At 44.3% G+C, this 51,242-nt stretch overlaps 1 protein-coding gene, 1 long non-coding RNA gene and 1 pseudogene across 3 annotated transcripts; 1 reads left to right on the plus strand and 2 right to left on the minus strand.

Annotated features, from left to right (window-relative positions):
- Positions 1 to 12,023: 12,023 nt before the first annotated feature.
- On the plus strand, positions 12,024 to 13,614 carry LOC311099858 (coagulation factor IX-like; the record flags this gene model as incomplete). The annotated part of the gene is made up of 5 exons (XM_084140586.1): positions 12,024 to 12,080; positions 12,175 to 12,204; positions 12,389 to 12,476; positions 13,042 to 13,135; positions 13,188 to 13,614. 5 exons carry the CDS (start codon positions 12,024 to 12,026, stop codon positions 13,612 to 13,614), a joined length of 696 nt encoding a protein of 231 aa, XP_083996712.1.
- Positions 13,615 to 18,905: 5,291 nt separating this feature from the next.
- On the minus strand, positions 18,906 to 23,786 carry LOC311099982. Its single transcript, XR_014609772.1, has 4 exons — positions 22,268 to 23,786; positions 21,866 to 22,116; positions 21,536 to 21,743; positions 18,906 to 19,901 (listed from the first exon to the last, which is right to left on the minus strand). It is a non-coding gene; the product is annotated as an uncharacterized lncRNA (long non-coding RNA).
- Positions 23,787 to 25,310: 1,524 nt separating this feature from the next.
- Positions 25,311 to 31,038, minus strand: LOC311099859 (proto-oncogene DBL-like; annotated as a pseudogene). The gene is made up of 11 exons: positions 30,966 to 31,038; positions 29,526 to 29,617; positions 29,088 to 29,192; positions 28,580 to 28,720; positions 27,664 to 27,779; positions 27,314 to 27,415; positions 27,097 to 27,214; positions 26,748 to 26,925; positions 26,414 to 26,603; positions 25,973 to 26,136; positions 25,311 to 25,438 (listed from the first exon to the last, which is right to left on the minus strand). The product of its transcript is annotated as a proto-oncogene DBL-like (transcript).
- Between the last annotated feature and the right edge of the window lie 20,204 nt (positions 31,039 to 51,242).

Genomic DNA, 51,242 nt, shown 5'->3' on the forward strand with positions numbered 1-51,242 from the left:
TTATATTAGCATGCTGTCTCTTCCTGTTACGACCAAAAATAATCTGTTTAGGCATGAAGATGGTCGTCATCATGGTGAATCATAACGGTTTTGCATTGGCGAAATGATCAAACAAAAATGAGCTTTTCAAGAAATAGATTACAATCAGTCCTAATTAGTGCAGGGAGAAGGCTATTTACTATATTAACTACAATCTATATGATGCAGTCATATTATGACCCTGTCTATCATTAGGTAACGTTATAAAGAATAACTGACCACTCTTACAAACATAAACATTTCCACAGTCATTGGGAAAAGCTTCAAGGTAGACACAATAAATAGCCAGCTTCCAGAAACAATTTCCCATCATCTCTATCGTTAAAACGTCACCTCAGGGGAGTGATTTTCCAATACAATTCCAATCCTATAGTCTACATATTGTATTTGCAAGGTAGGCTATAGCAGGGACACCAGCATCAAAGGGAAAGCTATTTTATGTGCAGCATGAGCATCACAAACTGATGGTAACTTCTCTCTGTTGAGTTGTCACTCTTTATACTTTAATACTCTCCACTAGATGGAGCCAAATGAAAGTTAAATAGGAGCGAGTGAGGCAGGGGCCGTATCCATAAAGCCGGAGAGGCCTTGTGCCCAAATCCGTCTCCACACTGTGCGACACACAGTACGTCATCCATTTGAGCACCAGGCGTGTCCTTATAGCCTCTCTCTCATAAAGTGGCTCGGAGTAGGAGTACTGATCAAGGATCAGTTTTGCCTTTTTGATTAAGATTATATGGACAGGGGTAATCTGATCCTAGAAGCACCCCTACTCTGAGGCACTTTATGAATACGGGCCCAGAGCTCTGAGATGCTTTATGAATACGGGCCCAGAGCTCTGAGACGCTTTATGAATACGGGCCCAGAGCTCTGAGACGCTTTATGAATACGTCCCCGAGCTCTGAGACGCTTTATGAATACGGGCCCAGAGCTCTGAGACGCTTGATGAATACGGGCCCAGAGCTCTGAGGCACTTTATGAATACGGGCCCAGAGCTCTGAGACGCTTTATGAATAGGGGCCCAGACGCTTTATGAATACGGGCCCAGAGCTCTGAGACGCTTTATGAATAGGGGCCCAGAGCTCTGAGGTGCTTTATGAATATGGGCCCAGAGCTCTGAGACGCTTTATGAATATGGGCCCAGAGCTCTGAGAAAATTCATGAATACGGGCCCAGAGCTCTGCACACGTTCATAAAATGTGATACAAGATATCATCACCTAGTACTTCTCCCATGAAGGAAAAAAGCATTGAAGGATTACTGTGCTGCACCCAGCACCATTGAGACATGTTGAATATGCAGAAGAGCGACACAGACTCAGTTGTGAAATCCAAGGTGATTGCTGTGAAGCACTCGAGGGCAGGGCAGAAGGAAGCAGAATCAAATCTGTTCTGGATGTTGGCAGTTTGTTGTGTTTAGCAAGGGTCATCATCATCATCATCATCATCATTATCATCATCATCAGCAGCATATATTTTGGTTGTGTGGAGTGAAGATTGTGAATGCAGTTGTGGTAGAATCTATGTGTGTGCAACATTCAGAATCAGATCCATTTATGAAAGATTCATTCAAATACTGTACATGGCAATACTTATTTTCAAAGCCCATTCAGCTATATTGCACAAGCACACACATGCATGTAAGAGTAATACAATTGAGTAATGTACTCTGTATACTGCAGTAATGGGTGGGGGGGCATGCAGGCTGGGGTAGGGGGTTCCACTACTGTGAAAGGGGACATACTAATCCTGGTGAATGACATCAACATGCCTGAATTCAAGCAAAACCCAAAGCCCTATATCAAAAACCCAAACCGGGTGCAAACATAACATTTTCGTCGACAAACCTTCAGGGGAGATTTCTCTTCCCATTCTGATGGCTTTCTTCAATCGACAGCAGAAGATTTTGTAACACGTATTACGGCAGGGGGACTCAATAATCACCACATCCACAGATGAGAAGCTAGAATCCTGCTGCAACAGAACATAATCCAGGGTATTTAAGCTGACATCTCGCACTGTGGTTATAGTAAATCCTACCATAAAGTAAGTAGGAGTTCGATTGTGCACTACCAATACACATACTACACACACAGTGAGAAACTGACACATTATTTATCTCTATAAACCTCTCTCACCGGGACAGCAGAATATCCTGCAAGATAAAGGAACGACACCAATATTCATTATCTCTTGCCTGAGCACCTTTCTTCTGAACGTAATGTACACCACATGGCCTGCAAAATGTGACGAGGCACTGCGAGTACCGAGGATGAGTGAGTTTGCTGCCAATAGGCAGCTGGCTCCTGTCATGTGAAAGTTTACTAGATTGGACAGAGGGGTTTTGGTGTAAATGCTAGGTGGGTTTGGGTGGCCCAAAATTGAATTTAAATGGCCTCAATAAAAACCTTCTTGAGTCCTCTCATACCTTTTGCTTTGTCTTTGAGATAAATGATCAGTTGGCATAAATGAATAAGGTGAAACTGTATCAATCAGAAAGAAAAATACAGTGGGGGAAAAAAAGTATTTAGTCAGCCACCAATTGTGCAAGTTCTCCCACTTAAAAAGATGAGAGAGGCCTGTAATTTTCATCATAGGTACACGTCAACGATGACAGACAAATTGAGAAAAAAAAATCCAGAAAATCACATTGTAGGATTTTTAATGAATTTATTAGCAAATTATGGTGGAAAATAAGTATTTGGTCACCTACAAACAAGCACGATTTCTGGCTCTCACCGACCTGTAACTTCTTCTTTAAGAGGCTCCTCTGTCCTCCACTCGTTACCTGTATTAATGGCACCTGTTTGAACTTGTTATCAGTATAAAAGACACCTGTCCACAACCTCAAACAGTCACACTCCAAACTCAACTATGGCCAAGACCAAAGAGCTGTCAAAGGACACCAGAAACAAAAGTGTAGACCTGCACCACCTGCACCAGGCTGGGTAGACTGAATCTGCAATAGGTAAGCAGCTTGGTTTGAAGAAATCAACTGTGGGAGCAATTATTAGGAAATGGAAGACATACAAGACCACTGATAATCTCCCTCGATCTGGGGCTCCACGCAAGATCTCACCCCGTGGGGTCAAAATGATCACAAGAACGGTGAGCAAAAATCCCAGAACCACACAGGGGGACCTAGTGAATGACCTGCAGAGAGCTGGGACCAAAGTAACAAAGCCTACCATCAGTAACACACTACGCCGCCAGGGACTCAAATCCTGCAGTGCCAGACGTGTCCCCCTGCTTAAGCCAGTACATGTCCAGGCCCGTCTGAAGTTTGCTAGAGTGCATTTGGATGATCCAGAAGAGGATTGGGAGAATGTCATATGGTCAGATGAAACCAAAATAACTCAACTTGTCGTGTTTGGAGGACAAAGAATGCTGAGTTGCATCCAAAGAACACCATACCTACTGTGAAGCATGGGGGTGGAAACATCATGCTTTGGGGCTGTTTTTCTGCAAAGGGACCAGGACGACTGATCCGTGTAAAGGAAAGAATGAATGGGGCCATGTATCATGAGATTTTGAGTGAAAACCTCCTTCCATCAGCAAGGGCATTGAAGATGAAACGTGGCTGGGTCTTTCAGCATGACAATGATCCCAAACACACTGCCCGGGCAACGAAGGAGTGGCTTCGTAAGAAGCATTTCAAGGTCCTGGAGTGGCCTAGCCAGTCTCCAGATCTCAACCCCATAGAAAATCTTTGGAGGGAGTTGAAAGTCCGTGTTGCCCAGCGACAGCCCCAAAACATCACTGCTCTAGAGGAGATCTGCATGGAGGAATGGGCCAAAATACCAGCAACAGTGTGTGAAAACCTTGTGAAGACTTACAGAAAACGTTTGACCTGTGTCATTGCCAACAAAGGGTATATAACAAAGTATTGAGAAACTTTTGTTATTGACCAAATACTTATATTCCACCATAATTTGCAAATAAATTCATTAAAAATCCTACAATGTGATTTTCTGGAAAAAAAATTATCATTTTGTCTGTCATAGTTGACGTGTACCTATGATGAAAATTACAGGCCTCTCTCATCTTTTGAAGTGGGAGAACTTGCACAATTGGTGGCTGACTAAATACTTTTTTCCCCCACTGTATATGCATGTAGTTAAGTTATGGTAAATTACTTCATCCCCAGCTTCCTACACTTTAATGCTGATGATAAGCCATCAGGATGGCTACGTTAGTGTCCACACATGATCAGTGGGCGTTGAGAGACAGTGGTCTTGCAGCCTTAGGGTCGGCTGTGGCTATGGGCAGAGATAGACCCCCATCTGCCACCTAACAATCTAGAATAAGGTGGTTTGTACTGTCAATTAACTTAGGACAACAACAAAAAATGCCAATCACTTGTTTTCATGTCTACAGCATAGAACAGGGCTTTAACACAACAACTCATATGGAACAAAAATACAAAAACATTTGTTTATGCAAGATGTTGAAGTCTGACACAGAAAAACAATACCCCTTTGACAGTCTGTCTGGAATGTCCAATATGGATGTTGAACTGAAACATTCCCAAAGATCCCCACCTTTACTTTCCTCTAAGGAAAAGGCAATTAAAAGTTCCATCATCTCAACTTATAAATCCTCATGTTATCAACCTTTCTGTGGCTTTACCTGCACTTTATTTAACCTCCTTAATTCACATGATTTAATAAACTTTAATTAGTTTGTGTCTACACCAACATAATTTGCTCCATAGTCAAAAAATTCAAGATCCTTTGGGGTCCTTAGAAATTGGCTAAATGACATCTAACCTTTTACCTTAGAGAGAGGGCGAGAGAGAGAAAGAAATAAAGAAAGAAAGAAAGAAAGAGAGAGAGAGAGAGAGAGAGAGAGAGAGAGAAGAGAGAGAGAGAGAGAGAGAGAGAGAGAGAGAGAGAGAGAGAGAGAGAGAGAGAGAGAGAGAGAGAGAGAGAGAGAGAGAGAGAGAGGAAGAGAGAGAGAGATAGAAAGAGAGAGAGAAAAGAGAGAAAAGAGAGTGAAAGAGAAAGACAGAGAGAGAGAGAGAGAGAGAGAGAGAGAGAGATGTTTTGTTGCACCCTTACTGTATAACGGTTTTGATGTACCTTGAGTCTGAGTAGCTCTGAGGTGCCTGTAGTGCCCACCATGATTAAATATGTATTTTTAATTACATTTAGCCTATTATTAAAAGTTATGGTAATGCAATCTGACGGCATTATGTGCTTTTATTGTCCTAATTTTCCTGAAGTCATATGAATGCTAAGAATGAACAATTGTTTTTTTCTAATGTATAAATGTGACGTTATTATGAGAGCTCGCTGGACTCCCTGTAGTGAAACCAGTGAGAGCTCGCGGTCTACTCGCTCTTCTGTCTCTTGTCTGTTATGGCACTTACAGTTGGCATAACAGACTGGGTGTCTCTCTCTCGTTTCACGCCCATACGGTCATATTCTCGCCACTGCTAAAATCCATGCACAGTGCATATTCTGCTTAGCCTACACTGTTCATAATTGTATCCCGTCGTTTCCCCTGTTATTTGTATAATTGTATCGACTGTGTTTAGGTAGCCTTATTAATAGTAAAAACCGTTGTGATATTCAATTATTGATGAGGGGACTGAATTAGTCTAGTTAAGAGATAATTAACCGACATTATGTTAAACCCCTAAAATCCAGTTATAGTGACTTATAAAGCGTTCCAAAAAGCTACAGGAATTCTGTCATTTAAGTAGGCTACTTACTCACCTCTGGTTGCATGTTCCTTTTCCTCTTTTGTCACTTGTTTTGCCGTTTTCTGGCTCATAGAGATAGAGCCCTATCTTGGGTTTGGAAATCCCACAATGAAACTTCAACTCAGCAGGACAACGCCACGCTAGTTCTCCTTCGAAATAGCAGATTCTATAAAGCGGTTTCAGTTAAGAAATCATCAGCTGGGGCTCTGTGGAACAAAAACACAAAGGGTAGGCTACTTGACCGTAGGCTAGTCCTACTGGTCGTTTAGCCTAAACAAAGCTGCTGACTTGATTTGTTGAGATCGGTAATTTGTAAAACATAATTAAGCCTACCATGTGAATTCAGTGTCCAATAAAAAATCTTAAACAATATATTTTCAGCATTGTTGTAATCAACATAAAACAGTTTGATAGCATACTCTCAGACTCCACTCCACCACGTTTTTGTAAGCAAAACTGCCATAACAGAGAGAATCAGACACACACAAATTGGTATAATTAGCTAGGTTTCCATCCTATTGGCAACAGATTTTCATGCGAATATTCAAAGATCTGCATAAAGAAAAGATGCGCTTTTCCCCACCAGTGGTGTGTTTCCACCAAACTGGCTTGTTGCGGATACAAATCAGTGCGTGATGACATAGTGCACACACAATGTACTTTTTCGCTCAAATTTTCATGTACCTAATAAAAATCTAAAGTTCAATGTTCAACTCTGGTCTTGGCACATGCGTTCTAGCCAACAGCTTGCCAATACTGTGCGGGCAAGCTGTGCGGGTAGGCTAGTCTACATGATGAGATGATTATGGATAAGATAATATTTTTATTTGTCAAAAACTGATCATCATGTCACCAGAATAAGACCCTCAGATATTTATTGGAAAGGAGCATCAAGTTCATCACTGTGCACTTTCACCACCCCTGTGATGTTCATTATAATGTATTTAATCTGTAGCCTAATAAACTGCACGGTTTGGCTATTCGTAGTGGGAGGACCACAAAAATATCATCGTGTGACTCGAAGTTTACTTCAATATGATGGTTATTGTATCAATATTTGCGCATAAAGGAGTTTCCACCGCCATTTCTCGCATAATTAATTGAATCGACACAAAAAGAACCCACCATGTCGAACAAACAAATTATCTGTTGGCATTTATAAAATTGTCCCAAAACTTCCTGTTTCCATCACAGCTGTCCTGACTTTTTCTTCTTCTATATGGTTTGACTTTACTCGCATAAAAACTGTGGATGGAAACGTGGTTATTAGCTAGGTTTCCATCCAATTGATGACAGATTTTCGTGCAAATGTTCAACAATCCGCAGAAAAACCATATGCGTATTTTCCCACCAGAGAAGTGTTTCCATCAAATTGACTTGTTGCAGATATTTAAGGCTGTGCGTGATGACTTTGTGCACATAAAATAAAGTTTGCGGTTAAATTCCCATGTATCGAAGTTAAATGCGTTTCCATCGCATTTTCAACTATACTGATTGTTTTGTCACTAAGAATGTTGCGTTATTTAGCGAATGTGCACATTCTAGTTTTGGCACGTGCGCTCTACCCAACAGCTCATAGATACAGTGAGGGTAATCTACCCTGTGAAGTTCATCATCATTTATTTAATCTGTAGCCTACTAAACTGCATGCTTTCCGGAGTCGCAGTGGGAGGACCACAAAATATCATCGTGTGACTCCAAATTTACTTCGATATGATGGTTATTATATCAAAATAAAGAGCCTGAGTGGCGCAGTGGTCTAAGGCACTGCATCGCAGTGCTAGCTGTGCCACTAGAGATCCTGGTTCGATTCCAGACTCTGTCGCAGCCGGCCGCGACCGGGAGACTCATGGGCAGCGCACAATTGGCCTAGCGTTGTCCAGGGTAGGGGAGGGAATGGCCGGCAGGGATGTAGTTCAGTTGATAGAGCATGGCGTTTGCAACGCCAGGGTTGTGGGTTCGATTCCCACGTATGAAAAAAAAATGCACGCAAATAACGCCTCTGCCACGCAACCACACAGGTCCGGGACTGCGAGTATCTGGAGAACATTAGCGGGGACTCAATAATTTAAATAATCTGAAATGCAATAAATACTCCCTGTAGTTGTATTAATGCTCCCAATACAAGCATCAGCCTATTCCAAATAGGACTCCAGCCTAATAATCATCATTATCAGAATCACCTTTGTCATACTTCTTAGGTTGTTGTGATCAAATAGATCCTATTAAATTACTATTCTAATTCCTAATTCTATGGTTGTGATTCTCACGACTATGAATGCTTACGTAATCAAAAGTATTTAGTGGTAGGCCTACTTAGCACATTTTATTCTCTTAGTCTCTCGGCTTTCTTTTCTGCGTGATCGTTATGGCTTTCTGAGTTCCATTTAGTTCTTATACTAATGAAGTAATCAAGAGTACAGTCTAATTGGCTCAAAGCCTAACGACAGCCTACAAGATTTAGGGCAGAGTAGATTGGTGGAGTTTTTTTTATCTGTTATAAGTAAAAGCTGGCCTGCAGTTGCTTCTGGCACACGGCCAACTGACATTCGTGCCTACTACACTGTGATTTGAGTGTATACTCTGTGGAAGTTAAAGGAAAACTCCACTCAAAAACGATATTTTTGGTATTTTTTTCATTAGTCCACTGTTGATACAGTCCCAAAATGTTTTGCATGTAAGCAGTCAAGTTTTCAAGATAATGGACTTTCAAGGAGCAAAGTGTTGTCTGTAATACATTTGATATTCTGTTTAGCTGTGTAAAGCTACATTTTGTTAAGTTACAGCCTTATTATAAAATTGATTAAATTGTTTTTGCCCCTCATCAATCTACACACACACACCATAATGATGAAGCAAAAACACTTTTTTTTTTAAAATTTTTGCAAATTTATTAAATATAAAAAACGGAAATATCACATTTACATAAGTATTCAGACCTTTTACTCAGTACTTTGTTGAAGCACATTTGGCAGCCATTACAGCCTCGAGTCTTCTTGGGTATGACGCTTCAAGCTTAGCACACCTGTATTTGGGGAGTTTCTCCCATTCTTCTCTGCAGATCCTCTCAAGCTCTGTCAGGTTGGATGGGGAGCATCGCTGCACAGCGATTTTCAGGTCTCTCCAGAGATGTTCAATCGGGTTCAAGTCCGGGATCTGGCTGGGCCACTCAAGGACATTCAGAGACTTGTCCCGAAGCTACTCCTGCGTTGTCTTGGCTGTGTGCTTAGGGTCGTTGTCCTGTTGGAAGGTGAACCTTTGCCACAGTCTGAGGTCCTGAGCGCTCTGGAACAGGTTTTCATCAAGGATCTCTCTTTACCTTGCTCCGTTCATCTTTCCCTCGATCCTGACTAGTCTCCCAGTTCCTCCTGCTGAAAAACATCCCCACAGCATCATGATGCCACCACCATGCTTCACCGTAGGGATGGTGCCAGGTTACCTCCAGACATGACACTTGGCATTCAGGCCAAAGAGTTCAATCTTGGTTTCATCAGACCAGAGAATCTTGTTTCTCATGGTCTGAAAGTCCTTTAGGTGCCTTTTGGCAAACTCCAAGAGGGCGGTCATGTGTCTTTTATTGAGGAGTGGCTTCCGTCTGGCCACTTTACCATAAAGGCCTGATTGGTGGAGTGCTGCAGAGATGGTTGTCCTTCTGGAAGTTTCTCCCATCTCCACAGAGGAACTCTGGAGCTCTGTCAGAGTGACCATCGGGTTCTTGGTCACCTCCCTGACCAAGGCCCTTCTCCCCCAATTGCTCAGTTTGACGGTGCGGCCAGCTCTAGGAAGAGTTTTGGTGGTTCCAAACTTCTTCTATTTAAAAATGTTGGAGGCCACTGTGTTCTTGGGGATCTTCAATGATGCAGACATTTTTGGGTACCCTTCCCCAGATCTGTGCCTCGACACAATCCTGTCTCGGCACTCTACAGACAATTCCTTCGACCTCATGGCTTGGTTTTTGCTCTGACATGCACTGTCAACTGTGGGACCTTATATAGACAGGTGTGTGCCTTTCCAAATCATATCCAATCAATTGAATTTACCACAGGTGGACTCCAATCAAGTTGTAGAAAAATCTCAAGGATGATCAATGGAAACAGGATGCACCTGAGCTCAATTTCGAGTCTCATAGCAAAGGGTATGAATACTTATGTGAATAAGGTATTTATGTTTTGTATTTTCTATAAATTAGCAAACATTTAAAAAAAAACTGTTTTCGCTTTGTCATTATGGGGTATTGTGTGTAGATTAATGAGGATTATTTTTTTTCAAAATCCATTTTAGAATAAGGCTGTAACGTAACAACATTTGGAAAATGTGAAGGGGTCTGAAAACTTTCCGAATGCACTGTATGTAATGGTTTAGGACATTGTAATGAAATATATAGGCTTAATGCTTTTGTTGTACGTTTGATTAATATTCCCAATAGTTTTGATGTACTATGTTTTGTCCTGAAGCTTTCACACTGCCTTTGCTGCTGGCAGGGTTGGGGATGATAAAAAAACTGTAACTGTAATCAGTTACTCTACCAACATCAATAGTATAATCAGATTACAGATACTTTTGAAAAACTAGATGATTACTTATTGGATTACTTTTAAATGATGATGTGGCCCTGTTCCTTTAAGCTAGGCCTATGAGAAACACAGTATATGTGAATGCAAAATATCACCTAGGCTATCCACAGTTGACATTTTTGGTGTTATATTGCAACAAGATTAAAGTATCTTCTCAATGGTAAGCCTTTTATTTTGTTAGTGCAAGAGAAACAGTATTCATAATTGACACAATTACTTTCCTTGTTTCCTTCCGGTGTAGCTCTGGGGGTGAATTTACACTAAACGTATTCTACAAAAACAGCAAACCAAAGTACCGACTCAGAGGGCCAAGCTTTCATAAACAGGAACCAAATGAATATTTCATCTCGCCATTGTCATTGCCAAGCCACAGTTATTTCTGTGTGAACAAGTCATTGCTGTGAGTATCATTGCTTGAATACAGGTCGATGTCCAAAGGGGATGAAAGCGTTGTCTGTGATAAATTGTACATTCTGTTAGCTGTGTAAAACTACGTAATGGTTTAGGACATTGTAATGAAATATACACGCCTAATGCTTTTGTTGTACGTTTGATTAATATTCCCAATAGTTTTGATGTACTATGTTTTGTACTGATGCTTTCACACTGCCTTTGCTGCTGGCAGGGTTGGGGATGATAAAAAAACTGTAACTGTAATCAATTACTTTACCAACATCAATATTGTAATCAGATTACAGATACTTTTGAAAAACTAGATGATTACTTATTGGATTACTTTTAAATTCAGAAAGAATGTTTGCATAAAAAAAAAAACATTATGACACCTTTCTGTTTTCTCAATAACATTCAATTCAGCATTGAAAAAAGGCACAAGTTTAAGTTTGTTCCACATGACTTAGTCTGAGCACCAGTCAGAGAACACTATGATAACACACCAAATGCCTTTGATGGATCCTTTCTGTCTTCTTCTAATGCCTCTTAAGGGGAAAGTAATCCAAAAGTAACTGAAAGCAATCAGATTACGTTACTGAGTTTGGGCAATCCAAAAGCTACGTTACTGATTACAATATTGGACAGGTAACTGGTAACTAACGGATTACATTTAGAAGGTAACTTGGCTGCTGGTAGAACCACTCCACCATGCTCACATTGTGACTTTGTGTGTGACCTGTTTTTGAGGCCTAATACCGTGCTTATTCTCTTATCCTCCAAAGGTCACCAAAGGTCACCAAAGGTCACCAAAGCTCAGACGGAGAAAACAACAGGACAGCTGGATATTGGAAAATACATAATTAATGAGGAAGAACCTCATCAGCCTGAGTCTTTAGTAAGGGATCAGGAGCTGACAGCTTTGCCAGCTATGCAAATAATTTTCCACAGAGCTACACTCATATACCCAGTGGGTAGAGCTACGCTGACATACCCAGTGGGTTAGAGCTACTCATTTGGATACCCAATTATCCTTTTTGTCACACAAATTAGAATTTACAACTTGCATGTTAGCAAGATTTATCTAATCTATCTAGTGTCTCTGTGTCCTATCTGGTATAATGTCTCTGTCTCTGTTCCCTATCTGGTGTAATGTCTCATGTCTCTGTCTATGTGTCCTCTCTGGTGTAATGTCTCTGTCTATGTGTCCTATCTGGTATAATGTCTCTGTCTATGTGTCCTCTCTGGTGTAATGTCTCTGTCTATGTGTCCTATCTGGTATAATGTCTCTGTCTATGTGTCCTATCTGGTATAATGTCTCTGTCTATGTGTCCTATCTGGTATAATGTCTCTGTCTATGTGTCCTATCTGGTATAATGTCTCTGTCTATGTGTCCTATCTGGTATAATGTCTCTGTCTATGTTTCCTATCTGGTATAATGTCTCTGTCTATGTGTCCTATCTAGTGTAATGTCTCTGTCTATGTGTCCTATCTGGTATAATGTCTCTGTCTATGTGTCCTATCTGGTGTAATGTCTCATGTCTCTGTCTATGTTCCCTATCTGGTATAATGTCTCTGTCTATGTGTCCTATCTGGTGTAATGTCTCGTAGAGGTTAAGCCCCTCCAGTCAATGTGTTAAGACTGCTGTTGTCTGTGCTAATCTCTGGGACTCTGCCAGTTGTCTCTGATGAGCAAGCTGACCGGGCAGAGCTCTCTCCTCAGTGAGCTGTGGGTCATTACCATTAAGATTGGATCCTTCTTCATCGGTAGGTGGAGTTAAACCAGGTAGGAGTGATGCCGCCTATTTTGTCTTTGTGCTTCACTCATTCAAATCCTGTTTATCTGATCACAATACAAAATACAAATAAAAACGTCACACACTGCTGTTCATGCTAACAGGTGGTTTTATTGACATGTTTCGACGACAGGAGGTTGGTGGCACCTTAATTGGGGAGAACGGGCTCGTGGTAATGACTGGAGCGGAATCCGGGGAATGGTATCAAATACTTTAAACACATGGTTTCCAGGTGTTTGACGCCATTCCATTTGCTCTGTTCCGACCATTATTATGAGCTGTTCTCTGCTCAGCAGCCTCCACTGGTTTCGACCCTTAGGTCTTCATCAGTCATCCAAGATTTTGCCTGATGAACAAACACCTATGGGTTGAAACGTTGTGTCAATAAAATCACCTGGGAGCATGAACAGCAGTGTGCTGCGTTATCGTTTTTATTTTTCATGAACTCACCTATAACTCCAGCACCTGCAAAAAAAAGTACTTGGATGTGCAAATGTTCTTCAGCTTTTGTATCTGATCACAACGTGTCTCTGCAGGGGAGCACAACATGCAGGTCAGAGAGGAGACCGAGCACGACCACTCTGTTGCTGAGCATCACATGCACCCGCGATACGACGCAAAGACAAGCCAGTACAACCACGACATAGCCCTGCTGAAGCTCCTCACGCCTCTCTGACTACAGCCTCCCCATCTGCCTGGGGCCCAAGGACTTCACTGAGACGGTGCTGAGAGAGGCCTCCAGCTCAGTGGTCAGCGGCTGGGGCAGGATGCGCTTCCAGGGCCCTGAAGCCTCCATTCTGCAGAAGATGGAGGTGCCCTATGTGGACCGGACAGAGTGCAAGGGCAGCAGCGCAGAACGGGTGTCCCGCTTCATGTTCTGTGCTGGTTACCACAGCGAGCAAAAGGATTCATGCAAGGGGGACAGTGGCGGTCCACATGCCACCCGGTACCGGGACACCTGGTTCCTGACGGGCATTGTGAGCTGGGGCGAGGAGTGCGCCAAGGAGGGGAAGTATGGCATCTACACTCGTGTGTCACGCTACTTTCGATGGATCTCCAATGTCATTGGTTTTGGAGGCATTGGTTTCTATTCTGAGACTGATGTCTGAGAGGCCAAAATCATATCTGAACCTCTGCCTTTCCGTTAGGTTTGGATTAATAAAATTGTGTGATGAGCTGATTTATTCTTTGTTGTTTTATTAAACGGGATCGGGAAATGATGTCTATGAATGTCTTCTGTAAATTATTTAAACTATTCAGGCAGATTCTGAAAAATGTGGGACTGACCCATAGACCTACTACACCTTGTACAGTATCATTCAACATTTACTGGACTTCATTACCAATAAAGGTAGAAAGGGTCTAATAAATAGTAAAGAAAGACTATCTGCTTGTATTTGGTCAAATCATTTAATCCATATAATATATGCACATGAATTTCTCTGTACATTTACATTAATCCCCAATATGTGCAGAATTTACATATAAGCTGAAACATCACACTCACGCATCACACTCACGCTGCATTGCACAAAATGGAATAGTAATATGGTGCTGTACTGTATGGCTGCCGTCTTGAGAACGCCGACCCAACCTTGCTATTTTGTGATTATTTTGGCGTTTATCTGTACTTTATTTGCACTAAATGTATCCACTATCATTTCTTATGATCAACAAAAAATGTTGAACATCAGATCAGCAGTAACTAACCTCAATTTCAACTTCGACTCGTCCGCCTTGGGCTCTTTATGTACCTCCAATCCACTCTTCGGGCTACTCAAGAGGAAACAGCGGCAAAGAGGCAAGAGATCGGGCGTCCTGTTGAGACTAAGGCAAAGGGAAAACCGGCTACCACTTCCCTCCATTCTATAGTCACTGGATGATCTCCGATCGCAGATTTGCTATCAACCGGACTCTTGTAACTGCAATATTATCTGTTTTTCTAAACCATGGCTTTCGGACAAGATAACCCCCATTGCTATCCAACTCAATGGATTCCCCATTCTCCGAGGGGACAGGTCATTGGATTCAGGGAAATCCAGAGGGGGAGGGGTATGTCTCTTCATCAACAACACCTCAGGACAACAACAACAAGCTTAACGAACTGCATGAGGCTATAAACCAGCAGGAAAACATGCACCCGGAGGCTGCTTTTCTTGTTGCCTGTGATTTCAATTCTGCGTCACTAAGACACGTGATGCCAAACTTCTATTAACAAGTCTCCTTCGCCACTAGGGGCGATAAAGTCCTAGACCACTGCTAAGGCATCCGCATGCTTCCCAGCCAAAACAGGTTGGAAGTGTTTTGTGACGTTTTTGATCGTTTTGGACTTTGTGAGTTTTTGGGGGGCTGCTCGGACACACACATTTCTTTCTGAAGGCAAGCCGAAGTTTCGGAGCCAATGTCTACGCCCCTTCGTCGGTGATTGATCAACAGTAGAGATTCTTCAATAAAGTCTGTTGTCATTCAACGAGTGATGGCTCGTTTTCATGCACATTTTTTCATTGAGAAATACTGCACCAAACGTTTTAGTTAGATCTAGAATTGCGTGATTAAGATCTCCTCTGCAAAAAAGTTAATGACAGATTTCTTGAGTTATCTTAGATTAATTCTGACTATTTTGAGGAAGTGTATACTGGCTATGGTGTCTCAAAATGGACAAACGGTACTATTGCCGCTTTTTTCTAGTTTTTCAAGCGATGGTCTTTTAAGGGAGTATGCAAGCACACTTGTTCGGTTCGGCTAGCCGATTTCGGCTAGGCGCCAGCTGAACTGAAGCATGCTGACCATTTACACAACCCACAAGCAAGCATACAAGGCCCTCCCTCATCCCCCCTTCGGCAAATCAGATCACGTCTCTATACTCCCGCTTCCTGTTTACAAACAGAAGCTCAAAAAAGGAAGTGCTCGTGACGTGCTCCGTAGAGAAATGGTCCTCCAAATCGGAAGCTAAGTTGTAGGACTGCTAGTGTTGACTGGAATATGTTTCGGGACTCCGCCAATAGCAACAACGAGGTAATCACCTCTGTCTCGGGCTTCATCAGGAAATGCATCACCGATGTTGTCTCCACAGTAAAGGTTAGCTGCTTCCCAAATCATAAACCCTGGATTAATACTGAGGTAAGTGCTAAGCTAAAGGACAGAGCTATCACAGCCAACCTCGATGCTACGGCTGAGGACATGAACGTGTACAAGAAGTCCGCTACAACCTCCGCAGAGCCATCAAACAGGCAAAATGACAATATAGGAACAAGGTGGAATCCTTTTAGACCGGCTCCGACGCTCGATGCAGGTGGCATGGGCTACAGTCCATTAAGGATTACAAAGGTAGACCTAGCTGTGATCTATCCAATGATGCCTCTCTACCAGACAAACTCAATGCATTTCATGCACATTTTGACAAAACAACACTGAGCTGTGCACGAGGGCCCCCACCGTCCCAGAGGATTGGGAGATTTCACTCTCTGAGGCCAACGTGAGTAAGGTTTTTTATCTAGTCAACACTCGCAAGGCAGCTGGCAGGCATCTTCAAGGTCATATTCAACCTCTCCTTGTCCCAGTCTGTAATCCCCACGTCTCTAGCTGACCACCATCATTCCTGTTCCCAAGAAATCTAAGGCTATGACTTCCCATTGTAGCACTAACATCTGTAACAATGAAGTGCTTTAAAAGGCTAGTCATGGCACACATCACCTCCATCATCCCAGACCCACTCCAATTTGCACACCGCCCCAACTGATCTACAGATGATACAATCTCAATCCACACTGCCCTCTCCCACCTGAACAAGAGGAATAACTATGTGAGAATGCTGTTCATCAACTACAGCTCAGCGTTCAATACCGTAGTGCTCGTCACCAAGCTCGGGAACCTGGGACTGAACACCTCCCTCTGCAACTGGATCCTGGACTTCCTGACGTGCCGAGCCCAGGTGGTGAGACTAGGCAACAACACCTCTGCCACACTAACCCTCAACACGGGGGGGGTGTTTAGCCCCCTCCTGTACTCCCTGTTTACCCATGACTGTGTGGCAACACACGACTCCAACTCCATCATCAAGTTTGCTGACGACCCGACATGGTAGGTCTGATCACCAATGGCGATGAGACAGCCGACAGGGAGGTGGTCAGAGAACTGGCAGTGTGGTGCCAGGACAACAAGCTTTCCCTCAACAACAGGGGGGGTTGATCCACATCGACAAGGCCGCAGTGGAGAGGGTCAAGAGCTTCAGGTTCCTCTGTGTCCACATCAGTGAGGACTTAACATGGTCCTCTCATACCAGCACAGTCGTGAAGAACGGCCGGCAACGCCTCTTGTCCCTCAGGAGGCTGATACGATTTGGCACGGCCCCTCAGATCCTCAGGAACGTTTACAGCTGCACCATTGAGAGCATCCTGACTGGTTGCATCACCATCTGGTATGGCAACTGCACCGCTCACAACCAGAAGGCCCTACAGAGGGTGGTGCCGACGGCACAGGCCTGAAAAATCTACAAAGACTCCAGCCACCCGAGACATGGACTGTTCTCCATGCTCCTGTCTGGCAGGCGGTACAGGTGCATCAACGCTCAGACAAACAGACTCCTAAACAGCTTCTACAGTGGCTTGCGAAAGTATTCACCCCCCTTGGCATTTTTCCTATTTTGTTGCCTTACAACCTGGAATAAAATGTTTGGGGGTTACTATAATTTGATTTACACAACATGCCTCCCACTTTGAAGACGCAAAATATTTTTTTGTGTGTGAAACAAACCCCCCCCACCCCCCAGACGCAGGAGAGTAAATCACAGAATAAATGGTTTAATCAATAAACAGTGGTACGCAGCAATGCGTAATACACACCAGTGCGGACAACCGCCGCACTGGGGAATAAAGACACGGGTGAATAACACAGCAATAGAAATTGAGCTCCACCGAGCTATAATCTCCTCTACTATAAACAATCACACACAAAGACAAGCGGGCAGAGGGAACACTCATACAGGTACTGATAAGGGGATATGAACCAGGTGTGTGACAAAACAAATGTAATGAAGATATGAGGAGCGGCAGTGGCTAGAAGGCCGGTGACGACGAACGCCGAAGCCTGCCCGAACAAGGAGAGGAGGCAGCTTCGGAGGAAGTCGTGACAGCTTGCTTGGTGGTGCCCCTTGCTTAGTGGTGTTGCAGACTCTGGGGCCTTTCAGAACAGGTGTATATATACTGAGATCGTGTGACAGATCATGTGACACAGATTGCACACAGGTGGACTTTATTTATCTAATTATGTGACTTCTGAAGGTAAGTGGTTGCACCAGATCTTATTTAGGGGCTTCATAGCAAAGGAGGTGAATACATATGCACGCACCACCTTTCCGTTATTTATTTTTTAGAATTTTTAGAAATTAGTTATTTATTTCATTTCACCAATTTTGACTATTTTGTGTATGTCCATTACATGAAATCCAAATAAAAATCAATTTAAATGACAGGTTGTAATGCAACAAAATAAGAAAAACACCAAGGGGGATGAATACTTTTGCAAGGCACTGTATCCCCTGGCCATAAGGCTGTTAAATGGCTAACAACTACTGCCATCCACAGGTCTCTACCCACTCAGACACAACCTATGCTGCTGCAAAAATTATTATTGATTAGATTTATTACTCCATTACACTGCTGTCCATTGATTATTGATTGCCATTACCATTACTATTTATCCTGCTACTGGTCACTATTACTCCTGTTTACATGTATATATTACCACTAGTATCTTACCATAAGTATTTATATATTCCTGCTAACAGTCATTTTTCAGCCCTGTTTGCATGTATATCCTACTATCATTCACGTTTTATGTATAAACCCACCTCAACCAGTCCAGTACCCTTACACAATGAATAAGGTACTGGCACTGACCTGTATATACTTGCATTCTCGTGTTTCTAACTCAATTTTATTTTTTATTCTATATTATTATCACTTTCTTGTTGGGAAAGAGCTCTCAAGATAAGAATTTCACTGTACTGTTTTACACCGGTTGCATCCTGTGAACATGGCATGGCAAATAAACGTTGAAACTTGCAGGACCCTCGTCTCATGTCAATGGTCAGACCACTGACACACCACCCCCTACTGGAACAAAACTTCAGTGCACATAAACATAAGCTTGGGCAGGGTGATGCAGGCGTTCAACTGACCTCCTGCATGACCCTGTTATCATTTATGCAGAATAGTGAGCATAGAAATACGTAGCTTGGCGCGGTTTTCTTGCTTTTAGCTTTCACACTGAAATGTAAGATATTTACATTACATTTACGTCATTTAGCAGACGCTCTTATCCAGAGCGACTTACAAATTGGTGCATTCACCTTATAGCCAGTGGGATAACACTTTACAATATGTTTATTTTTTATTTTTTTGGGGTGGGGTGGGGTAAGGGGGGGTAGAAGGATTACTTTATCCTATCCCAGGTATTCCTTAAAGAGGTGGGGTTTCAAGTGTCTCCGGAAGGTGGTGAGTGACTCTGCTGTCCTGGCGTCGTGAGGGAGCTTGTTCCACCATTGGGGTGCCAGAGCAGCGAACAGTTTTGACTGGGCTGAGCGGGAACTGTGCTTCCGCAGAGGTAGGGGGGCCAGCAGGCCAGAGGTGGATGAACGCAATGCCCTCGTTTGGGTGTAGGGACTGATCAGAGCCTGAAGGTATGGAGGTGCCGTTCCCCTCACAGCTCCGTAGGCAAGCACCATGGTCTTGTAGCAGATGCGAGCTTCAACTGGAAGCCAGCCAATTTACCATAGTAATTGTGGATAATGGGAGTTGTACAAAATGAGGTTGTAACAAATAAAGCGCACAGGGAAAATGGACAGTAGCATGTTTTGGCACATAACCTGGTACTGATGATACAGTATGTTGAAATCTGATATGGCCTCTCTCTCAAACCATGATGGCTATACACAAAGGTTTAAAAAATTGAGATTGATTGACTTGTACTGTACCAGAAGTAAAACAGTCCCTTCCTTAGTAAATATTCATAGTGGATCTGAAACAGTTCATGCATCTCATCCACATGGAGATCCTATGGCTATGATGATTTGCAGTTCTTTGAGGTGATGCTGTGATGCTGCCTGGGGTTGAAGAGCAGTTCTTTGAGGTGATGCTGCCTGGGGTTGAAGAGCAGTTCTTTGAGGTGATGCTGCCTGGGGTTGAAGAGCAGTTCTTTGCTGTGATGCTGCCTGGGGTTGAAGAGCAGTTATTTGAGGTGATGTTGTGATGCTGCCTGGGTTTGAACAGCAGTTCTTTGTGGGATGTCGCCTGGGGTTGAAGGGTAGATTTGGTCCATTACCTTGTGCTTGAGGTTGTCTGTTTGCTTGATGTGGGTAGGGATTTACCCTAACATTGCAGGGCAACACTTGCACCCTCTGGAGGAAATGTAGAAACATGTCCTTGTGGTTTATTGTCATGGTATTAATATGGTCTCAATTACACTGCTCAAAAAAAAATTAAGGGAACACTTAAACAACACAATGTAACTCCAAGTCAATCACACTTCTGTGAAATCAAACTGTCCACTTAGGAAGCAACACTGATTGACAATACATGTCACATGCTGTTGTGCAAATGGAATAGACAACAGGTGGAAATTATAGGCAATTAGCAAGACACCCCCAATAAAGGACTGGTTTTGCAGGTGGTGACCACAGACCACTTCTCAGTTCCTATGCTTCCTGGCTGATGTTTTGGTCACTTTTGAATGCTGGCGGTGCTTTCACTCTAGTGGTAGCATGAGACGGAGTCTACAACCCACACAAGTGGCTCAGGTAGTGCAGCTCATCCAGGATGGCACATCAATGCGAGCTGTGGCAAGAAGGTTTACTGTGTCTGTCAGCGTAGTGTCCAGAGCATGGAGGCGCTACCAGGAGACAGGCCAGTACATCAGGAGACGTGGAGGAGGCCAACAACCCAGCAGCAGGACCGCTACTGCCGCCTTTGTGCAAGGAGGAGCAGGAGGAGCACTGCCAGAGCCCTGCAAAATGACCTCCAGCAGGCTACAAATGTGCATGTGTCTGCTCAAACGGTCAGAAACAGACTCCATGAGGGTGGTATGAGGGCCCGACGTCCACAGGTGGGGGTTGTGCTTACAGCCCAACACCGTGCAGGACGTTTGGCATTTGCCAGAGAACACCAAGATTGGCAAATTCACCACTGGCGCCCTGTGCTCTTCACAGATGAAAGCAGGTTCACACTGAGCACGTGACAGAGTCTGGAGACGCCGTGGAGAACGTTCTGCTGCCTGCAACATCCTCCAGCATGACCAGTTTGGCGGTGGGTCAGTCATGGTGTGGGGTGGCATTTCTTTGGGGGGCCGCACAGCCCTCCATGTGCTCGCCAGAGGTAGCCTGACTGCCATTAGGTACAGTGGTGAGATCCTCAAACCCCTTGTTCCTCCTAATGCAAGACAATGCTAGACCTCATGTGACTGGAGTGTGTCAGCAGTTCCTGCAAGAGGAAGGCATTGATGCTATGGACTGGCCCGCCCGTTCCCCAGACCTGAATCCAATTGAGCACATCTGGGACATCATGTCTCGCTCCATCCACCAACGCCACGTTGCACCACAGACTGTCCAGGAGTTGGCAGATGCTTTAGTCCAGGTCTGGGAGGAGATCCCTCAGGAGACCATCCGCCACCTCATCAGGAGCATGCCCAGGCGTTGTAGGGAGGTCATACAGGCACGTGGAGGCCACACACACTACTGAGCCTCATTTTGACTTGTTTTAAGGACATTATATCAAAGTTGGATCAGCCTGTAGTGTGGTTTTCCACTTTAATTTTGAGGGTGACTCCAAATCCAGACCTCCATGGGTTGATAAATTTGATTTCCATTGATAATTTGTGTGATTTTGTTGTCAGCATATTCAACTATGTAAAGAAAAAAGTGTTTAATAAGATTATTTCATTCATTCAGATCTAGGATGTGTTATTTTAGTGTTCCCTTTATTTTTTTGAGCAGTGTATTTCATTGGTGGAGACAGAAGGCAAGAAGACATTGCTGACCCTTCAGATCCTGTGGTTTGATTGATAACTGGTCTGTCTCCGGCAGCATGTTGAAGGCCTCTAGAGACTCCAGGCAACATGACCTTGGATGGGAATGATAGCAGCACGACGACAGTTGTGATGACAGGAGTTGTGTCTTTGTGTCCAGACTGAGGATGGATGGCACATGGTTCACTCAGAGAGCTGAGCTTCCTGGTTATCTCATTCCCTGGAAGAGTAAACGAAACATATAGGTAGTAAGATTAATGCGCAGGTATGAGGACATTCATCCATGCTAATATAACGACAAGAACAGTGATCTCTACTAGTGGTCCATTGGGAACCCCTCACCTCCTATCCTGCATGAGCGCCCCTCATCACAACGACTGACATTCCTCACAAGCCTGACAGAGAGAGAACCAGGAGTACTAGAGTAGTAACAACAGCAACTAACAGTAAGAGTGGTAGTGATATTACTGTGCCTTACCACCTCCCTACAGTGTCCTGATGCAGCAGCTAGATGACATCACCACACTTAATGATGAGGTCATCTGTACTACACACACACTACTTTCCACCAGGGCCCTGTACCTCCCAGGAACCTGCGAGAGGGACGAATGTGACCTTAAGATCAGTAATAAAACACAGAATGACAATAGCATCATATTTTACACAGTGCACTAAGTGTCTGACATTAACAATTACTTCCAACTGTTTAAAAAAAACACTACAATGAAGTTTAGACCGGCTCACCAGTGGAGTAGTGTGGTCATCCTCGTCAGAGTCTGACAGGTCAGTCATGCTGCAGTCCTCCGGACCCCTCAAAAATGTCCACTGAGTTGGAGGTGCCAGCACAACCTACGTTTGACAGACAGAACCTCTCAAATACAACCACCCTCAAGTCAAAGGCCTCATTACTTACTATACACCTAAATGTCACTTATGTTAGACACTTTCAAAACCCTTCATGTAGAATACCTTTCCACTGAATACACAAACAAAATTCCACTGTTACATGCTGAAATTTCCAGTGGGAAAACCTCACTGACAGGCCCATCTAATAGACATGGAGTCTGCTCTACTACTAAAGTGAGTTGGTGTGACAAAATTGCAGCTGTTTCCCACGCTGACTCACTGCGTCGGTTATTGTGCTGGGGCTACGGGGAGAAGACCACGGGGCTAGTGCGGCCTGACGATGCGGCCTCCTCCGTGCTGAGGGACTGGTCTGGGATCTTACTGTGAGGAAGGACATCAAAACTACCTGAGCAGCCAGCGATCTGCCAGGGACTCCACGGCATGCACACTGTCGTACGAGACAGACTGTCCCAAGTCGCAAAGGAATGGGGTAGAAACACAATATCCACATGGTCACAGGCTTGGCCCTAGGCACCTTATCCTCTAGACCCCTCAAACTCAACTCTGGACCTCCAAGCCAGTTCCACTGCTTTGTTTAATTGTTCCCCTCACATCAGGGACTGATTTAGACCTGGGACACCAGGTGGGTGCAATTAATGATCAGGTAGAACAGAAAACCAGCAGGCTGCGGACCTCGTAGGGTCAGAGTTGAATACTCCTGCTCTAGATCACACCACAGAAACAATCCTGACATCACAGTCAGTAGGTTGGAGATGAGTTGAAACCAAGCTATGATGGAAATCCACAAACAAACCCACATGCTATGACCGATTACATTTTTTAACATTTCCATGAAATCACAATGGTCTCTTTGTTCACCATGCAAATTGTAAAACATGGAGACATGAGAGGACATGCAAAAAGCATCATCTGTCAGTAGAGGGAGGAAACAAAGGAGTCTGCTCCGAGAGTTGAATAGGGGGAATGTCTTCGGAGAGAGAGGGAAAGGGGGCAGATAAAAGGGACTTTAAAACTACAGGTAGTTTAACCAAACTACTAGCATGCAGACAGACAGATCACACCACAATAGAGAACATGGGGAACAAACACCCAACATGGAAGCTAGTAGATCCAGGTATAGCAGTGGTAAGGACTCCATGGTTCTGAAAAGAAAGCTCTGCTTTTGGGACAGTTTGTGGGCACCGTTTGTCACCGTTATATTGCAATGAATGTATTGGTTTGTGTTGTGTCTTCGCTGGCATGCATCATTCTTTTTTGTCAGCCCCACCAAGATTTACATGCTAAAATCGCCACAGAAAGATTGAAATGTCTCAAATCTACCCAGAAGACGTCAAAACTATAACTTCAAATCAAAAATAAAATAAACGTTTTATCAATAGATTAAAGGATATTTACATTTGTCATTTAGCAGACGCTCTTATCCAGAGCGACTTACAGTTAGTATCATGAGGTTTAACGTCAAGCCACTAAAGTAAATGACCAGTGAGATTGGTTAGTTGGACATGCAATACTTTTCTAGACCTCCATAAGAACTAAACAGTAAATATAGAGCTGGTTAAGAGTTCCTGATTGGTGTAGCATGTTTCATACACAGGACTTTATGCCTTAGTGAGCCTGGGGTAAATAATTATTAAAATGAGCAGTATAGGGAGAAAATGGCATCTTTGATTTGTCCAATAAGTGCTTTGCCTGGCTCATTTGAATCTATTTAAATATACACGTTAACCTCTTACCGAATGATTATGGTCGTGTTCCTGGCCAACTACATTGCAGACGTTGCATTGCATCAGCCAATGGTTCTATGCCCACGTCAGACTGAACAGTCAGGCATCAGATTGCTATATCATATGATTTGGTTAACTGATATGTTAAACACTAATCCAGGCGTTCTGAGATCTGGCATGTGTCTGCAATGTAGTCCGTCTGGAACACGGCCTATAATAGAGTGCATCAACCACAGTTTGGTGAGGCAGTTGTTCATCCCTCTGTCCCCGTCCACTATGTAGATCTCCCCGGAGCTGTGGACAAAGACCTCAGCGGGCTGGTCAAACTGGAGCAGAAGGTAAGCAGAAGTGCATCTCAGGTCAACAATAAAGCTTGGCAGTGCACTTAGCCATAGTACCTGGAAGAATGGCCAAGCAGAGCACTCTCTCCATAGCAACTCTGTGTGGCTTGTTCTGACAGTAGTGCTCATACACCTGAAACTTCTCTTTCTGAAATGACAGAAATCTCAAAAGCATGGTTACAGGTGTCTCTGACTGATGACCACATAACACATGCTGACACTGGGTCAGAAAGGGGTGATCACAAGCTTGCTCCACTGTTGTAAAAAGCAGGCTCCAACCATCTCAGGAGTTTCCAGGCACTCCAAGTCCTGGAGGAAGGTCCTGCATAGAGGAGGGGCGGACATGGCAGGCTTAACTTCAATCAATACACTATTCACTCTGTAAAAAATGAGTCAGAGCTTCTGCTCATCAGTTGTTCAGTGTGTGTGAGAGCGAGAGAAAGAGAATGTATGTGTGTACATCCTTGCCTGCTGTGGAATTTGTAGATCTCTGGCATATTTCCAAAGAGGACCTCCTTCTTGCTGCGCAGGACAGAAGGTTAGAGAGGACAAGGTTATCCATCTCTGCTCTATAACCCTAGGGAAGACTTGGTTTTTATGCTGTACCCGTTGGGGTGGTTTGTGTGTCTGTGCAACTTTCAAATGAAACACCTTACCAGCAAGACAGAGCAGCTCCTCTACATATATCCTCTCTGTCTCAATAAGCTATTTCATTATGTGTCTGAAGACACAGAGCACAGTCAGCAAGATGCACAGAGAGAAAGAGCGAGACAGAAGCACCAGTAAGGGCAATTGCTTTATTAAATTAAATGTGAACCTGATTAAATGTTCTGGTCAGATAACAGACAAAGTCAGTTAATTAATGCAGTAGATGTTACAGAACCTTTTGATCTTCATGTGTAATAACCCAACTGTCACCATTCTAGGGGTTTCCGAGCTGCCAGGTAAGAGGACAAAAGAGAACCGAGAGTTGAAATCTACACCTGCAGACATAAGGACACAAACAATATTATTATTATTATTTTTTTATACTTTACCTGACTTGAGGGAGACACACTGCTGAATGTCCACTATTATTCTTGAAAAATCTTTTCTAACATACCTAATAATCAGTGTGAGGTCCAAAAGGCTCCTTAACAGCTTCTACCCCCAAGCCATAAGACTGCTGAACAATTAATCAAATGGCCATCAATCAATCAATTTTATTTTATATAGCCCTTCTTACATCAGCTAATATCTCGAAGTGCTGTACAGAAACCCAGCCTAAAACCCCAAACAGCTAGTAATGCAGGTCCATCTGGACTATTTGCATTTAGTAAATATTTTCTTAACTGTATTTTCTTAAAACTGCATTGTTGGTTAAGGGCTTGTAAGTAAGCATTTCACGGTAAGGTCTACACCTGTTGTAGTCGGTGCATGTGACAAATAAAATTAGATTTTGATTTGAAAAGTCACTGTACATTTACATCCAGTGTCCCTTAGGCCTGGGTAAGAGTTGTGTATTTATGGTAACGTACTAAGGGGGGGGGGGGATTTGCATCGGGGAGAGTGCTCAGGCGGAGGGGCCACTAGCTGGATGGGCCGGAACCTGATTGTCAGCCAGCTTCCTCAGACACGCCTGTCTGTTGTGGATCATTCCCTGCATGGCAGACAGCATCTCAATGGCCACCCCAATCTGAGTCTGAGTGAGAGCGATTGGAGATGTTACTGATAGAAGTCGATAGGCCTATTTGATCTGCATGATGGAGACAGTTGGGAAGTGCTGGCAACAGTAGGTTGTTGATAATGATAGTATTAGCATTACCGTAGCTGCATTGTAGTATTGATGACAGAAATATGTAATGTTTGCCTTGTTGGCAGTTACCGGATGTTATCGTCATACAAGAGCGCTTTGGGATGGCTTGGAGCAAGGCTGGGTGGAAAAGTGACTGACACCGAAGCAGGGATGTACAGTATACCTGTAGCTGAGGGGTCAGGATGGCCTCAAACTCCAGACTGAGGACATCAGGGCTTTAGCTCAGACACGACGGTGCCTCCTCCTGGAGTCTCTATATCCTGCAGCGCTGCCTGCACTCCCTCCTTGGACTGGAACTTATCTACCAGCTGATTGGATAAGAGGTAAGCCCCCTCGTCACACCAGCGCCGGGCCTGAAGGCAGACAAAAACGCATGGTAGCATGATACACTGACCATCACAGACTAACTTCATTTTTCCTGTTGCTTAGATGGAGGAGCCCCTGGACCAGGATATGGAGGGATGGGGTTATAATTGTGTGTGTAGGTGTTTGCATACCTCCTCCAGACGCAGCAGCAGGTGGCGTTTGAGGGTGAGGGCAGCCAGTTTGGCTCGGATGGCAGTGGTCAGCATGTCACAGTGGTGTCGCAGCTCGTTACAGCACTGGATGATCAGGGCCAGAACGTAGTGGTAATTGGTGGCCGTGCAGGATGATCTGGGCACGGCCCAGCTCCTCCTAACAACCACAAAACCCCATCATACCGTACCTGTCTGGAGTAGGTTATGTTTCTCTGTCAGAAACTATAATCTAATGAAGATGTACTAGATCAGGGTAAAGTGTGCATGGGTAGTTTGTGCAGTGGGACCATGACCTGTACGCGGGTAGATTATGTAGTCGGACCATGACCTGTACGTGGGTGTCCAGTGACTCCAGGTCTTTCAGTAGCTGTTCTGTCTGGCCACAGTCCGCCCACCGCAGCGACCTCCTTCTCCTGACCAATCAGCTGCTCCAGGGTCTCCTCCATCTGAGCCACAGCAAAAAGGAAGTTAGTACTTTTGACACTAAAATGTTATTACCGTTTGTTGGTCAATATAACACAGATTGACACTTTACCACTCTAAACAGACCTCATTAAAGCTAATCTCATCAATTGGAGGTACTGTTGCAGCGTCAGGTGACGCTTCTCAAAAAACCCATCTCCATGTCTCGTAGTTGGCCCAGAAGCCTGAGGGAAACAGATGGAACACAAGCTACAGGTCGACACTTAAATCTCTCAAAACAATAATCCCTCCAGAACCGCATGGCTACCATTACCACGATAACCTGAGATCAAAATATACTACACACCAACGTGGACACACTTTATCATGTGACCCATCTTTTTAAAAGTACGCCTGAAGAATTAAATGATTGTTATGTTGCATCATTAATATGTGACAACCAATAAATATATATAATACACGTTTACTGTACCTCTGTACTGTGTCCCAGTCCTGTTTGATATCTCTATCCTCTTGGCCATCAGCCTTGCGTGCTTCTAGGTTGGACAGCAGGTAACGGGCCTCCCTCATCACTGACCGGATGTCATCCTGCAAATAATTGTTATTCTGTTATTCATAACATCACAGGATCTAGTCTCTGTAACGCCGGGGTTTCCTCTTGGGTAGGTCGAAAATTGGGTTGAAATTACAGAGGGCCGATGAGTTGAAGTAGAAGCCGGAATTGGGGTGAGTAACTTCCGATTGTAATGAATACTCAGGAAGAAAAAGGTGTAGATTCACACGCAGAGCGCGGCAGGTGTTTATTTCGCAGAAGGCAGGAATCGTGGTCACAGGCAGGCAATGGTCATACACAGGTAGGCAAACAGGCAGGAGAATCAAAAACTAGGACTGGTTCTCACAAACGAGCTAGGCAAAGGTTTAGTAGCGTCAAAACGAACAATACCTCACAAGGCACAAACAGAATGAACTGAACTAAATAAGGAGCTAATGAGACCAGGTGAGCAACTAACACAGGTGAAATCAATGAACAAAAATGAAAGACAGGGCTACGTTCAAGAACACAAAGAAACAGGGCTACGTTCAAGAACACAAAGAAACAGGGCTAAGTACAAGAACACAAGGTTGACTAAGAAAATAAATACAGAACCTTACACCGATCTGATGTTCAACATTTATTGTCGGTTGTAAGAAATAATAGCGGATACATTTCGTAAAAATAAACTACAAAATAATCACAAAATAGCAAAGTTGGGCTGGAGCTTGCAAAACAGCAGCCATTCAGTACGGCGCCATCTTGTACATTTGACTGTTCAGTTCTACTCTATGCTCTACTACTACAGACTTACAATGAAAGAACACTTTCAAGGTTGTCATGGGAGATGTCTTACTTTCAGCTGCCTGTTTTGGTCAGCTTGGGACCTGAGTTGGAACTCGATGGCGTCGGCCTCATCTGGTAGCTCGGTCTCAGCGAGCTTCGTGCCGAACAACTGGGCTATCTCCTTTACCGTCACAGCAAATCTCTCAATAGCCTGCAGAGGGAGACAAACGATAATGCATTTCTGTCTTTTACCAAAAGCCCTAATTTGTTATGTATTCGGCCACATTGCAAATCTAGGCTGCCTTGCTGTTTAATTGTGTACATGTTGTTGATGTGGACAGTATTCCAAAATACCAGGTCTGCCTATAATCGACGTGTTGCTGTAGGTGACACTGTGGGAATGCATGTTTACCGTAGGGATGTAGCTCAGTTGGTAGAGCATGGCATTTGCAACGCCAGGGTTGTGGGTTCGATTCCAGTATAAAAAATAAAAATGTATGCACTCACTAACTGTAAGTCGCTCTGGATAAGAGCGTCTGCTAAATGACTAAAGGGTAAATGTAAAATGTACGAAGGACAATCCAGTCACTATGGCAGTACTCCAGAGTTCCACCAAACTCTGAGGTCAGCTGGTTCTCATCGATGTAGCGAAGAAGGTCTGTAACTGAGCTGAGCATGACCACCTGTGGAGGGACGCAGAGTCGCAGACCAAGGGGTACAACACAGAACCACCATGACAACCAGAATCAATAATACTTTTTTTGTTTTTTTTTATATTTTGTATTATTATTATTATTTAAAAAAAATATATATATATATATATTTTTATGGGGGGGTAAAATGATTACTGTTATAATAGACCCCTTCACAGTCTTTATGTTACGTCAGACTGTTGAAACAACTAGTTCAACATCCACAGTGATCACCCCATACTGTCCCTTAACCACGTTATACACTATATTGGTATTTGCTTAACAATCCTAAAAAGACTTGGTTTCATCATCTTCACATCTTACAGGCATCTTGAGCATGAAGTCATCCTGGCTGAAGTCTGGATGCTGGTGGGCTGCAGGACCACCACCAGGTGGACATTCCCTGGGAAGGACATCTGCAGAAAGAAGGCAGGAGGAGAAGAGAAATATAGAACTTTATTATCTTTGTGGTATGACTGTTATTATCTTTGTGGTATGACTGTTATTATCTTTGTGGTATGACTGTTATTATCTTTGTGGTATGACTGTTGTGTTTTATTCATACCTGGTTATTGCCTCAGTCCTGTTCTCAAGCTGTTCTACTTTGTTTTCATCCTACTCAGTAAGTGTGTGGACGTTAACAGTAGTGACCCTCTTTGATCAGATAGCACCTTAAATAGCACATGAATGTAATGGGGTCCAATTTGACCCGCATGTTCTCATTCTGTCTTCTGGAATTGATTATAAAGCATTGGCAAAACAAGTATGAAAATTAATGTTTCTACATGATGAATAAAATGAACAAATGACAGAGAAAGAATAGGAGAGATCTGGGTCAAATATAATCTCTCTATAGAATAGCAGAGAAACATAAAGCCATCACAACATACTGTAGAAACTCCAACAGCAGTAGAGGTCCTTAGACTCTTACTATATACTGTAGCAACTCCAACATCCTACTGCAACAGCAGTAGAGGTCCTTAGACTCTTACTATATACTGTAGCAACTCCAACATCCTACTGCAACAGCAGTAGAGGTCCTTAGACTCTTACTATATACTGTAGCAACTCCAACATCCTACTGCAACATCAGTAGAGGTCCTTAGACTCTTAATATATACTGTAGCAACTCCAACATCCTACTGCAACATCCTCTTTAGCTCATTTGTTAGAGCATGGCGCTTTAATGCCCGGATAGTGGGTTTGATTCCCAAGACCACCTGTACTTAAAAATGTATGCACACGACTGTAAGTCGCTTTGGATAAAAGTGTCTGCTAAATAGCATATATTATTATAATAATATCCTGCTGATACTGCTGAGCTAGTTGTTCTATATCAGACTCTCCTCATATGTGTGAGGCAAATGCATGTAAGGCTCAGAACTTTAAGGACTTGAAGTGAATAAGACTCGTCTTCACTAATAAAACTTTGCATAGGTTAAGATGGAGATATACTTCCATCAGTGGAGGCTGCTGAGGGGAGGACGGCTCATAATAATGGCTGGAATGGAGTCTAATGGATGGAATGGAGTCTAATGGAATCAAACACATGAAAACCATGTTTTTGATACCATTCCATTTACTTCATTCCAGCCATTATTATGAGCCGTCCTCCCCTCAGCAGCCTCCACTGACTTCCATCTACAGGCCACTGTGATGCAAGAGGCATCATTGAGCAGTTATGTGAATGCAAATAAATATAAGGCAAAGTCAATCTGTTTGTCTGTAGGAACACACCAGCCGACACCAAGCTCATCAGCTTACCCTCACACTCAGTCAATCCTATTGGAGTCAGGCTGAAGATTACTTTGACCACTGCAGCACAGATCAGAAACATGGACATAAACAGGGTTTTGCCCTATTACACATCTCAGATATACCTTCACATAATGGAGGTATTATGAAATATACACTGAGTGTACAAAACATTAGGAACACCTTCCTAATATTGAGTTGCATCTCCTTTTGCCCTCAAAACAGCCTCAATACATCGGGGCATGGACTCTACAAGGTGTCGAAAGTGTTCCACAGGGATGCTGGCCCATGTTGACTCCAATGCTTCCCACAGTTGTGCCAAGTTGGCTGGATGTCCTTTGGGTGGTGGACCATTCTTGATACACATGGGAAGCTGTTGAGCGTGAAAAATCCAGCAGCGTTGCAGTTCTTGACACACTCAAACCAGCGTGCCTGGCACCTACTACCATACCCCGTTCAAAGGCACTTAAATATTTTGTCTTGCCCATTTACCCTCTGACTGGCACACATAGACAATCCATGTCTCAAGGCTTAAAAATCCTTCTTTAACCTGTCTCCTCCCTTTCATCTACACTGATTAAAGTGGATTTAATAGGTGACAACAATAAGGGATCATAGCTTTCACCTGGTCAGTCTATGTTATGGAAAGAGCAGGTGTTCCTAATGTTTTGTCCACACCGTTTTTCGGTATAAATCAGCATATAACAAAACTACATCCTCTTTCCTCTATCATTTTTTTACCAACAGCATCCATTACAGTGGGCTGTGCTGCTGTGTAAGTGAAACATGTCGCTCACATGCCCTGTTGTGAACTACAGAGCAAATACAGTGTAAAGTGACTATGCATAGATAATAAACAGCGAGTAGAAGCAGTGTAAAAACAAAGGTGTGGGTAGCCATGATTAGCTGTTCAGCAGTCTTATGGCTTGGGGGTAGAAGCTGTTAAGGAGCCTTTTGGACCTAGACTTGGCGCTCCGGTATCGCTTGCCGTGCGGAAGCAGAGAGAACAGTCTATGACTTGGGTGACTGGAGTCTGACAATTTTTGGACTGTGTGTGTGTGTGTATGAGAGAGAGAGATTTTAAAAAAATTGTTTATTATCTATTTCACTTGCTTTGGCAATGTAAACATATGTTTCCCATGCCAATAAAGCCCTTACATTTAATAGAGAGAGAGAGAGAGACAAAGGAACTGAATAAAATTAAGAAATGCTATAAATGGAAGGAAAGTAGTGTCGAAACCTACCAAAAAACAATTAGGCAACAACAAATTCAATATCTTTTAGACAACTTCCTGGACAAAACGTTCCACTGTAATAGTGAAGGTGTAAACTTGGCAGTAGAAAACCTAAACAGTATATTTGACCTCTCAGCTTCCCTATCAAATCTAAAAAATCTCTAACAGAAAACCGAAGAAAAGTAACAACAATAACAAATGGTTTGATGAAGAACAAAAACCTAAGAAAGAAATTGAGAAACCTATCCAACCAAAAACATAGAGACCCAGAAAACCTGAGCCTACGCCTTCACTATGGTGAATCACTAAAACAATACAGAAATACACTATGGAAAAGAAGGAACAGCATGTCAGAAATCAGCTCAATGTAATTGAAGAGTCCATAGACTCTAATCACTTCTGGGAAAACAAAAAACAAAAAATAAGACAAAATAACTGAAAACTTGATCGTGCATAACTATTCACCCCCAACTAGCCCCCCCCCCCCCCCCCAAAGTCAATACTTTGTAGAGCCACCTTTTGCGCCAATTACAGCTTCAAGTCTTTTGCCCATTTATCAAGGCAAAACTGCTCCAGCTCCTTAAAGTTATATGGGTTCCGCTGGTGAACAGCAATCTTGAAGTCATACCACAGATTCTCATTTGGATTGAGGTCTGGGCTTTGACTAGGCCATTCCAAAAAACTGAAATGTTTCCCCTTAAACCACTCAAGTGTTGCTTTAGCAGTATGCTTAGGGTCATTGTACTGCTGGAAGGTGAACCTCCGTCCCAATCTCAAATCTCTGGAAGACTGAAACAGGTTTCCCTCAAGAATTTCCCTGTATTTAGCGCCATCCATCATTCCTTCAATTCTGACCAGTTTCCCAGTCCCTGCTGATTAAAAACATTTACATTTTTTTACATTTACATTTTAGTCATTTAGCAGACGCTCTTAACCAGAGCGACTTACAGGAGCAATTAGGGTTAAGTGCCTTGCTCAAGGGCACATTAACGTCATTTAGCAGACGCTCTTAGCCAGAGCGACTCACAAATTGGTGCGTTCACCCTATAGCCAGTGGGATAACCACTTTACAATTTGGATGGGGGGGGGGGGGGGTTAGAAGGAATACTTTATCCTATCCCAGGTATTCCTTAAAGAGGTGGGGTTTCAAATGTCTCCGGAAGGTGGTGAGTGACTCCGCTGTCCTGGCGTCGTGAGGGAGCTTGTTCCACCATTGGGGTGCCAGAGCAGCGAACAGTTTTGACTGGGCTGAGCGGGAGCTATGCTTCCGCAGAGGAAGGGGAGCCAGCAGGCCAGAGGTGGATGAACGCAATGTCCTCGTTTGGGTGTAGGGACTGATCAGAGCCTGAAGGTACAGAGGTGCCGTTCCCCTCACTGCTCCATAGGCAAGCACCATGGTCTTGTAGCGGATGCGAGCTTCAACTGGAAGCCAGTGGAGTGTGCGGAGGAGGGGGGTGACGTGAGAGAACTTGGGAAGGTTGAACACCAGACGGGCTGCGGCATTCTGGATGAGTTGTAGGGGTTTAATGGCACAGGCAGGGAGCCCAGCCAACAGCGAGTTGCAGTAGTCCAGACGGGAGATGACAAGTGCCTGGACCAGGACCTGCGCCGCTTCCTGTGTAAGGCAGGGTCGCACTCTCCGAATGTTGTAGAGCATGAACCTGCAGGAGCGGGTCACCGCCTTGATGTTGGCGGAGAATGACAGGGTGTTGTCCAGGGTCACGCCTAGGCTCTTCGCACTGTGGGAGGAGGACACAGCGGAGTTGTCAACCGTGATGGCGAGATCATGGAACGGGCAGTCCTTCCCCGGGAGGAAGAGCAGCTCCGTCTTGCCAGGGTTCAGCTTGAGGTGGTGATCCGTCATCCATACTGATATGTCTGCCAGACATGCAGAGATGCGATTCGCCACCTGGTTATCAGAAGGGGGAAAGGAGAAGATTAGTTGTGTATCGTCAGCGTAGCAATGATAGGAAAGGCCATGTGAGGATATGACAGAGCCAAGTGACTTGGTGTATAGGGAGAAAAGGAGAGGGCCCAGAACCGATCCCTGGGGGACACCAGTGGTGAGAGCACGTGGTGCGGAGACAGCTTCCCGCCACGCCACTTGGTAGGAGCGACCGGTCAGGTAGGACGCAATCCAGGAGTGAGCCGCGCCGGAGATGCCCATCTCGGAGAGGGTGGAGAGGAGGATCTGATGGTTCACAGTATCAAAGGCAGCAGACAGGTCTAGAAGGACAAGAGCAGAGGAGAGAGAGTTAGCTTTAGCAGTGCGGAGAGTCTCCGTGACACAGAGAAGAGCAGTCTCAGTTGAATGACCAGTCCTGAAACCTGATTGGTTTGGATCAAGAAGGTCATTCTGAGAGAGATAGCAAGAGAGTTGGCTAAAGACGGCACGCTCAATAGTTTTGGAAAGAAAAGAAAGAAGGGATACTGGTCTGTAGTTGTTGACATCAGTGGGGTCGAGTGTTGGTTTTTTGAGAAGGGGAGTAACTCTCGCTCTCTTGAAGACGGAAGGGACATGGCCAGCGGTCAAGGATGAGTTGATCAGCGAGGTGAGGTAGGGGAGAAGGTCACCGGAGATGGTCTGGAGAAGGGAGGAGGGGATGGGGTCAAGCGGGCAGGTTGTTGGGCGGCCTGTAGTCACAAGTCGCAGGATTTTATCTGGAGAGAGAGGGGAGAAAGAAGTCAAAGCATAGGGTAGGGCAGTGTGAGCAGGACCAGCAGTGTCAGTAGACTTAACAAACGAGGATCGGATGTCGTCAACCTTCTTTTCAAAGTGGTTGACGAAGTCATCCACAGAGAGAGAGGAGGGGGGGGGGGGGGGGGGGAGGATTCAGGAGGGAGGAAAATGTGGCAAAGAGCTTCCTAGGGTTAGAGGCAGATGCTTGGAATTTAGAGTGGTAGAAGGTGGCCTTAGCAGCAGAAACAGATGAAGAAAATGTAGAGAGGAGGGAGTGAAAAGATGCCAGGTCGGCAGGGAGTTTAGTTTTCTTCCATTTCCGCTCCGCTGCCCGGAGCTCTGTTCTGTGAGCTCGCAATGAGTCATCAAGCCACGGAGCTGGAGGGGAGGACCGAGCCGGCCGGGAGGATAGGGGACACAGAGAGTCAAAGGATGCAGAAAGGGAGGAGAGGAGGGTTGAGGAGGCAGAATCAGGAGATTGGAGGGAGAAGGATTGAGCAGAGGGAAGAGATGATAGGATGGAAGAGGAGAGAGTAGTGGGAGAGAGAGAGCGAAGGTTGCGGCGGCGCATTACCATCTGTGTAGGGGCAGAGTGAGTAGTGTGGGAGGAGAGTGAGAGAGAAAAGGAAACAAAGTAGTGGTCGGAGACATGGAGGGGAGTTGCAGTGAGATTAGTAGAGGAGCAGCATCTAGTGAAGATGAGGTCAAGCGTATTGCCTGCCTTGTGAGTAGGGGGGGACGGTGAGAGGGTGAGGTCAAAAGAGGAGAGGAGTGGAAAGAAGGAGGCAGAGAGAAATGAGTCAAATGTGGACATAGGGAGGTTGAAATCCCCCAAAACTGTGAGGGGTGAGCCATCCTCAGGGAAGGAACTTATCAAGGCGTCAAGCTCATTGATGAACTCTCCAAGGGAACCTGGAGGGCGATAGATGACAAGGATATTAAGCTTAAATGGGCTAGTGACTGTGACAGCATGGAATTCAAATGAGGAGATAGACAGATGGGTTAGGGGAAAAATTGAGAATGTCCACTTGGGAGAGATGAGGATTCCTGTACCACCACCCCTCTGACCAGATGCTCTCGGGGTATGCGAGAACACATGGTCAGACGAGGAGAGAGCAGTAGGAGTAGCGGTGTTTTCAGTGGTGATCCATGTTTCCGTCAGCGCCAGGAAGTCGAGGGACTGGAGGTTGGCATAGGCTGGGATGAAGTCAGCTTTGTTGGCAGCAGAACGGCAGTTCCAGAGGCTGCCTGCGACCTGGAACTCCACGTGGGTGGTGCGTGCAGGGACCACCAGGTTGGAGAGGCAGCAGCCACGCGGTGTGGTGCGTTTGTGTAGCCTGTGCAGAGAGGAGAGAACAGGGATAGGCAGAGGCATAGTTGACAGGCTGTAGCAAATGGCTACAAAAATGCAGAGGAGATCGGAATGAAATGGACTAAGCATCTGGGAGCGGAGAGAGCAGGGCCTCCCTCACCAAAAACTTCTACCTCAGAAACTAAAATTGTTTCACTGAACCACCCGAACAAAAAACTCTCCCAACTTCCGCCTTTGGAAATCAGAATTGTTGTGAACCACAGCGGTTCAATGTTTAAAGGAATAGACTCAACCCACTTTGTTCAGCTAGCCAACTATGACACCATAGCCAACTAGCAGACTAGCATCCAATAACAATAGCAGACTAGCATCCAATAACAATAACAATAACATCCCCACAGCCTGATGCTGCCTCCACCATGGGGGTGGTGTTCTCGGGGTGATGAGAGGTGTTGGGTTTGCGCCAGACATAGCGTTTTCCTTGATGGCCCAAAAGCTTAATTTTAGTCTCATCTGACCAGAGTACCTTCTTCCATATGTTTGGGGAGTCTCCCACATGCCTTTTGGCGAACACCAAACCAAAAAGCTTATTTTTTTCTTTAAGCAATTGCTTTTTTCTGACCACTCTTCCATAAAGCCCAGCTCTGTGGAGTGTACGGCTTAAAGTGGTCCTATGGACAGATACTCCAATCTCCGCTGTGGAGCTTTGCAGCTCCTTCAGGGTTATCTTTGGTCTCTTTGTTGCCTCTCTGATTAATGCCCTCCTTGCCTGGTCCGTGAGTTTTGGTGGGTGGCCCTCTCTTGGCAGGTTTGTTGTGATGCCATATTCTTTCCATTTTTAATAATGGATTTAATGGTGCTCCGTGGGATGTTCAAAGTTTCTGATATTTTTTTATAACCCAACCCTGATCTGTACTGTTTGCACCAGATCTTATTTAGGGGCTTCATAGCAAAGGGGGTGAATACATATGCACGCACCACTTTTCCGTTATTTTTTTTTTAATTCTTTTCATTTCACTTCACCAATTTTGATTATTTTGTGTATGTCCATTACATGAAATCCAAATAAAAATCCATTTAACTTACAGGTTGTAATGCAACAAAATAGGAAAAACGCCAAGGGAGTTGAATACTTTTGCAAGGCACTGTATATCAACGAATTGGCGAGGGCACTAGAACAGTCTGCAGCACCCGGCCTCACCCTACTAGAATCTGAAGTTAAATGTCTACTGTTTGCTGATGATCTGATGCTTCTGTCACCAACCAAGGAGGGACTACAGCAGCACCTAGCTCTTCTGCACAGATTATGTCAGACCTGGGCCCTGACAGTAAATCTCAGTAAGACAAAAATAATGGTGTTCCAAAAAAGGTCCAGTTGCCAGGACCACAAATACAAATTCCATCTAGACGCCGTTGCCCTAGAGCAAACCAAAAATGATACATACCTCGGCCTAAACATCAGCGCCACAGGTAACTTCCACAAAGCTGTGAACAATCTGAGAGACAAGGCAAGAAGGGCCTTCAATTCCATCAAAAGGAACATAAAATGTGACATACCATTTAGGATCTGACTAAAGATACTTGAATCAGTTATAGAACCCGTTGCCCTTTATGGTTGTGAGGTCTGGGGTCCGCTCACCAACCTAGAATTCACAAAATGGGACAAACACCAAATTGAGACTCTGCATGCAGAATTCTGCAAAAATATCCTCTGTGTACAACGAAAAACACCAAATAATGCATGCAGAGCAGAATTAGGCCGATACCCGCTAATTATCCAAATCCAGAAAAGAGCTGTTAAATTCTATAACTGCTTAAAAGGAAGGGGTTCCCAAACCTTCCATAACAAAGCCATCACCTACAGAGAGATGAGCCTGGAGAAGAGTCCCCTAAGAAAGCTGGTCCTGGGGCTCTGTTCACAAACACAAACAGACCCCATAGAGCCCCAGGACAACACAATTAGACCCAACCAAATCATGATTAAACAAAAAGAGAATTACAGTGAGGGAAAAAAGTATTTGATCCCCTATTGATTTTGTACGTTTGCCCACTGACAAAGAAATGATCAGTCTATCATTTGAATGGTAGGTTTATTTGAACAGTGAGACAGAATAATAACAAAAAAATCCAGAAAAACGCATGTCAAAATGTTATAAATTGATTTGCATTTTAATGAGGGAAATAAGTATTTGACCCCTCTGCAAAACATGACTTAGTACTTGGTGGCAAAACCCTTGTTGGCAATCACAGAGGTCAGACGTTTCTTGTAGTTGGCCACCAGGTTTGCACACATCTCTGGAGGGATTTTGTTACACTCCTCTTTGCAGATCTTCTCCAAGTCATTAAGGTTTCGAGGCTGACGTTTGGCAACTCAACCCTTCAGCTCCCTCCACAGATTTTCTATGGGATTAAGGTCTGGAGACTGGCTAGGCCACTCCAGGACCTTAATGTGCTTCTTCTTGAGCCACTCCTTTGTTGCCTTGGCCGTGTGTTTTGGGTCATTGTCATGCTGGAATACCCATCCACGACCCATTTTCAATGCCCTGGCTGAGGGAAGGAGGTTCTCACCCAAGATTTGACGGTACATGACCCCGTCAAATGTCCCTTTGATGCGGTGAAGTTGTCCTGTCCCCTTAGCAGAAAAAGACCCCCAAAGCATAATGTTTCCACCTCCATGTTTAACGGTGGGGATGGTGTTCTTGGGGTCATAGGCAGCATTCCTCCTCCTCCAAACACGGCGAGTTGAGTTGATGCCAAAGAGCTCGAATTTGGTCTCATCTGACCACAACACTTTCACCCAGTTCTCCTCTGAATCATTCAGATGTTCATTGGCAAACTTCAGACGGCCCTGTATATGTGCTTTCTTGAGCAGGGGGACCTTGCGGGTGCTGCAGGATTTCAGTCCTTCACGGCGTAGTGTGTTACCAATTGTTTTCTTGGTGACCATGGTCCCAGCTGCCTTGAGATCATTGACAAGATCCTCCCGTGTAGTTCTGGGCTGATTCCTCACCGTTCTCATGATCATTGCAACTCCACGAGGTGAGATCTTGCATGGAGCCCCAGGCCGAGGGAGATTGACAGTTATTTTGTGTTTCTTCCATTTGCGAATAATCGCACCAACTGTTGTCACCTTCTCACCAAGCTGCTTGGTGATGTCTTGTAGCCCATTCCAGCCAACAATCTTGTCCCTGACATCCTTGGAGAGCTCTTTGGTCTTGGCCATGGTGGAGAGTTTGGAATCTGATTGATTGATTGCTTCTGTGGACAAGTGTCTTTTATACAGGTAACAAACTGAGATTAGGAGCGTTCTCTTTAAGAGTGTGCTCCTAATCTCAGCTCGTTACCTGTATAAAAGACACCTGGGAGCCAGAAATCTTTCTGATTGAGAGGGGGTCAAATACTTATTTCCCTCATTAAAATGCAAATCAATTTATAACATTTTTGACATGCGATTTTCTGGATGTTTTTGTTGTTATTCTGTCTCTCACTGTTCAAATAAACCTACCATTAAAATTATAGACTGATCATTTCTTTGTCAGTCGGCAAACGTACAAAATCAGCAGGGGATCAAATACTTTTTTCCCTCACTGTAGCTATGCTGACATAAAATGGTATAAGATTTTGATCTAGTTAGTTGGATGAGCTATGGGTCTCTTGCTACCGTTCTATATTTTAAGTTTTCCTCTGACATTTCTTTGCACACCCTTGCAACTGTAGCTATAATAACAGCTAATTTCAGATGGAAATGACAGCGTTGACAACGTACAAAATCAGCAGGGGATCAAATGCTTTTTTCTCTCACTGTATGTACAGACTCAGTGAGCATAGCCTTGCTATTGAGAAAGGCGGCCATAGGCCGACCTGGCCCTCAAGAGTGCACACTGCCCACAAAATGAGGTGGAAACTGAGCTGCACTTCCTAACCTCCTGCCAAATGTATGACCATATTAGAGACACATATTTCCCTCAGATTACACAGATCCACAAAGATTTCGAAAACAAACCCAATTTTGATATACTCCCTTATCTACTAGCTGAAATACCACAGTGTGCCATCACAGCAGCAAGATTTGTGACCTGTTAGCACAAGAAAAGGGCAACCAGTGAAGAACGAACACCATTGTAAATACAACCCATATTTAGGTTTATTTATTTTCCCTTTTGTACTTTAACTATTTGCACATTGTTACAACACTGTATATATACATAATATGGCATTTGAAAATGTCTTTATTCATTTGGAACTTATGAGTGTAATGTTTACTGTTAATATTTATTGTTTATTTTACTTTAGTTTACTATCTACTTCACTTGCTTTGGCAATGTTAACATACGTTTCCCATGCCAATAAAGCCCTGAAATTGGAGGGAGAGAGAGAGGAGAGAGAGATAGAAATGAAGGACGGAAGGAGAAAAAACCCCAAAAAGTCTAATCTATTGACAGTTTAAAGACCACTACTTTGTACAAGGATATTAAACTACATATAGAGGCCCAACAGCATTTCACAGAAAATGTCTAGCATACCACTAAAAAACACAAAAAATAATTTGCATACATAACATAATGGTCAATGTTTGGCTCCAAGGATGGATCCCTGAACATGATCTTCATCCCCAAAAAGTTAAGTTCATCTGTCATTTCATTAAAAATATATAACTTCATTGTCAACCAATCAACTTAAACTCAAATCAATTATGTTATCTGTTTAACGGAGGCACTTCAGAATCACTTCATGCATGGGCTTTCTGCTCCCAAATGCTAATTGACAAATATCCATGAATTCCTTCTCTCTCACTTTTCATTTGTTTTGGAATCCAGAGTGGCTGGTCTGCCACTTTCAACTTTCATCCTCTTGAATTAATGTCCCATGGCCATCATGAATAATTAAACCATTCATTCTTCAGTAAATAGAAACATTAAGCTGAGGTTATTGACCCTCCTGTCCTCTCTCTTTGTAAATGTTTTTCTGTAGGATTATCACAGTATTTATAGCATTGCAATGTCATTTTCTAATACAGTCACTATTGTGGTTGGGACTATAGATTGGGATCTGTGCAGCTCCATTCACCTTTCTTCTGTATTGATTGGTTAGGCCTGCCGTCATGTTAACAATTCCTCATACAAGCATCTGGTTTATGAAACATTATTGAGTACTTTGTTTACAAGGTATGCTAAATATGACGCATTTTGCTATCATCAAAAGTTATTGATTACTCACTTTAGGCAGCTCATTGCTGTAACGTATATGCAGGGAGTCAGGAAGCAGGTGCCGCTGTCTGATGGGAAAAATAAAGAGAGCACTGGAGCAGGATGCCACTGCATTTCGATGGAATCTCGTCATATTTGTCCGGGAGGGACAATAGGGCATCGCTGACCTGGGCGGACTGCTGGATGTGCTGGGGGACTGGCTTGCTGGGACAAAATATTGTAGAAGGTCCTCCGCTAGTTGGAGATGAATCCTCTCGGGTGTTGTCAAAGTGGTGGAGAACCTAATTCATTAACGTACCCAGTAGAGGTGTTCCTGTTAGTCGACCGTCTGGGAGATATCCTTAACTTCTGCTGCTTCCATATTTTCGAGAGGCAGTATTCTGTAACGTAAATGCAGGGAGTCAGGAAGCAGGTGCAGAAGGTACGTTTAATAATAATAAACATGAAGATAATACAAAACAGGAGAAACGTATTGAACGTAACTAAAACCAATACTGCCTGATGACTGAGGCTACTGAGGGCTATATGAAGGGAGAGTAATCAGGGTGGTGATGAAGTCCAGGTGTGTGTAACGCTGGGGAGCAGGTGTGCGCAATGATGGTTGCCAGGTGTGCGCAATGAGGGTTGCCAGGACCGGTGGTTAGTAGACCAGCGACGTCGAGCGCCGGAGGGAGGGAGCAGGAGTAGGCTTGACAATTGCTTATTGTTTAGCGCCTTCCCCATTTTCCTTGGCAGTGAGACACCTTTCCTTATCACACACATATACTGTACATGACTCAATTCATCTCTCTCTCTCTCTCTCTCTCTCTCTCTCTCTCTCTCTCTCTCTCGCTCTCTCTTTCTCTCTCTCTCTCTTTTTCTTTCTTTCTTTCTTTCTTTCTTTCTTTCTTTCTCTCTCTCTGTCTCTGCCTCTGTCTCTCTCTGTCTCTCTTGTTCTCTCTCGCTCTCATTCTCTCTTTCTCTTTCTCTCTCTCTCTCTCTCTCTCTGCTCTCTCTCTCTCTCTCTCTCTCTCTCGTTCTCTCTCTCTGTCTCTTTCTCTCTCGTTCTATCTCTCTTTCTCGTTCTCTCTCGCTCGCTCTCTCTTGTTCTCCCTCTCTCTGTCTCTCTTTCATTTTCTCTCTCTCGTTCTCTCTCTCATTCTCTTTCTCTCTCTCTCTCGTTCTCTCTCTCTCGTGCTCTCTCTCTCTGTCTCTTTCTCTCTTGTTCTCTCTCTCTCTTTCTCTTTCTCGCTCTCTCTCTTTCTCACTCTCTCTCTCTTTCTCTCTCGCTCTCGCTCTCGTTCTCTTTCTCTCTCTTTCTCTTTCTCTTTCTCTTTCTCTTTCTCTTTCTCTTTCTCTTTCTCTTTCTCTTTCTCTTTCTCTTTCTCTTAATCTTTCTCTCTCTCTCTCGCTCTCTCTCTCTCTCTCTCTCTCTCTCTGTCTCTTTCTCTCTCGTTCTCTTTCTTTCTTTCTTTCTTTCGTTCTTTCTTTCGTTCTTTCTTTCTTTCTTTCTCTCTCTATCCTCTTTCTCTTTCTCTTTCTCTTTCTCTTTCTCTTTCTCTTTCTCTTTCTCTTTCTCGTTCTCTCTCTCTCGTTCTCTCTCTCTCTCGTTCTCTCTCTCGTTCTCTCTCGCTCAGGACAGCAGCGTAATTCCTGTGGTCTGACGTTCAGAACCACGAGTGACCATGAGGTAGTGCAGCGCAGCCACTCCACAACAACTTATGTTTTGTAAATAATAGGGACTACATCTGTAAAATATGAAAATAGACTTCTCAAGGTATAGTATTGTGGTTAAGTGCCTTGCTCAAGGGCCACATCAACAGATTTTACACCAGTCTGCTCAGGGATTCGAACCAGCGACCTTTCGCTTACTGGCCCAACGGTCTTGCCTGCCCTTTCCAAGCCAGTGACCATATTTAGAATGCAGGGTGCCAGCTTCCTGACCGTATCGACCCAAACATCTCTACCAGTCCTCCTGTCTGGCATAGTGCCTCACAGAGAGAGTCACGCCCTGACCTATTGAACTCTTGTTTGTTGAGTCAGGGTGTGGAATTCTATGTTAGATATTCTATGTTTAGGTTCTAGTTTTTCTATGTCTGGCCGGGTATGATTCCCAATCAGAGGCAGCTGTCGCTCATTGTCTGTGATTGGGGATCATACATAGGTAGCCCATTGCCTACTGTGTATTGTGGGATCTTGTTCCTGTTAGGCTGGTATGTGTATAGCCTTTTGGACTTCACGTTACGTTGTTTCTTGTTTTGTTGAATGTTTATTGAGTTAATAAACATGTACGCTTTTTACGCTGCACCTTGGTCCAACCCGTCTCTCAACGTTTGTGACAGAGAGAGAGAGGGAGAGTGTCACACCCTGGCTCTGGGACTCATTATGTTGAGCCAGGGTGTGTTCATTCTATGTGTTTATTTCTATGTTGGTAGTTCTGTTGTCTATTTCTAGGTTGTTGTATTTCTTTGTTTGAGTGACTCCCAATCAGAGGTAACGAGTGTCAGCTGTTGGCTCGTTGTCTCTGATTGGGAGCCATATTTAAACTGTCTGTGTTCACCTTGTATTTGTGGGTTTTTGTTCCGTGACGGTATGTTTAACCGTGGACTTCATGAATCGTGTTTTGTTTTGGTTTTCGTGCTTTAATTAAATAAAGTCATGTTTATTTCACACGCTGCGCCTTGGTCTACTACTCCTTACCCAGACGATCGTGACAGAAAAACCCACCAAAAAAGGACCAAGCAGCGTGTCCAGGAGCAAGGAGACTGGACATGGGAGGAAGCGCCGGGTAAGGAGATCGAGAGGCTGGCGATGGCCCAGGTGGGCAAATCGTGGTCCTGGGAGGACATGCTCGGGGGCAAGGGACCTTGGGGGAGGATCAAGGCCCTGGCGAGAGAGGAGCAACGGCGTCAGCAGGGCCATCGTCGGAGGGACGAGAGGCAACCCCAAAAAGTTTTTTGGGGGGGGCACATGGCTTGGGCGGCTGGGCAGCAGGAGGCTGCCACAGGGAGACGTGGAGAGAAGGCTACCGGATTACGGGAGCCATTGGCGAGTAGAGGGAGGGAAGTAGTTGAGGCACGGCGTAAGAGACTGAGGTGTGTTACCAGTCCGGTCCGGCCCGTTCCTGATCCCCGGTTAAGGCCAGTGGTGTGTGTTCCCAGTACGGACCGGCCTGTTCCTACTCCACGCATCAAGCCCACGGGGTGCGTCGCCAGTCCAGCCCGGCCGGTTCCTGTTCCACGTACAAAGCCTACGGTGTGCGTGGCCAGCCCAGCCCGACCTGTTCCTGCTCCACGTACCAGACCCACGGTGTACGTCGCCAGCCCAGCCCGGCCTGTTCCTGCTTCTCGCATCAAGCCTACGGTGTGCGTCGCCAGCCCAGCCCGGCCTGTTCCTGCTCAACGCACAAAGCCTACGGTGTGCGTCGCCAGCCCAGCCCGGTCTGTTCCTGCTCAACGCACAAAGCCTACGGTGTGCGTCACCAGCCCGACCCGGCCTGTTCCTGCCACTCGCACCAAACATACGGTGCGCGTCGCCAGCCCGGTCCGGCCTGTTCCTGCCACCCGCACCAAGTCTACGGTGCGCGTCGCCAGCCCGACCCGGCCTGTTCCGGCCACTCGCACCAAACCTACGGTGCGCGTCGCCAGCCCGGTCCGGCCTGTTCCTGCCACTCGCACTAAGCCAGGGGTGCGAGAAGTCAGCCTGGTAAGGCCCGTTCCTCCTCCACGCACAAAGCCAGGGGTGCGAGAAGTCAGCCTGGTAAGGCCCGTTCCTCCTCCACGCACAAAGCCAGGGGTGCGAGTCGTCAGCCTGGTAAGGCCCGTTCCTCCTCCACGCACAAAGCCCGGGGTGCGAGTCGTCAGCCTGGTAAGGCCCGTTCCTCCTCCACGCACCAAGCCTACGGGGTGCGTCGTCAGCCCTGTCCGGCTCGTTCCTGCTCTCCGCACCAAGTCTGTGGTGCGCGTCGCCAGCCCATTCCGGTCCATTCCTGTTCCACGCACCAAGCCAGGGGCGCGTGTCGTCAGTCCGGCTCCGGCCAGCGGGGCTAGACAGGACCAGGGGTACTATGGGGGGTGTATCGGAGGGTGGTGGTCAAGGCCGGAGCCAGAACCGCCGCCGAGGAGGTATGCCCGCCCAGCCCTCCCCTGTTTTGTTTAGTTGAGGCGCGGTCGCTGTCCGCGCCTTTAGGGGGGGGTACTGTCACACCCTGGCTCTGGGACTCATTATGTTGAGCCAGGGTGTGTTCATTCTATGTGTTTATTTCTATGTTGGTAGTTCTGTTGTCTATTTCTAGGTTGTTGTATTTCTTTGTTTGAGTGACTCCCAATCAGAGGTAACGAGTGTCAGCTGTTGGCTCGTTGTCTCTGATTGGGAGCCATATTTAAACTGTCTGTGTTCACCTTGTATTTGTGGGTTTTTGTTCCGTGACGGTATGTTTAACCGTGGACTTCATGAATCGTGTTTTGTTTTGGTTTTCGTGCTTTAATTAAATAAAGTCATGTTTATTTCACACGCTGCGCCTTGGTCTACTACTCCTTACCCAGACGATCGTGACAGAGAGAGAGAATGAAATGTTCTAAATGCCTGATCAGGACTCATGGTGTTCTGGAAGCAAGGTTTGCCAGTCCCCAGGTGTCTTGTCTATCTATAGGCTGCTGAATTGATTAAGGGATAAATCTCCCTCAATCTGTCTGCCGTCTAACTTAGTCTGTAATTGGATTGTGTTGCAGATCAGTTGTGTACTAGGAGACTCCCAGTTAAACTCTCAGGGGGCTCTATTGAGAGGTCGGCTATGATGGGGCATGCCAGAGAGGCATCAGAGAGGCATCCTACACTCTTAGAACAAAAAGGTGCTATCTAGAACACAAGTGTTATTCAGCTGTCCCCATAGCAGAACCCTTTTTGGTTCCAGTTAGAACCTTTTGGTTCCAGGTAGAGCCCTTTTGGGTTTCATGTAGAACCCTTTACAGAGGGTTCTACATGGAACCCAAAAGGGTTCTACCTGGAACTAAAAAGGGTTATATCTGGAACCGAAAGGGTTCTCTATGGAGACAGCCGAAGAACCTGTTTGGAACCCTTTTTTCTAATAGTGTACCGACTGGCACTGCACTCTCTGGCATTGCAAATGTATTGAGACTGTGGCAGTGGTTGTTGCCCACAAAAGCCTATGATCAAACACGGATACTTACTTAGGAAACTCCAGGGCTACTTGTACACTTAGTATTGGAAATAATGGCTACAGTATAGAATAATATCTGGCACCTCTTTCTAGGCATTCTTAGTCTGGCTGATGCCAAACGTGTGTTATACCATGTGGTCTATATCAACCAGCCTAAGGCATCCAGGTTATGTTAAAGCAATAAGGCCCGATGGGGTTTGGTATATGGCCAATATACCACGGCTAAGGGCTGTTCTTATGCACGACACAAAGCGGAGTGCCTGGATACAGCCGTTAGCTGTGGTATATTGTCCATATACAGTGGGGGAAAAAAGTATTTAGTCAGCCACCAATTGTGCAAGTTCTCCCACTTAAAAAGATGAGAGAGGCCTGTAATTTTCATCATAGGTACACGTCAACTATGACAGACAAAATGAGAAAAAGAAATCCAGAAAATCACATTGTAGGATTTTTTATGAATTTATTTGCAAATGATGGTGGAAAATAAGTATTTGGTCAATAACAAAAGTTTCTCAATACTTTGTTATATACCCTTTGTTGGCAATGACACAGGTCAAATGTTTTCTGTAAGTCTTCACAAGGTTTTCACACACTGTTGCTGTTATTTTGGCCCATTCCTCCATGCAGATCTCCTCTAGAACAGTGATGTTTTGGGGCTGTCGCTGGGCAACACGGACTTTCAACTCCCTCCAACGATTTTCTATGGGGTTGAGATCTGGAGACTGGCTAGGCCACTCCAGGACCTTGAAATGCTTCTTACGAAGCCACTCCTTCGTTGCCCGGGCGGTGTGTTTGGGATCATTATCATGCTGAAAGACCCAGCCACGTTTCATCTTCAATGCCCTTGCTGATGGAAGGAGGTTTTCACTCAAAATCTCACGATACATGGCCCCATTCGTTCTTTCCTTTACACGGATCAGTCGTCCTGGTCCCTTTGCAGAAAAACAGCCCCAAAGCATGATGTTTCCACCCCCATGCTTCACAGTAGGTATGGTGTTCTTTGGATGCAACTCAGCATTCTTTGTCCTCCAAACACGACGAGTTGAGTTTTTACCAAAAAGTTCTATTTTGGTTTCATCTGACCATATGACATTCTCCCAATCCTCTTCTGGATCATCCAAATGCACTCTAGCAAACTTCAGACGGGCCTGGACATGTACTGGCTTAAGCAGGGGGACACGTCTGGCACTGCAGGATTTGAGTCCCTGGCGGCGTAGTGTGTTACTGATGGTAGGCTTTGTTACTTTGGTCCCAGCTCTCTGCAGGTCATTTACTAGGTCCCCCCGTGTGGTTCTGGGATGTTTGCTCACCGTTCTTGTGATCATTTTGACCCCACGGGGTGAGATCTTGCGTGGAGCCCCAGATCGAGGGAGATTATCAGTGGTCTTGTATGTCTTCCATTTCCTAATAATTGCTCCCACAGTTGATTTCTTCAAACCAAGCTGCTTACCTATTGCAGATTTAGTCTTCCCAGCCTGGTGCAGGTCTACAATTTTGTTTCTGGTGTCCTTTGACAGCTCTTTGGTCTTGGCCATAGTGGAGTTTGGAGTGTGACTGTTTGAGGTTGTGGACAGGTGTCTTTTATACTGATAACAAGTTCAAACAGGTGCCATTAATACAGGTAACGAGTGGAGGACAGAGGAGCCTCTTAAAGAAGAAGTTACAGGTATGTGAGAGCCAGAAATCGTGCTTGTTTGTAGGTGACCAAATACTTATTTTCCACCATAATTTGCAAATAAATTCATTAAAAATCCTACAATGTGATTTTCTGGAGAAAAAAATTCTCAATTTGTCTGTCATAGTTGACGTGTACCTATGATGAAAATTACAGGCCTCTCTCATCTTTTTAAGTGGGAGAACTTGCACAATTGGTGGCTGACTAAATACTTTTTTCCCCCACTGTACCACAAACCCCCGAGGTGCCTTATTGCTATTAGAAACTGGTTACCAATGTAAAAAAAAAACGCTCTGATATACCATGGCCTTCAGCCAATCAGCCTTCACGGCTCGAACCACCTGGTTTATCATTGAAAATAGAAAATGTCCCATCTTACTGTATATGTCACTCATCTAAATTGACTTCCAGATCCACATGACGTCAATGGTTGTACAACGAAAATGTCACATCTCATATGAGTACATAGACCTGATTGAGTTTGAGGCCTTTCACAGAAGTTGTCAGGATGATGCAGAGGAACTCCTTGAATCAGATTTCTGGTTCTTTTGCAGGAGAGGACAGGTGTTGGGATCCCTAATCCAAGTCCGATGAGAAGGCTTCCAGGAGTCAAATGTTGGCCCAGTGGAGTTGTTAGAGTTGAGCTCATTAATGAACCAAACTTTGCGCTTGTGTGTGTGTGTGTGTATGTGTGTGTGTGTGTGTGACAGAGAAAGTGTGAGACACAGATAGGTGATATGACAGTATTTGAAGTGTTTGGGGGAGTAGAACATGGTAAGTGAATGGTATATAGCTGGATGTTATGTCAATGAAGTGCACACCAAATCTGAACTCACTCCCCACTTTTAAAATATTTGACTCCACAACAGCTATTTAAGACAGAGCTTAACGGTAAGGGGATTACCTTAATTACAAAGAACGTTATTAAAGCAGTATCCCCACCTACGACTACAGGTATGGACGCCTTATAGCGTCACCTGAAATCAGAAGCAAATCAAGGCAAGGCCAGGAGGTTGTGCCCTTCTGAGAACTAGGAGAACTAAACAGGATAAGGTAGAAGTACACCATTAAGAACAGTATCACAAAGCAAGGAAGGCAGCCTTGATGCATGTTTTATTCCGAAGAACCCTAAATATCGGAGACTTAGCAGACTCTGTTCAAAGACGGACAACAAAACTCACAACTAGCAATGAACATCATCATTAACATTATTCAAACATCGTTTTCAATGTCTCACTAGTGGTCTACCATTCATAGTTGTCACTTCAACAAATGATTGAAACTTAAATGGTCTTGGTGTGTGAATAACACAGTCACCTCAATCGACTCGTGTTTTAATTGGTTTCCAACAAAGGTGTTAGCCTTGGTGCCTGGGTAATTATTGGTGTTAGGGTTAGTGGTAGGGTTGCACCTGCCTGAGTACGGTTAAGGACAGTGTTACAGGGGCTTGGCAAGCTAATCCGAGTGAGGGGCCTTCAGGGCCCTAAATAACAAGATGGTTAGATTTAAATGTGTAAGTCGCTCTGGATAAGAGTGTCTGCTAAATGATGTAAATGTAAATGATTTAGGATGGTCATAGGGATACTATTTCACATTTTGTGAAAAAATAAATACAATACCATATTTCCTTCTGTAATTCATAATAGTTTATTAATTGATTCAGAATTTGAAAGATGTATTCAAATAGCAAAATGTGAGGAATTTAATTTGTCAAGTGGGGAAATTGCAATTGCTAAAACATGCAAAAACGATTAATTGTAAGAACCTTAATATAATTTTCCCTCATTAAAGTAACATCACCAGGAACTTCATTGTGGCCACTGACAAGAGGACATAACCAGAGTTCAAACATAAAGACATGGATTAACCAAGTGTGTCCAGGGGTCACTTTTCAAGTAATTCCATGGGCCATCTGTTAAGGTACGTAGACTTGCATGTCCTTGCAGGGAGGGAGTGTTCTGATATTCTCTGTGAAGCCAACATTTGAGCAAGATACCAGTGAAATACTTTCTCTTTGCTTCAGTGTCTCATACGTGGAAGTCCACACTTGCACAGGATGTTCCGTAACACTGCTTAATCTGGTTATAATGCACTGTAAGCATGTCATAAGCATGCTTGTATAATGTATATTGCTATGTATGATGTCTTGTTAGCATGTCATAAGGATCCAGACATATAGAGAGACATTATATATTAGGCTTAGGCTATAAGCCTTATAACGAGACACTAGCTAAGTTTCCATTAACTTTGTCCAGTGATTTTTTGTCAACATTTAGAAAGTCAGCATAGAATGTAGATGGGAAGATTCCCTGCCAGGTGCATTTCTATTAAACTGTGTTGTGTCGACAAAAACAGCTGGACATAATGACATCACAAGTAACACCTAACACCTTTTTCTCAAAAACCTAGTTGAGTATGTTGAATAAAGTGGTTGAAGTGTTTTCCATTATCCATTTAGGCAAATTGTGCGACAGCCTGTATGCCCTCCCACATATCTGTTTCATGTCTCCATTATCCATTTAGGCAAATTGTGCGACAGCCTGTATGCCCTCCTACATATCTGTTTCATGTCTCAGGTAGCCCGTAAAAGCCAGCATGGATAGAATGCGAGATTTGACTAATATGTTTTCTAATCATTCTCATGTGCCTACATATAGGCCTAGTAGGGATCAGAAACTATTTGATGTTGAAACTTCAAATTGCAATGTAAAGCAATACATCTTCTTGATGCTCCTGGAAACACCACAAGCAATTCTTGTCTTTATAGTAGAGTAAATTGTTTTAGCAAGAAGTGGGCATTTAGAATGGAATGTGGAGTGGAGCTTTATAGTTATGTGATCAGAGTTACGTGCCCCGTGTAGGCCTACTGTAAAAATTATTCGGCAATCATCATTTATTTGAAAAACAGCGTTTCCATCATCATTTATCGCAATAAAGAAACTTCAACAAAAAAAATCCACCCCTGTTGAACGGATACTTAAAAATAAATAAAATCTGTTGTTCTCCTACTTCTGCCGTT

The sequence above is a fragment of the Coregonus lavaretus genome (genome assembly GCF_964263955.1).
Source record: "Coregonus lavaretus genome assembly, chromosome: 24".
NCBI lineage: Eukaryota > Metazoa > Chordata > Actinopteri > Salmoniformes > Salmonidae > Coregonus > Coregonus lavaretus.